We start from the raw sequence: 71,348 nt of genomic DNA, 5'->3' as shown, positions 1-71,348 counted from the left end.
TGAACCATTTACATACGATACCGATTCCCTTTGTCACGCGATACTTTACTTGTCTAAGGTTCGATCATCGGTATCTCCATACAAGTTCAACCTCGTTACCGACAAGTACTCTTTACTCGTACCGTGGTATGTCATCTCTTGTGACCTAGTCACATGCTTGCAAGCTAATCAGACGACATTCCACCGAGAGGGCCCAGAGTATATCTATCCGTCATCGGGATGGACAAATCCCACTCTTGATCCATATGCCTAAACTCACACTTTCCGAATACTTAATCCCATCTTTATGACCACCCATTTACGCAATGGTGTTTGATGTAATCAAAGCATCCTTCTTGTGTAAGTGATTTACATGATCTCATGGTCGAAGGACTAGGTAACTATGTATCGAAAGTTTATAGCAAGTTGAACTTAATGACTTGATCTCATGTTATGCTTACTATGGGTGTGTCCATCACATCATTCACCTAATGATATGATCTTGTTATTAATAACATCCTATGTTCATGATCAGGAAACCATGATCATTTATTAATCAACAAGCTAGTTAAATGAGAGGCTTACTAGGGACTCTGGTTGTTTACACAACACACATGTATCAATGTTTCCGGTTAATACAAGTATAGCATGGAGTGTAAACATTTATCATGAACACTAAGATATAACAATAACTATTTTATTATTGCCTCTCGGGCATATCTCCAACAGATTGCAGTCAAACAAAAGGACACCAACCTTGCACTCAACTTACAAATCCTCACCAAGCAAGCACATCTGAACGCAGATGATCTAGTCTCCTATGTGGCAGCCAATGACAACATGGCCAAGGAAGAAGAAAATCTCATGGCGATGAACCGTGTAGGGATCCTCACACAACCTTGCTTTCAAGGCTAGAGCTGACCAAGAAAGAGAAGAAGCATGTGAGATCGAAGAGGATGAGATGACATCGACTAGTGACATGCAAACGGATGTTGCTTTCTTTGTCAAGAAGTGTGTGGAGAAGTTCCAAATCTCCTTTAAAGAAAAGAAGAGAACATGCTACAACTGCGATGAAGATAGTCACTTTGCAAATGAGTGCCCTTATTAGAAAAGAGTTGACAAGCCAAAGTTTGTCAAAGGTGTCAAGCCGAGATTGAAGCCAAGTCCAATCAATGAACGATACAAGAATGAAAGGACGAGATGTCGCCTAGAGGGGGTGAATAGGCGTTTTTAAAAACTCTTACGAATTTGGCTTGTAAGAATGCGGAATTAAACTATCGTTTAGTTTACAAGCACAAACCCTAAACATGCTAGGCTCAACTAAGTGCAAGAATAACAACTAGAGCTAAGCAAGATAGGCACAAGATATATGTAGCACAAGTGATAGCAAGATATATGTACTTCAAGCACGATGGCTATCACAAGGAAAGTAAGTTCGGGTATAGAAAAACCGAGGCACGCGGAGACGAGGATGTATTCTCGTGTTCCCTTCCTTTGCAAGAATGTACGTCACATTTGGAGGGGTGGAGGTCCCACGAAGGATTCCCCAACGCCACGAAGGCTCACCCTATTCTCCGAGCCAAACCCACGAAGGATAATGACCCTTTCCTTATGGTTAGCTTTTCCTCCACTCCGGAGATGGCAAGCTCCAAAACCACTTCACAAGCTCCACGAAGGAGAAGCTCGGGCCTCTTCACAATCTTCCTTGAAGAGATAATCGGAGCACCAACCGCCAAGCCAATTAGGAGGTCTCCCTCCAAGAGTAACAAGCTCACGGTCTCTCACTCGAACAAATCATGGTGGAGAGCTCGACACTATGCAATGATGCAAAGCAAGAACACTAGAGGTGTTCAAATCCTTCACACTCAAATACCACCAAAGCAACAAATGCTAGGATGATATTAGAGAGGAAGAACAAAGAGGAAATCAACAAATGACTCCAAGATCTAGATCCCAAGAGCTCCCCTCACTTAGAGGAGAAATGGATTGGTGGAGGTTGTAGATCTAGATCTCCTCTCTTAGATCCCTCAAGAATGAGCAAGAATCATGGAAGGGAAGGGAGAGGAAGCAAGCTCAAGAGGTTCAACAATGGTGGTCAAAAACGTGCTCAAGAACACTAGAAAACTGTTGGGGAAGAAGCCCCTTTTATAGCCAAACGAAATATGACCGTTTGGGGCAGATCTGGGAGCTAGTTTTTCGTGCAGCCTGGCAAACCGGGCCGAACCGGGCCAGGGACCGGGCCGCCTGGCGTGAGAGCTGGTCCGACCGGGCCACAGACCGGGCCGCCTGGTCCAAACCGGACCTGAGGCCGGGCAGTGACCGGGGCGGATCGGGGATTTATAGTACATGTCCTCCGGTTTTCACCGGAACACGAGCCGGTTCGTGCCGGGAGGCCGGTCCACAGCCCAGTGTGACCGGGCGTGAGGCTGGACCGGCCGGGCGAAACATGAAAACATGTTTTACAAAAACCATCATAACTTTGGCGTCCGGACTCCGATTTCGATGATCTTGGGCTTGTTGGAATCAGAACAACAAGCCCTACAACTTTACGCATAGAAACATCATTGTCCACCCATGGAGTAAAAACCATAAGATGAATGTTTTGACCTATCTATAAAAGAGACACCGGTAAAACCTCCAAGCTCGAAAACGCAATAGAAGATGCATATGGATTCCGTTTTCGATGAACTTGGGCTTGTTGTAAAGCTAGCAACAAGCTCAAGAACCTCACACAGAGAAATACCAACAAGCAATAGGGATATGCAAATTATTCAAAGGATTGAGATCCCTAAGACAATGTGATCAAGTTACCCAATCGAAAGCCCCTCTTGATAGTGCGACTATCTATCCTATAACCCGGTCTCCCAACAACCACCTTGAGACCGGTAAAAGGAAAACCTAGAAAGACCATACCTTTGCCTTGCGCATCCCGCTTGATCTTGATGATAACTCTTCAAGCTGCACCCAAGCCGGAATGCCTTACTTGATCATCGTTACTCGTGAAGACTCACAAATGCTCCCCCATACACCATGATGGGAAAGCTCCATTGATGCACATCTTCACATGTCCATTATCACCAAACGGACGAAAAGCTTCAAGCATATGATCCTCTTGAGATGCTCAACTTGAAGTTGCCCAACTCAACCTTGATGACGATCACCACTTGACGTCATCCTCTCATGGGCTATGTGATATCTCACTTTTGATTCATACCCATGGAAAGATATCTAACCCAAATAGACAACACAAGGGAACATATATGATGGTTTAGTTCATAAAGCATAATTGAGACGGCTTACCATACCACATGACTTCTCGTGGCACATTCTTCATGCTTTATGTGTTGATTAAACTTCAATCTATTCTCCACTCTTTGTATTGGTCAACCTTGTATCTTCTCATGCTCTATCATACTATCTTGAGGTGTATAAAGAATTCTTCATTTGTTTGCATGCTCTAATTCTTAGTCAACCATAGCTCAACTCATGAGACTATCATGACACTGACTTAGAGCCATAACTTGAATTCTTCACTTGGAATCAAGCAGTCAAGATCTTGATCATTCATTGATTATCACATAAGCTAGAGCATGGCTAATATTGAGTTCCACATAAGAACTCCATCTTCATTTCTTCTTCTTAATCATATCACACACATGTCTTCAAATCGATGATCTTGATGCCAATACTCAAGGTATATATTTATCTTCATGGCATCCATACTTGAATCCAACACATGGACTACAAGTAGTACCTATGGAATATTCCTTCATATAAACTCAATGAAAACATTAGTCCATAGGGGTTGTCATTAATTACCAAAACCACACATAGGGGCAATGTACCCTTACAAAGAAGAACAAGGGAAGAGCTTTTGTTGGGGCTGAGTACATTTCCGATGAAGAGGGGGAAGATGAGAGAAGGAGGCTGGAGTGGCTGGTTTGGCTTACTCCGAACCCAGGTCACTCTTCACATATGATTACCGCAAGGATTATTCAATGGAGTCTTCAACGCCAAATGATACTGGTTCTTCCTTTATGGCAAGAACAACACATGATGATGACTCCGATGACATTTCCCCCTCTATGATCGTCGGCTCTTGTCTAATGGCAAGGGAAGCAAAGGTAATGGAATCCCCACCTTCTTTATCTAGTATTCATGATAATGAAACTGATAATTAAGATGAAGTTTCTATGCTTAAGGAGATTTACAAAGTTAGATGCACTCTTCGTGCTGATGCTCTTGTCAAGTTCGATTACTTGATGGACTCCCTCAAAGAAAGGGACGAGTCTATTGAGGAATTAGAATATCATTTGAATGATGAGAAACAAAGATTCAATCTCCTAAGAAAAGAGTTGAAAAACGAAAGGTGCATATCTCAAGGCCTTAAGCAACTAGTTGAAACTTTTGAACTAGATAAAGCTAAGGACCAAGAAACTATTGAAAGGGCTCAATTAATGGCCCAAGATCTAGATGCTTCAAAGAAGGAGCTTGAAGTTGATCATGCTTCTCTCACTAAGGATCTTGACCACCTTGAAAAACCTAAAAAGCTTGTTAAGGATGAACTCAAGAAACTTGGAGAGAACCATGACCTACTCCAAGACACCTATAAGAAATCTTTTGGATCATTGAATGATCCCATTGTTGATGAAAATATTGCAAGTTCATCTACTTCATTTACTTGTGAGCATGCTAAACTTGTTGAGGAACATGTTCGTTTGAAAGAAGAGCTTTCTCTATATGTTGAAACCAATGTATATCTTGAATCTTTGGTAACCAAATATGGTCTCAACTATTATCCTAGTGAATCGGCTTGTGAGCAAGCAACTATTCTTGAGGAAAATGCTAGGTTGACAAAGGAACCTAGCCAAGTTCACCACCGCCAACAATAAGATGGGATTGGATGACCTTTTGAGTAAGCAAAGGTCAAACAATCAAAATTATGGACTTGGTATGCCCCCAAGCCCTACAAGAAGGAGAAACCTGCTCAACAGAAGAACAAGAAGGTCACTAATGTTGGCAAAGCCTCAAAGGGCAAAGCCACTAGTGGTGACCGCACGGGACCTAACAATCACTATGATTTATTTGTTGATTATTATGGTGATGTTTATGCTAAATATGTTAGCCCTCGTAATGGCTATGCTTATAGAGGGTACTCAATTTGGGTACCAAAAGATCTTGTTGCCATTACAAAGGAACCCATTAATCGATGGGTTCCTAAAACCTCTACTTGATTTTGTAGGGGTATTCCTCCGGTGGTCCAAAATGGGTGTTTGATAGTGGATGCACCAATCGTATGACCGGAGGAAGATGCGTGCTTGACCAATTCATAGAGGATGTCAACAAGAAGTCAAGCATCACCTTTGGTGACAACTCAAAGGGAAAGGTACTTGGGTATGGCAAGGTGGCAATCTCTAAGGACTTGTGCCTTGAGACGGTCATGCTTGTTGAGTCCCTTTGCTATAATTTGCTTTCTATATACCACCTTGCAGATGCCGGCTATAATTCATATTTTACTAATTATTGTGTGAAAGTCTTTAGGAGTGATAATCTCAAATTGGTCCTTGTTGGATATGTGGAGAACAACCTTTACGTGGTTGACCTCTCTAAAGAGAGCCCATCTCTCCCCACATGTCTATTGGCCAAACATGACGAAGGATGATTGTGGCATCGCCGCCTTGGTCATGTCAGTATGAGAAATCTTAAACAACTCCTAAAGGGCGAGCACATTGTTGGACTAACCGGCATTTCTTTTGAGAAAGATTGTGTGTGCAGTGCATGTGTAGCTGGAAAGCAACTCAAGAAGAGACATCCTATCAAGAGTATCGTCACCACGTCTAGGCCTTTGGAGATCCTTCACTTGGATCTCTTTGGGCCATCACATTATGATACTCTTGGTGGGAGCAAGTTTGGACTGGTCATTGATGATTACTCAAGATACTCTTGGGTCTTTCTCCTTAAGTCTAAGTATGAAACCTATAGAGAGTTCACCATCTTCGCCAAGAAGGCTCAAAGAATGTATGAATCTGAGATCAAGGTGATAAGGATCGACAATGGCATCGAGTTCAAGAACTACACTATGCAAGAGTTTGTTGATGATGAGGGCATCAAGCATGAGTTTCAGCTCCATACACCCCTCAGCAAAATGGTGTTGTTGAAAGGAAGATCCAGACTTTTATTGAGATGGCAAGAACCATGTTGAGTGAATTCAAGTCACCCCATAACTTTTGGGGAGAAGCCATCTCTACAACTGTTCACTACTCCAACCGACTCTTTCTCCGTCCCCTGCATAATAAAACTCCATACGAGCTTCTCACAGGTAACAAACCTAATGTCATGTACATTCATGTCTTTGGATGCAAATGTCTTGTTAATGACAATAAAGGAAAGCTCGGTAAATTTGAGTCTAGAACTATAGAGGGTACATTTGTTGGATATGTAGATAACTATCACGCCAATAGATACTACAACAAGCCCACTGGGGCTATTGAAGTATCTTGTGACGTGATGTTCTTGGAGGATAATGGCTCCCAAGTGGAGGAAGTTGTTCCATGTGCTGCAGGCGATGATGATCCTTCTAATGCCATCAAGCTTATGGGCATTGGACACATCCGACCCATCCATGGAGGTCCACACTAATGATCAAGATGATGGGATAGAAGCCTCAAGCTCAGCCCAAGTGGAGCCTTGCTCAACTCAAGTTGAACCATCAAATGCAGCCCAAGATCCAACCTCTACTCAAGATGAGTCGCATTCCGAAGAACAAGAAGAAAGCCCTAAACCCACTGGGCAAGACCATGATACTGTTCAAGAATCATCCTCAACCCATGGTCGAGCTCAAGTTGTCCCTCATGATCAAGTACTAGCAAGAGATGAATTTATTGATCATGAAGGAACCATTCGGAAGAGCAAGGCTGCTTCAAGGGCAAGTGACATGAAAGTAGATCAAGTCCTTGGTAGCATCTCAAGATGAGACACCATGCATTACTTATCACTTATTGTCAACATCATGCTTTTCTGTCTAGCTTTGAGCCACTCAAGGTACATGAAGCCTTGGTTGATCCGGATTGGGTAATTGCCATGCAAGAAGAATTGGAATGTTTCACCCGCAATGAAATATGGTCTATAGTTGAGAAACCCAAAGATCATCACATCAATGTAATTGGGACCAAGTGGGTGTTCAAGAACAAGCAAGATGAGAATGACATTGTCATAAGAAATAAAGCAAGGTTAGTGGCGCAAGGGTTTGCCCAAATAGAAGGTAAGGATTATGTGGACACCTTTGTGTCGGTTGCCCGTCTTGAAGCTATTCATCTTTTGCTTGCATTTGCATCTTTTAATAATTTCAAGCTATATCAAATGGATGTGGAAAGTGCATTTTTGAATGGTCCCCTAAAAGAAACTGCATATGTGGATCAACCTCCGGGTTTCGAAGACCCATGCCGCCCCAACCATGTGTACTTACTCCATAAGACACTCTACGGTCTCAAGCAAGCTCCACGTGCTTGGTATGAGTACCTTAATTAGGGATTTCTTACTCAATGATGGGTTTAGCATGGGTACGGTCGATTCCATACTTTTCACCAAGCGGGTTAAAGGGGGTCGCCTATTTCTATGTCAAATATATGTTGATGATATTATATTTGGTGGAACTAACCCTAATCATAACAAGGATTTTGAGCTATTAATGACTAGGAAATTTGAGATGTCCATGATGTGGGAGTTGAAGTTCTTTTTAGCCTTCCAAGTGAGGCAACTTGCAAAAGGCACCTTCATCTCTCAAGAAAAATATGTAAGGGACATGCTCAAGAAGTTCGACATGGCCAAAGCAAGTCCAATGAAGACACCCATGCCCATAAAGGGGCAGCTTGGCTCATGTGATGGTGAGAAGGATGTGGACCAAAAGGTATACTGTTCCATGATTGGATCCTTGCTCTACCTTTGTGCTTCTAGGCCGGATATCATGCTAAGTGTAGGGATGTGTGCTCGTTTTCAATCTGCTCCTAAGGAGAGCCACTTGGTGGCGGTCAAACGGATTCTAAGATACCTTGTTCTCACTCCTACTATCGGGCTGTGGTATCCAAATGGGTTAACCTTTGAACTCATCGGCTATTCGGATTCCGATTGGGCTGGTGATAAGGTTGACCGGAAGTCTACCTCTGGGGATTGCCAATTCATTGGCCGGTCAGTGGTGAGTTGGTCATCCAAGAAACAAAACTCCACTGCCCTATCCACCACCGAAGCCGAATACATATCCGCGACATCTTGTTGCACTCAGTTGTTGTGGATGAAGCAAACCTTGAAAGACTATGGTGTGTCTCTTGGTACGGTGCCTCTTCTATGTGACAACGAAAGTTCAATAAAGATCACCAATAACCCAGTTCAACATTGCCGCACAAAACACATTGACATTCGCCATCACTTCCTACGTGATCATGTTGCCAATGGGGACATTGAGCTCACTAATGTGGGAACAACGTACCAATTGGCGGATATTTTCACTAAGCCTTTGGATGAAGCCCGATTTGTAAATTTGAGAGGAGAACTTTGTATTCTTGATCCTAACAACTTAGATTGAACAACTTCTTGCACTATATTCTTGCATTTATCTTGCTATGTAGCTTAGTTGTGCAACACATATGGGGATAGTCATCTTACCATGACTTGGTATGATGCATACCTATGTGTGCAACATAAATAGACCCAATATCATCATGTGGACCCAAGCATGTCTCTTTGAAGTCTCATGACATTTGTGCTTTAACATAGGGGAGTAATCCCCCGCCCCTCATTGGCCTCAGTTGCAAAATGATTTCATTCTATGAGGCTAAATGATCTTATTGCAAAACAGTTCTAAAATGATTTATGACTCTTGATATATTTCGAATCATGCTCATTGTTGCTATTTACATCTTGTTTGGATTTCACTCCAATGGGTATGCCTAGAAAATCTTGCGTTTCCTACCCCATGTCTGTGCTCCTCCCTCCTCTTATCATGCGTCTATCTATCTATATGTACATGTCATCCTCTGATCATACACACACTGTTGCACAAAAAAAGGGAAAAAGGCAATTGCCAGCAGTCCGGTCCCTGGCCCGGTTGGGCCGGCCCGTGCGCCGGCCGACCCGGTCCCCAGCCTGGTCTGCCGGCCCGTGCGCCAGTCGACGGCTGTTTAAGTGGGACTGGGGGTTACCTGTTGGGGTCTTCTTCCTCACTTCCCCCCTTTCTACCACAGCATCCATTGGCGCCGCCCCTTCCCTCTCCACCTCTCCCTAGGGCATTCCCACCACTAGAACCACCCCAAACTCCACTCCACCATAGATCGAGTACCTTGGAACATCTTCACCAAGGGATTTGGTCCATCCACACTTGGAGTTCTTAGACTTTTACCCCTCAAGCCTCTCCTTGCAGTTCTTCTTGCTCCTTTGGGCAAGGGAGAGCGATGTCTTCGGGTAACTCCCCTCCTCACCTTCCTATGTCTTGATTCCCTCATACATTGCACATTTGTTGAGGGATTTGAGAAACTAGGGTTAGGGTTAGGGTTTGTCTAGTACCTCATGCCATTAGAATGTCACACACCTCTATGCACAAGTTTCACTCTACATTGTTGTAATATATGTACAATTATATGAGCTTTTGCATGACTTTGTGTTGAAAATCTGGAAAATTCTTAATGATTCATCAGTACCCGGCCTATGGCCCGGCGTGCCGGCTCTCACACCGGCCGGCCCGGTGTGTCGCCCGGCCAACCGGCTGACAGACCGTCTGGTCCGGTCTACAACTCGGTTGTGCCGGCCGATGCGCCGACCCACCGACCACCCAGATTTTCGCACAACTTCGTCAAAACACTTGTATATATGTTACACTTTTGGCCTCCTTATTTCTGATGACATGTACACTTATCCCACTGCTATTCTCGCTCTATTTGCTCATTCACACGTGTTGTTGCCAAGAGGGGCAGGAATGAGAGGCCCCCGGGGTGTCGAACTAGCACCCGTATGCCTAGCAAAGCAGCCCGGAGCAGTGTACCTAGCAGTTCTGCAGGAGGTAGGACCAAGTCAACAGGAAAGAAAAGGAAAATCAAAGACACAGTTCCAGGTTATGATCTTGTTGAGAAAGTGCCAACATTCAACGTTGGTACAGTACATGCTGCTTCTTGGAGGAGACTCAGAGAGGAGAATCCCTATAGGTTCGAGGAAAGAACCTATAACAGTGGAGATACGGAATTCTGGACCAACACTCAGTTGAATATCTGGGATGATTTCTACAACTGCCCATAGCTCATGAGGAATGGTGTCATTGTGCAGCCCAAGGCCATCAACAAGGAAGAACTTACCATGCTCCAAACCACTTAGTACCGCTTTATGGTTGATACCTTGCAGAAGATGGGGCTGTTTGATCTTGTGTGCTTGAAGCCTGGCAGCACAAAGGGTGTTGGGGTGTATTGCTTAATCCTTGTCCGTCAATTCCACTGCACTGTTTTCTTTCATGATGATGCTGCTCGCACTATGACTTGGATGACTGGGCAAGAGCAGTATACTTGCAACTACCTTGACTTCTGTCAAGCCATGAGATTTGGTAGTGGTCGTGCTCATGGTTTTTAGATTCACTCTCAGGAGCAATTCACTCATGGGGACATTGCTTTCTGCTATCCTCCTGAGCCTACACATGCTCCTCCAACCATCTCAGGGATGTACTACTCTTATCTAGTGCTTGCCAAGATATTTCGGAGAGTCTCATCAGCAAGTCAGGAGGCTCAAGTGAATGCTGAGCCTACCATCTTAATCTCATCCACTACTGCCGTCCTAAAAATATTAGGACAATTGATGGTTGTGACTTCCTCTACTATGAGCTGAGGCGCTCTGTTCGCAATCATATGACTCCAAACTATGCTCAGTATGTTCAACAACTCATCAATACAGTTGTGCCAACTCCTAACAACAAGAAAGATCAACTGATAAAGATGGAACCATTCAAGATTCCTCAACGGGGAAACAAACTGGAAATCCCATCTATGATGCCTTTTGAGCGCCGGTCCAAGGAAAGGCATGACCCTGCAGCTAGCTCCAGCTCTTCTATGCGTCCCAAGCGGGGTGCCTCTCGCTTCTTGGTTAGCCTATGGCAGATGTGCAGGAATACCAATGATGTTGCTCATCAGAGCCTTGCCCTAAACCAAGAGACTAGGAGGCACCAAAATGATTTCATGGCTGCAAGAAACCATCCCGTTCCTCCAGATGGACCTGAGATGGAGCATGTGGTTGCACCAACTTGGGAGATGCCTCCCATTGATGATGAAATGCTCCAGAACTTTGATCTCTCCCTGTTTGCTCATGGTGGTGTTCCTCCTCCGAGGACTAGATTTGCTCCTGCTCCTGATGCTCCTGGATATGGAGATGATGATGAAGATAATGAAGAATATGATGAAGCTTCAAACATCATTTCTTATTTCTTCATGATGTTGATATCTTGAAGGTACATACGAGAGCTCATGCCATCTTATCCTTCATTCTTGAAGATATGCTTCCAGTAGGATCAACTTTCACATGGTCATTCTTTGGATCACCCTTTGAACATCTTGGCCATCACTTGATCTTATTCACTTTGTTCATCTTTCAATCTTGATGACAATAAATGGCTGAAGAATGGACTAACAACAAATCCTACAAAAGTAACTCAATGCAAACATTTATTCATAGAGATTATCATTAATTACCAAAACCACACATGGGGCTCCCTACGCTTTCAACATCTTACATGTATTAGACCATCGTTGGACCATATTTACTTTATTGTTATTTCCTTGTATTACAATTCCCTTTTCAACATATATTATTTTGAAATCTTTGCATCAGTCATAGTTATCTCTGCACCAATATTTACGCATGTCAATTCCTTCACCTCATTATTGTTTTGATATCCATTTCTCTTAGAAATGTTGTAAATTCATCCCTGCGTACACTTGAGGGTATGAGTAACTCTAACCAGCTATGGGTTCTCAACCTCTAAGAGTAAAAGTATCAATGCCGGTTGGGATAAATGTTCTCAAATGCTCTTAAAGAAGGGGAAAAGGCTTGGAACTCAACAAATATTAGCTTCCCTTTCAAATCCTCTCACTCTTCTTACTTAGGAAGGCTTGAATTAGATAGGAGTAGTAGGGAATGTTTGTGGACCGTTGGCATAAGATATTTCAAAGATTTTCCCTCGCCAACAGATGTGAGGGGGTATCCATAGGTTAGGTAAAGTGGTTCCTAGAATAAAAATTATACATTTGGATTGTCCGAGTTCTAAGACCTAGATGGTCTGGGTGGACATTTGACGAGTCAACCATTGGTCAAAGTATGGGCTACAAGTTTAAGGGATAGTTTAGGAGGGTAACTAGGAGCATCCATGTGGTTACCCGAACAATATTCCTCCTAATCGAGAGCATCGACTAGTTTCCCGATTCGTTCGGTCTCCTAGCAGAGAGCACCCACACATATGCTCGGATACTTCCCCAAATGGTTTGACCCTAAATGTACATTCGGATTGTCCGAGTTCACTGAGTCATCTACATTGTCTAAGATTTTTTGGCTTTGGGTAAAGGTTTTACATCAAGTTTTTGGGGGACAAAAAAAGGATATGGACATTTGTCATTTCACTTTGGCCATTGATGACCCTCTTATTAGTGCTACTTATTTACAAGTAAAAGTGATACATAAGATTACAAACGGAAGTAGAGAAATATGAAAGAAACTACCAGAAGACCACCTCTTTTCTTATGTTCTTATTTGGTAATGCATCGTTATATTTGCATAATATCTCCACACATTTATATCACACATTAGTCCCCATATATTTAATTACCCAAATCGACATATAGGGGTCATTCGCAAGTTAAGCACATTTCAATACTACCTCAGTGTGCAATTTTGGTAACTAGCCATGTGAGACCTAGGGTTCGTGTGGATTTTTTTTAACCGCAAAATGGTATGTGAATGACTCCAAATATATATAAGTTTCTGAACATGATAAGCTATACTCGAAATGTATGCAAGTTGGTGAACAATGCTAAAGTGTGCCAAGTGCAAAACCGACGAATGCTTTAGTTTGTCGGTTTCGATAACTTCAGCTCGCTACAATATCTTCCGATAGAGAAGGTTAGAACAGAGGTGACATATATAGTCATTGAAACAGGTAAGCATCGCAAACGCTAGATGATAGGTGACAGGTGACGTAGTGATGACTTGTCATCTCAAAAGTCATGTAGATCATATCTTCCTCTTATCTTGAAGATTGCGTATTTGCATACGTAATCGTTGGATGTTAGCAATATATAGCCAAATCTGCTTGCCATCCGTAAGGCAGTAGCGTCATATGTTCCGAAGAGACGACACAATTGCCAACATGGTCTATTTTCCCCAACGAGCTAAATTTTAAATTGTGGATCGTCCACCGATAACTTAAAAAATATATAATACGTCTTGTCCTCCCTGTCTCCACACACCACCGCTATCTCATTCTCCATGTAGTATCTTGAGTCAACACCATACTCTCTCGCATGCCCCCATCTCCCTATGATGCTTTGTCCTTCGGTCCTAGGGAGAAAGACAACCGTCCCCTCCAACTCCAGCAACATCAGAAGAAACTTAGTCTGGGGGAAAGAAGAGAGCAGGAGACATGGAGAACCACAAGCATACAATGGTTGCAAGGTGGCGACGAGGCGTGAATCATGAGCGTACATACACTGCAAGGTGGCGGCCCTCTCCACATATATAATATATCTTCTCTCCATGTATCCACACACCACCGCTATCTCATTATCCACGCAGTATATCGAGTCACCACTATACTCTCTCGCATGCCTACTGATGCTTTGTCCTTCGGTCCTAGGGAGAAAAACAACTGTCCCCTCCAACTCCAGCAACATCAGAAGAACCTTAGTCCCGGGGGAAAGAAAAGAGCAGGAGAGATGAACAACCACAAGCATACGTTCGTTGCAAGGTGGCGACGAGGCGTGAAGCATGAGCGTACTTACACTGCAAAGTGGCGGCGCTCTCCACATGTGAAGAAGGTGAATCATGAAACTGGAGGCGAATCCACCGGTGAGGCACCTTTTTAAGTTTCAGAAACTTTACGGGACAAACGAGTCACAAAGTTTTATTATTGTATCGCAAAGGAATTTTCCTCACCTCATCTCATGATTTCCATGGAATTTGTGCTATCCCCACCCCCACAACACATGATATGCAAAGAGATCATTAAGTTATTTTCAATTCTAATCGATTTTTCACAACAATTGGACTTCTTTTTGGGAAACAATTTCTTTTAGTTTAGGTATAATTGGCAGAACAAGATTTAGCTCGTGGTGTAGACCATGGGGTGGTGAGAGAGAAGGGGAGAGGGGAGAAGGAAATAGTCCAACTTTTTAACTGCATCTCTCCAAATAGAGAAGGGAAACGAAAGGATAGATAGAAGGGAAGAGGTCAGTGAGACCGCCACCCTTCCCTCCCCTCCCCTCACTCCCCCTGCCTCTGTCCGGGTTACCCTACCTCCGCTCCTCCCACCCATAGCTGGAGAGAGAGAGAAAGTGAGGGCAGGGTTTGGCTGGTAGATGCGCGAGTAGCGGTGTCGAGGCCAAGAAGGGGAATGGGAGGCGACGGGAGGCCCAACGACGGCGGCGGCGGCGGCCACCCGCACCAGTTCCAGTACCAAGCTCTCCTCGCCGCCGTGCACACGCAGGGCCCCAACAACACACTCCCCTTTCCCCTTCCTCCCCTCAATGGTCAGTTCCTCTTCCTTTCTTGATTGCGCATTCACATTTTCACCACCCGAACGCAGCCAATGCGCACCCGCTTTACTGGATTTAGGGTACGGCAATCCCTTCCAAGTTCCGCCTTTTTTGCCGATCTACCATGTGCCTACCCTGCGGGAATCTATCCATAGCTGCTCGCGGTCATATTCTTTATTGTACATTCCATCTATGGTCCGATTCAACGGCACTTACCTCATTTTGCAAATCAAGTAGACTGATCTAGGTTTTATTCTTTATTTACTGGAAGACAAGAGAAGAAGCTACCAACTGTTGACCCTGTCCATGTTAATTATATTTGTATGCTAATATAATACGCCTCCCTTGTTTACTAGTAGTACATTACGGCTCACCCTGTCATTTGTGGCCTTATAAGAAAATAATTATACAATGTACATGTCACCTGCAGGACCTGGAGCTGATTCACCCACAAACACTGCTGCTCGCCAGCCTCCGACGCCGAGAGGATTCTCCGATTGGAGCGCGTCCACCAGCGCGTTCACATCACTCGTGCAGAACCCTCCTTCCTCCAACACTGCCAATGCATACCATTACAGCCTATCCCCGTGTTATGCTTTCTGGACCCATTACATGCTCAACAAGAACGCATATAGCTACTATCCTGCACCTAATCAGGAGCACGGGCACCCTTTCTACCATGATAACAACCAGGCTAAAGATCCAGGTAAATTTTACTCACCTCAACTCCTACCCTATGCCCTACTTTTTTTCGTAACGGACAGCGGTGCATGATACCTGGTATGCTTGTTAAGTGAATAGAATCAGAAATGGGATGCCTTCTCTCAGAAAACCAGAAAGATTGTGATTCACTATGATTGCACCCATAACTAGAGCTTTTTCCAACTAGAATTTTGACTGAGCTTATTTCATATGGGGCGTTATTTATGTACCTCTTAACTTGAGCGAGTAAGTTCTTTTCTCAAGTTATTTGTACCTCCGTACTCAGAGCATAGTCTGTGAATCGACTGCGTTCCTACTGGACCTGAGATCTCTTGTTCTTGCATTCAACTGAGGCACCGACTTGTAATAATCAGGATTTATCGTTCTTGTAAATGTGGGGCTACTAATGGTGGGTTTCTAGTCAAGATCATCTTACTTCGTTTTTGTATATGCTATCCAAATGCAGGTTCTGTACCCAGCTTTGGTCTTGAGTCTTTTAGTACAACATCCCTAGCACCAAACATGTCGGCTCATATGCCTCCTATGGAAATGCCTCCCATGGAAGGGCCCCTATCTGTGAAAGAACCTGAAATTTCAGAGGTACAGATACGAATTCTTCAAGGTTTAGAGAAACTTTCAAGACTGTATGATCCTGCCTAACGTATACTGCTGCAAAATGGCTACTGAACAGGACGTGCCTGCTAGAGTAGTTAGAATTAAGGACGAAATGGAAACCAGACATGGAGTTGAACTTAAATGTGAAACAGCTGACATTCTTCCAGAGTTGAAGCAAGGACATGAAAGTTGTGCCACTGTGAGTAACACGCTACACTTAACTTTTTCTCTTTTCTGTATCGGATTTACTGTACATATTTCTCTCCTGCATTAGATCTCTGCTTGGTTGGTGCAGCACTAAAAAGTTAATAGTGAAATGGAAAATGAAGGATGACAAACTTGTACTAGTAAAAATGCACAATCAGAAGATTGATCCAGTAAATAAACAATTAAACATATAACTTCTTCCATAATTAATGTGCTATTTTCCTTTTCTGTGTACCATGGGGACATTAAGAAATTCAACTCCGGAGAATACCAAGTTATTTTGCGCAAGGAATTGACGAAGAGTGATGTTGCAAATGTTGGAAGAATTGTGTTACCCAAGGTATGATTCTGTCACGATGCTCTCTGAAAATTATAATGCTGTCTGAAATACCGAACCGCCTTTCTTTTCAGAAAGATGCAGAAGCTAGTCTTCCACCATTATGCGAAAGGGATCCTCTGATACTGCAGATGGATGACATGGTGCTCCCAGTTACGTGGAAGTTTAAGTACAGGTACCTTTTCAGCCCCTGCACTCATATTATGACATATTTCGCATGCAAAATTCTAAAAGCAATAATGAAAGTTTTGGTTCTGAAACCTGAATACAGTGGCTTGAATATGAATTATTTCTTGGGGAAGAACTGAGGGGTTGAAGTCATTGCTGATGTGGTTTGGTTTATGACAGTTAGGCACAGCATGTAGAAATGGATACTCCCTCCTTTCCATAAGGCATACATATTTTGTGTTAATTATTTTTAAAGTTCCACCAAGTTTATAGAAAAAAATGACGTCTACGGTAACAATCAATATCAGTAGATTCATCATGAAATATGTTTCCATAAGGTATTTATTGGTTGTTGTAGTTCTTGATGATTTTTCTATAAACTTGGCCGGACTTAAAAAGGTTTCACTTATGACAATATCTAGATGTATTTTTGGGAAGGAGGGAGTGCATTTTTATATATGTTGACTCAAATGCTGACCCACTCAAATTCTGTCACAAGAGTGCAACTGATGCAATGCCATTTCAGGTTCTGGCCCAACAACAAAAGCAGAATGTACATTCTGGATTCTACAAGTATGCCTCAATATGGAACCAGTTACAGCTCTTAATATTTTCTGAGTATGAGCATGTTGATTAATCGAACCATCCTGTTCTTTTGTCAGCTGAATTTGTGAAGACACATGGTCTTCAGGCAGGGGACACCATCATTATCTACAAAAATCCTGTCCCTGGCAAATATGTATGTAAACTTCTCTTCCTGTCCGTACATACCAAACTAATATCTATGTTTAAGATCGGCATTTATGGCCTGTAAATTTCAGTTATCACTTTTGGCAGAGCTTGCTCAAAATCAGATTAAACAAAACTTCCTAATCTCGCAAACCGTGCATCAAGCCTATCCTGTGATGCTAAGTTGCTAACACCAACTGCCAGTCCCATACATTTTCTTTTCTCAAGACAATTTTAAGATAAGATCTCGCTTTATATCATTTTCTTACCTCGGTGTCGCATGCAGATTGTCCGTGGGGAAAAGGCCATTCAGCAGACATTGAACCACTAGAGTATGCGGATGCGATTACGACTGCGTCAGTGAAGGCATTTCAAGCGAGCAGTGTGGTTTTACCATAAGTTCGCGATCCAAGAGAACTCGACGGAGTTGAGCCTGCTAAGGAATTCATGACAGCCTGACTTGTTAACCGGGGAGTGAATGGGAAGATCTTTAATGTGTTGGCGAAGAGCTCAGCACGACATCTGAGATTGGGGAAACCTCATGCGTCTTTTTGCTCGTCTTTCTTCTAATTGAGTTGTATTTGCAAACTTGTGTTCTACCTTCAGAATAGCATTTGCCGTTCTGTAAATATTTTTGGACCCATAAGATAAAATGAAGTGGCCTGGACGTTTGAACACGCTGTTTCTCTTGTGACAGAAGAGCCAGACATGAGTGCCACACTGTCGCCGTGGCCTTAAAAGTGGAGGGCTGAGAAGACGTCTTGTACAAGACGCAAAGAGGCGCGGAATGAGTGTAGTTTAGAGATGGTGACACAGCATGATAAGACGGTCTTAATAAAGAAAGAGAACCTAATAAAATACTGTGCCACTGGTCAGCCCTGTGCTGGTTTACATAATGTCAACATTAATCTAATCGTGTAAATATGCATCCAACATTCCGGTGTTGTAAAAGAGGCGTCGCACGTTCTGGTCGCTGTGGGTGGCGCTCGGGATCCACGAGATCTCTTGATACCTCATTATAAAGCTTTAGGAAAATTATACTGTAGGTAACTAGCACGTGGAGTGAACGTCTTGCAAGAAACATCCAAATTTTGATAAATTTCAGATAACCGATAAATTTTAGATGACCTTTATAAAAAGAGGGAGTACGATGGATGTCAACTGCCTTGATTATTGTATCATGACAACTCCTGGATGTGTTCAGTAGGCAGAACGTCTGATCCATAGTGGGTTCCAAGTTTTTACAAAATATGACAGGTTAGAAACACAATGCTCTATAAATATATAATAGTACCTCCGTTCAAAAGTAGGTGTGATGTATCTAGATACATTTTAGTTATAGATACATTTGTATCTAAAAAAAGTTACGATCCTTACTTTTGGACAGAGGGAGTACTTAAAGATCAAACTCATATTCCTTTGTGAGGTAAGAGAATGCACACATGCGTTGTTCCACTATTTGAGATTTCAGATTTAAAAGCAAATACACTTGGAAGGTGTGATAAAATCAAATTATGAATGGACTTCCATCCTTTTTTTTTCTTGTGTCGAACACATGAGTCACTTTGACTCAACATTTGATCGGGTTGAAGTGCCACTTTTCCCAGATTGTGGCAAACAAACGACATGGAAGATTTTAATAAAACTAGCTTTTTTTCATAAGTTTGACAAAATATGAACTTAACTGAAAAATAATTTTGAAACAACATTCTTTGGTGATGCTGTGGGGGAAACTCTCATTTGCAACTAGTTGCGCCCGCACCCCATTTTTTGTTGTGACACTTCCAAGTTTCCAAAAAATACAAACTAAAATTCTTGACATACATTGTGTTGTGTCTTGTGCATCTGTGAAGTTTCATCTCGATGCTGTGGCCCAAGGAGTCTACTCTATAGCTGAAGCCTTGCCCATGACAACCATGATGCCATGGACAATAACTTCATGCTATAGGACATAGAGAGTTGTGTTGTGGTGTTATGCAAGGTCAGGTTCCGTCATTGTCCTGCAAGATTGTAAGAACTATCTACCTATTGATTAATACACAACTTCCCTTAAAAAAACTTCATGCTATAGAGGATGGTGCCATAGGTCGCGACTTCATGCTATAGAACATGGCTCCGTGAGATGGGGCGGCGGCGCCATGTGTAAAGGTTAGTTTGTGAAATGATTTCAAAATAAGGTTATTTTGTGCCGACTTTCCAAGATTATGTTATTTCTATAAAAATTGTCAACCATATGTTAACGGTTTTAAATATTCGTTGGGCTTTTAATAATCCAAAGTTTCGCTAGTGGGCCGGATAAGTAATTTCGTAAACCAATGTGCGCCTACTGCGGATTTCGATGCCACTAAGATATTTCGATGGGACCATATATAAGCAAGAAATCACCGAGAGGACCAAAAAAACCTCACAATGGTCTCGACCGCACACCCCCCCCCCCCCCGCCGCCCCTCCCCATCTTTTTGCGACCCCATCGCCGTTCATAAGGCCCCAACCATGGCGGCTGATTTGGCCGCACAAGATCCTTAGCCAATCTCGTCATCTCGTTTGGCGCAACCGCCGGTACACCTAACAACCTTCCGCTCCTCCTCCTCCTCCCCCGCCCGAAGCATGCGTATTTCCTATGGGAGTTGTTATTGTCCTCGTTCCATCCAACCTCTCCCTACATCGTCGCCTCCTGTAGTATACCGTGGCGCTACCCTATCGGTGGTCAGTGCTGAACGGAATACTAGGACCGGAGAAAGGCGAGTAAATTCGACATCAATCTCCGCAAATGAATTAAGGTAAATCAAGCCCTTATACAACCTTAGTTCTAGATCTAAACTCACATGTTTTGGTTAGTGTGTTCATGTTTCGTCGACGAAATGTACTCCCTCCGATCCGGAGTATCTTTTTTGATACTCCGGATGGCGCAACCGTCGGTACATCTAACAACCTCCTCCTCCCCCTCCCGAAGCACACATATTTCCTATGGGAGTTGGTGTTGTCCTCGTTCCATCCGACCTCTCCATAGATCGGCGCCTCCTACAGTATATCGCGCCGCTACCCTATCGGTGGTCAGTGCTGAACGGAATACTAAGACCGGAGAAAGGCGAGTAAATTCGACACCAATCTCAGCAAACGAATTAAGGTAAATCAAGCCCTTACACAGCCTTAGTTCTAGATCTAAACTCACATGTTTTGGTTAGTGTGTTCATGTTTCGTCGACGAAATGTACTTCCTCCGATCCAGAGTATCTTTTTTGATTTTCCCTTCTTTTTTTCTGATTAAAAAAGTTTGGAAAATCCGGCGAGGAAAGTGTCTATGTTCATCATTATCCATCCAAAATACTAGTACCAAAAGCACTGGAAAAGAAGTAGAAAAGGAAAGAAACGAACAGAAAATCATGAGCTGGTAGATATATATTTCGCGTCATCAATTCAGCACCATCAATGCTTGCCTGAAGTGAGGAGAACGCACACGGTATTCTCCAAACCCGGCGGCGAGTCCATCAACCGCCGTCGATGCCAGATCGTGCGGCTGGTGGCCAGCGTGCCCCTCACGAGGTCCAGGCGGGCGGAGAGATTATTTTTGCGTGCTTTCTTCTTCTGGTTATTCACATTGGAGCAGACACGGCAGCGAAAATCGCAAGGTGGGGAGGAGGAGGATTCCGAATCGCAGTTGCAGCCCAGTAATCCACTCCACCGCCGCCCGCCCGCGCGGATTCGATCGCCGCCGCCACCATCGCCGCCACCGCCCCGCCCCGCCGCTGTAGGAACCCTCACCTCACCGCCACCGCCCCCTCCCCCCCCGTCGGATAGGGTCTTCCCGTCGTGCCGCGCTGCGAGCTGCTAGGGTTCGCCCTGCCCTCGCGGTTACGGTCACCCCCTTCGCCGACTGGCCTGTACTCTTCACCGGGGTACGGGCGGATTCCGGGGAAGAAGCAGCGCGCATAGGGGCCTCGCCGCCCGATGGCTCCCGCCGCCAAGCGGGGCGCCAAGGGCACCAAATGGACCAGAGACCCGCAGCTCGGAGACCTGGTCCTCGCCAGGGTCAAGGGCTACCCTTTCTGGCCAGCCAAGGTCCCGCCTACACCCCTGCCCTGCTCTGCCTGCTACCTAGGGTTTTCTTTCTCCCCCCCCTCCCCATAGCGACCGCCTCCTTTCTGCTTCTTTCTTGCCCGCATCTCTGCCTGCCTGCCTGAATCCTGATATGTCTTGTAGTATGTTTGAATCTCTGCTTCAGCCAGCCATGAGGGTTAATGCTTCTTCTCTATGCAGGTGAGCAGGCCGGAAGACTGGAATCAGGTGCCGGCTCTGCGCAAGTTCTTTGTCCTCTTCTATGGCACCAAAGAGATGTAAGCCCACCATCTTGCTTCATCGGTTACTTGCTCCTTTTGTCGCCACTTTTAACGGTATTCTAACCGGCAATTCGACCGCCTTACCGTACGCGTGCCGCGTTCTTGATTAATGCACTACCTCAAACTTACCTTTTTGTGTCTGATTTACATCTATCATGCATTTCTTAGGAGATCATCTAGCAGCTGATCAATTACTAGCAGTCGAGATCACACGCGGGGAGTATTAGGGGTATCCCCAATTTATTGCCTAAAACTCTATCTAACTAAGCTTGCTGAGGCACGCCACGTGTGACGTGTCGGCAAGTATTACATGCTTTGGCTTTGGGAACACCAGTGTTCTGTCTGCTTTAGTGAGAACATATCTCTTCTTTGTGGCTAGATGTATTTTTATATGTGCACTAACTAATTGATGAGTGATGAGAGAGGGTAATCGTGGCTGTTAAAACTTAAGGCCACTATCACACTCTTTTACCAGAAGACAAAGAAATCATTTGATTCTGCTTTAAATAACAGCTTGTACTGAATTTGCAGTTTTCAATTCTGTCTATTTTATTTAAACCTGGGTATTGCTTTATCTGACTTCCTGCTTGGGTTGATACGTAAACTAGACATTCTCTGGCATGTGTATATCACTGTGCACGTACAAATTTATCTCTTCAGTGTAAAAGTTTTAAGTTGTGTGGTTAGTAGCAGCAGCAATGATCTAGGGTTAAGGTCGGTCTACGAGGTACAATTATCTATTGACTGAAAGATGAAACTAGTGCTTTTATGCCGAGTTGGAATCTGAACTTATGGCTCTTTGCTTCTAACTAGAGCAGTCTTTTCTTTTGACTGTCAGTACTCTTGACCACTCCCATGGCCTTTCATTTTCTTCCATCCAAAGTAAAAGTGAGAATGCTTTCAGTTCTTGTAACTTGAGCCTGTATAGCAAGCTCTCCTAGAAATTCTTGAGTATGTTGTTCTCTTCAAATTTTGGTAGACAATGATCTTTAGATCTGTTTAAATTTAAATTACATTGGTGTTTAACAGAACAACTAAATTACTTCATTTCAGTGATTCCTTTTAGCTTATAAGGTGCTTGCTAAATGGAGCATTTCTTTAATTGCTTTAAATCCCTTTACCATTTCCTCTAGATACAACATTTGTTTGTTTCCCCTGCTGTCCTCCACATCTGTGTTCCTTTGCTATTTTGAGCTTACTGTGACAACTCTTTCAAGGCTAAAGTATAAGTATCACTTGATTGCTAATGAATGAATATCTCCTACAGTGGTTTTGTAGCTTTGCAAGATCTCATGCCATTTACAGAAGAGGTGAAGAATGACTGGGTAAATCAAGCTCGAGAGAAACGCTTACCGAAAAGATATGCGAAAGGTCTTGAGGAAGCCTTGGTGGAGATATGCAATGCCTATGATGAGCTACCAAATTCATCTGAAACTGCAAAATCATCTGAAACTGGAAATGGTTTGTTGCCTGATCAAACTCTTGATCTGATTGAAAAACCTACAGACCTCCTTGTAAAGCCACCTGATGATGGTGGGCCTCAAAAGCTGGAGCAAATGGAAGGTGATAGTTCTATGAAAAACTTGAATTCTTTAGGGCACATTTCAGGAACTGAAGAGGATGTGAAAGATGGTGGTCATGACAGAAAGGATCCTTTTCCAACAGCTTCTAAAAGGAAAATATCTGTAGAAAAGGATTCTGGCCATCCCAAGAAAAAGAAACCTGTTGCATCAAAGTCAGCTACCGACCTGCACTTTGAACAAGAGCATTCATCAATCTTTCCATGCTCTGAAAGAGAGACTGAGGACCAGAAAGTTGGCAAAGAGAACCATTCGACCGGAGATTTAATTTTGGACCCTACTGTACAGATAGTCTGCGCTCTTGCAGTGCCAAAGAAATGTAAAACCGAGAAGCAGTTGAAGGATGCTGACAGGAAGGAAAACAAGCATGTCGATGTCACTGGTATTTCTACGGGTACTGCTCCTGAGGCTTTACCTGTTAGTGTACCAAACAATGGTGCTGACAAAGAGAGCACAGGATTTAAAAAGTTGAAGACGATGATGAAACCATCAGCTACGGAAAAATCAGAGAGAAAGGATCATAATAGCAAAGTAATACTTGACAAGCCTAACAAACAGTTGACTGGAAAGTCACCTGCTGTATTTTCTCCCAATAAGAAATCTATGCCTGCTAGTGGGCAGCGCAAGCCGGAGGGTAGCGCTGATATGCGTCCGGCAAAGAGGCCAAAACTAACTGACAGAGCCAATGAAACAGTTAAGTCAGGGGCACACAGCGAGCCAAAGTTACCTGTTGATAATAAAAAGGATATTTCTGTGAAAGATGAGAAATCAACTTCCGCAGGAACTGGAAACAGCACATTTCCTGAGATTGTGACCACCGGTGATAAGACAAGGAAATCAGGTGTAGTTTTATCACCCTTACCAAGGCTGCATTCAGAGGGATTGGAACAGCCACCCGGTTCTGCAACCAAGTTAAGTGTTTTTGATAGTGCTAAGAAGGGCTCCAGCATAAAGGAGAATGGCTCACGTGTTGGTAGGCCATTGGAAAAGCCCAGGAGAAGAGCGTGTCGTTTTGAGGATGACGAGGAGGAAGAACAACGGACACCACCGCATAAAACTGTGGCCAAACCAACCTCCAAACATGTAGCCCCAACAGAGAAGATCCATCAGACAGGTATTCGGGGAATTCCTTCCTCACAAGTTGGGAATATTTCTGCAAAAAAATCTGGTGTGGCAAGAGAAGAGAAACCTAGAAGTGTTGGAAGGTCACCTGTGAAGCATGAGCCAATTTATTCGCCAAGTCAAAATAAAGTGCTTGCTAGACAAGGAAGAAAATCAACCACCACCTCAATCAATACTTCTGCTGAATTGGGTAACAAGATTAACCTGGCAGATCGCAAGTCCTCTGGACAATCAAGAATGCCAGCACCATCTGAACTGAAGAAACCACAAGGTAGTTCTTCTAAAGTATTGTATAATCAGACACCTGGGAATTCTCATTCTCAAAGCCATGCTGCCTTAGAGAAGAATTTGCTTCTGTCTAAATCAGAAAATGCCAAGGCTAAAGCTAAGCCTAGCACACAGTTGCCTATAGCTGTGGAGAGTAGATTAAGTGCCAATTTTTCAGGTGAACGAAATGTGAAGCTGGATCACTCGAAAGAGGACAGGTATACTGCTTTGGATCAGCCAAGTTTCTTTCATATGCCCTTTTAGTCCATGTTTATACAGGTTAGCTATGCACTTTGTTGATGTTGCAGTTTCCTCTTATGCAGATCAAATTTTGTTGATAAAGCTGATGTTGCCGAGCCTAGTGCTGACTCTGTCAAGTCAATGAAGAATCTTATTGCAGCTGCTCAGGCAAGGAGAAACCTTCTTGCGTCTGGTCAAGGGAATTCTGATGGATCTTTTGCGGACAATGCTGTTCTTGCCTCCACACCATATGGCTTGCCTGGACTAAGTCCTAGTCCTGGCTTTCACATTCGATCTGCGTCTAAAATTGCTATTTCAGAGGGTGACATTATGCAATTTCAAGACTCCATCGCTGAACCTAGTCAACAAGTTGACCTGAAAAAGCCTGCAGAAACTCACCGTGAACATGAAAAGAGTCCAAAACCTAAGCAATCCAGTGGTTCACTGAGTGGTGGTACCGATGCAGCAATTGCACGTGATGCCCTGGAGGGAATGATAGAGACACTATCGAGGACAAAAGATAGTATAGGTCGTGCTACGCGTCATGCAATTGAGTGCTCGAAACATGGCATTGCGGATGAGGTACCCCCTCACACCCACACCCCTTCATGCACTCACAGACACATTGTCTGATCATGTACATTCATTAACCCACATACCATCAGCAATTCAGCATCTCCTTTTCATCACAAGCCAAGTATTCTTATTAATTTGTTTCATTATTTATCATCAGATTGTTGAGCTTCTCATAAGGAAAATGGAGAGTGAGCCTAATTTTCACCGCAGAGTTGATCTCCTTTTCCTTTTAGACTCCATAACACAGTGTTCTCACTCTCATAAAGGTGACTTTTCTTTGTATTACATCATACCTCAGAATTATGTGTTTCCTTAGTCTCAAATTTTAATTATCCACTTCTCTCAAATGGTTAGGCGTTGCTGGGGCTTCATATGTTCCCAGTATCCAAGCTGCATTACCTCGTATTTTGAGCGCTGCTGCTCCACCTGTAGCTGGTGCTCGTGAAAACCGACGCCAGTGCCTCAAAGTAATAGCTTCACTGCTAACTGTTTCAGTTTTAATTTCCACAGGCAATTTACATTTCTAACCATTGGCTTTGCAGGTTTTAAAATTGTGGCTACAGAGAAAGATTATGCCAGAAGAAGTACTGCGAAGATACATGAATGACTTTGAGGGGCCAAATGATAATACAAGCACAGGTTTGCTGCTCAGGCGACCATCCCGAGCTGAACGTTCTGTAGATGATCCTATTAGGGAAATGGAAGACATGCTTGTCGATGAATATGGAAGGTATTATATACTCCCTTTGTCCTTTCATATTTAATGTGTTGGAATCGATACAGTTAAATGCTACCACCATTATGCTCATAAATCTCAGGGCAGAGAACTACCTAACTAGATTTGTCATTGAAATTTAGTGTTTTCTATTAATTTATTGTAATAGGAAGTTGCATAAAGGCAATGGTCAAAGTCACATTTGATTTTGAATACCATAGAAGTCAAAACATCAAATAGAAAAGAACAGAGAGAAGGGAGAACTATTTACTAGCTCGTAACTCGGTATGATTGGTTTTATTTTTGTGGCTGAAAGTTATAAGTTAGTATGATGGATTTTAGATTTCTGTACAAATATTCTAAATCTAAAATGAGTACCACCTAATGAACACTTGACCGTGAGTTAACTCTTCAATTAAGCTCTGGGTTTTCCTTGATATCTCTTCTAAGTAGATCTGGCCCATACTGGATGCATGATGTTATATGAGCTTTGAGCCCTGTGCACAGCAGCAGTGGTGTGGGCTTGGCAGTGCACATGCTGGCACCCTTGTATGGGCATATATGAAAGTATACGATAGAATATTTAGAGAAATAATTGAGCACAACAAGTTTTGTGCATGTTGGGTATGGCTGGGTCTTCTAAATTAGGAATGTTCAAGTTAAATTTGGATATTGAGTTATGGACTTATGGTTCGGTCAAAAGTTTAGTTGGGTTCCTGCTTGTGGTTCAAGACACTTTGCCTACATAAAGGAAAATCATGTATCATGTATTAATTATTCAATGAAGACCCAATAGTTCAACTAAGCCTAAGATTCTATCTACCACAATATAGATTATGCCCTTGGTTAGATCCATGGTTTGAAAGGTGCATTACAGCGGTTTGGGGCCTCAGCGACGCCTAGGCAGGCACTTTACACGCTTAAGTGCCTCAAGCGGTCGATTTTCCAAGGCGGAGGGGGTGGGGGGGGTGGGGTGGGGGCTTGACGCCTTAGGGACGCCTTTAAAACCATGATTACATCAGGTGAAATGGTGAATGCCCTACCCCTGGTCTTTGGACCCCTCTACAATGATCCATGACCCTGAACTAGGGTTACCTACCTTTTTCATTTTAGAAGAGACGCCAGTCTCACTGTCACATAGTAGAAAGATACCAAGTTCTGCTCAAGACATAAAGCAAGGAACTGTGTTCTGTAGTTTCCTGGTTGTGGTTGTAAGATATGTGTCTACATTCGTACTTGTAGCATTCTATGAGAATGTCGCATGCTTTGACCACAGTAAGGCCCTTAGGGACTCTAGCGACCTTTTATCTGGTTCCAGTGATCCAATTGCATCAGCTCATTTTATTCACCTAAACCTAACACTGAACTTTTTAAGTGGAGTCTCCAGCGATTTTAGTAAGTTTATATTATTATTATTATTATTATTATTATTATTATTATTATTATTATGTGGTATTATCTTAATTCAACTCATTGCTGACATGCGTTATCTGTTTTTTTGTGTGTTTTGTACAGCAATACAACCTTTGTCTTTGAAATTGATGAAGATTTCCCTCGAATTAATGGGTTGTCAACAGTTATCTCTCTGCAAGTTGAAAGGGGTGAAATACAAGAAGGCATAGAAATTATTGCTCCAAATTCTGTGGAGGAACACACCACGGTGCTAGAGAGTGTAACTGATGACACTGTCATGGAAGATGCTATAGATTTACCAAGGAACATGCAACTGATAGATGGATTTGTCCTCATTGAGCATGATTCAAGACAGGAAGCAAGTTCAGAGGAGGCATTGAATAATCAGTATGAGCTTCCCCCTCTACCTGCGGGTCCTCCACCACTTCCACTGGATTCACCACCTCCCCCACCTTTACCTGAGGGCCCTCCACCTCTCCCATTGGATTCACCACCTCCCCCACCTCCTTTGCCTCCTTCGCCACCACCTGCTACACCACCGCCGCCACCTCCACCACTTTCACCATCTTCGCCACCTCCTCTGCCACCCCTGCCATCTGGACCACCTCCACAGCCTGCTCCACCACCTCCTCATCCTTCTATCCCGCCACCTGTTCTGTCATCTCCATCATCATTGGGTTATCAGCCTGCTGTGCCAGAATATTTCAGGCCTCCCAGTGTAAATATTTTCTTCAATGCACTTCATTTTGCAGATCCTGTTGTGTTCTTGGTATAATAATAAAGTTCTGTTGATGCAGGGTAACCAACCAACAGAAAATTCATCAATCCAAGGTATTGGAAATCTGCCAAACTTCATGCCTGGTGGACCAGCTAATGCGCAAGCTCCAGTTAATTTTGTCCAGTCGTTGCCACCAGATTATGGAACCAATAATATCTTCATGGCACAGCAAGCTTCTAATGGTAATTACCAGTTTCAGCCTGGTGTATCTTTTCATCAAGGGGCTTTCAGTGCTTTTCCATCGGCACAAACACCACCAGTTCATCCCCACACTCATCACACACTCATGAACCCCATGGGCCAACAATCTGCACCACCTCTGTGCAATTCTTATGTTGTACAGTCCTTTCCAAATAGTCAAAGCCAATATACATCTGAAGAACAGTGGCGAATGACATCTGGTAACTTCAGTCCAGATGATCAGCATACTTGGTTACCAGGTGGCAGATCATTATCTTGCTCAGATGGGTCATTCATGCAGGATGGTATGTTTGCCTGTAACCTGTTTTACCTGTTTTACTTTTATAGTGTTAATTTTTCAGAGGCCTGAGATGGCTATGGTTCACTTTTCTGGTAGGATATTCGAGGTCCAACATTGAGAGATCTTCAATGAATCCAATGAGCCATCAACATCCTGCACAGGCTATACTCAACCATTTGCCATCTGGAGCAGCACATCCAGGTTTCTTTTTTTGCTTCTTAAGAGTTCACAGTTGTTTTTCATCTGATGGTAATGCACTGCATTCAAATGAGTTCTCTTAGCGAAACTTCATAAGATCCACTGACAACTGGTACTTGCACCCCATTGTGCTGTAATGCCGCCTTGTCAATTAATCTTCTGAAATTTCGTTAAAAATCATTTGGTGTGTAGATGCTATATGTTTCCTTTTTATTTTTAAAAATATTTTTGTTTCTATTCTTATTTTTGACAGGTCACATTCCTCAGATGCTGCCAGCCAAGCCTGATATTCATGCACGTAATCGCTGGAGGCCTTCTAGATAAAATCTATTTGTTGCGGTAGTCCTCCAACTCTGTTGATACTTTGTAATGCTCTTCTATTTGTTCCTTTGTTATCTTCACTGATCTTCAGATTAGTTGTCTACGATACTTCCTTCTGTCTACTACTGCAGTTGAGCTGACTCCTCAGTTCTTTACGTACAGGTTTTGACATGGGAAATTGGTGGTGCTGGAAGTCATTTGAAATGAGGATGCAACAAGAGGTGCTTACACTAGTCTGTTTTGCGACGAGGATTCACTTTTGCATGAGGAGTAATGATGAGATCAGATGATATTAATTGGAATGGACATTTTACATTGTAATTAGTCTGGGCAGCAGCATCCAGCAGACTAATCTCTCTTAGTGTAAGCGCATGTTTTACATGACACAAGTATTCTCTGTTCTTTTAGATGTTGCTTCTGGTGTTTGCTTGAGACTATGAGGACTGCAAACTGTTCAATGTATCTTGCTCAGACAGTGCGCGTTAGACATAAGCATCAGTTCTCATAGTTCTTGTAGTAAAATATTGGAAACTTTTTTATTTATTTATACCAGAGCATAATGATGTATCCGGTGGTGTTCAAAAACGGCTTGCCTGAAACCCATAAAAACCAGCAAAGCAAAACTGGGCTAGTGCCTAATCTACGCTCCAGGGGGGCGGGAGACTGATTCGCTAGTTCAAAAGTTGTGAAGAGGAACAGTGCCTGGTTTTCAATGGTTTGAGAAAACTTTTGTTGAACACCCTGATGATAATTTTTGGCACTTTCTGCGGTTTGTTGTACTTGGACTGTTGTGCTACTGTGCAAAACATAACAAGTTTCAACTAGATAGACATCTAAGTACAAACAGTAAAGCTGAAGCATTGTGCTTACTCTTATGTTAAGTGCTGTGAGTTAGCTCTTCAAACAAAATTAACTGTCTCTTATCCAGTTATGGAGTAGAAGACTAGACTAGAACTGCGGGTTTATGCAGACACCTAAGAGCTAATGGTTTATTTGAGTTAACATAGATTAGTTGATTGTCATATGCTGCTATTCATTTTCTAGTGATTAGCTGATATTGTCCTATGCTGGTTTTATTTTCGAGGGGAAATTACCTGGTTCCCTGGGCCATGTTAGCCATTCCATTGTTTTTTTAGTTCCATGGATGCATGACATGTAATATAGTAAAAAAAATGCTGCGTACTCAAATTGGTCCGCTTCCTTTATCACCAAAATTAAATAAGTACCTTTACATGCACTAATTGTCTTTTCTCTTTTTCTAGTCTGTAATTAAGATATTGACCTGTCTTCTGCATGCATAGCATTATTTTACATTAATAATTTCTGGAATATTGCATCTTATTCTTAGAGAAACAGTTGTTGTTGCCCGTAGAGACACCGAATCTGTATTTTCTTCCCCCAAAACTACATTATTTACAAGCCTTGTACACACCGGTCTTCGGGTATCTAGGCTCAGTAACTAGTGCAAATTTACAGTACCACTTTGAGAGATGTTTGAGGGAGTAAGCTTGTTGAGCTAGTTGTGTTTTGTGGTTGAATGATAATGGCTTAAGGAGAGTACATCCCATTTTATCTTATAATATATTTGTCGTAAGATTGTTTTAATGGAAATAAAATAAGCATGCAAAGTCGATGCTTTGGTTGGAACTTTGAAGGGCCAATATGTATGCTGGTATTCTTATATGATGATTAACTGCGGGAAACGGATATGTCAGAAGCTTATAGATTTGTGAGATACTGGGGAGTCACGGAATTTAGAAATTCTTCTACATATCTTCCTACTTCAGATCTGCTTTTGTCTTGCTCCAGTTTGGCAGTGATGAGCATTAATTCTGTTTGATCTTGTTTTTTATTTTCCTGTGGACTTTCAACTACTTTTGTCTTTCAACGGAGTGGATGGTGGGTTGGTAGGTAGTTTATGAACTGATGGGGTATTGGGAGTTATGAAATTTAGAAACTGTATTGTATATTTTTCAGATTTGATTTTGTCCTGTTCTATTTTTTCATGATGTACATGATTATCACTCGATTTTATGGTTACTCTTCATCTATTTTCGAGTATTTTTCTTCTGGTGAAGTTGGTAGTGGGTGTTGGGTACTATTATCGCAAAGATATGAAGATTTGCAAAAATATTCTATGCAATTACTCCTTCCAGATTCATGTGCAAAGAAGAAAATAGAGATTCATTTTCTTCATTAGTTTAATTGTTCATGTAAAGTGGCAGAAAGTTTTTTTAAACTTTGACAGTCATTCATATTTTGTATGATACAAATATAATTCTGTAGTCTGGGGATTGATGGATTGGGGTATGTTTTGAGTGACTCGTTTCTGAGTGGTCTGTTGAACCTGAACACTATAGAATCGCTGCTTCTAGTTTCATGTATGCAAAAAGGAAATATGCAAGATTCACCTTCAATTTCAAATTTGCTACATATGTACCTAAGGAAGATTAGTTGAACTTAAACAGTGCTTTGCCTTTCTGTGAGTATGAACATGATAGATTTTTCTGTACTTTGGGGAATGAAATGTTGCAAACACATTCTGTGGTGTCCTATTTGTATATGTAGGGCACCAGTCAGAGGTACTTTGCTAATCACTAATTTCTAGGTTACAGCAGTTGGCAATGTGTTTTTCAGTTGGAAATATGTTCCATAGTTGATCATTGGTCAGATACAGTTTATTTAGCTTAAAATCTGGTATGCTGCAAGGCTGCCAACTGAACATTGCATACATCTTTTATGGCTCAACTGCTTGTTGGTGATTTTGCATGCATGTGCTAAAATTATCTGAAAAATGAACCATGTTTGACCAAAACTTGTGTGGATATTGCAGGTCTGAAGAACATTCAACTCGGCGGCGTTAAGTTATGGTTTTGCTGTGATGGCTGCTGGAGGCTTTGATGAAGTCAAGGGGGAGGAGCTTAATGTGGTGAGCAGTGTTCCATTTTGTTCTTTTGGCCGGCAAACTCGAGTGCTTCGTTTGAAGAGGCCTCGGTGAAGAATTGTACAAAAGAGATACCCCATGTACAGCTTTCTTTGGTAACTGAAAGGTAGTAAATGTACAGTGGATGCTGATATTATGGGTAGTAATAGTCGTCCCTTGGCAAAAGCTATGGATGACGGATGGGGTTCCTCTTATTGTTGGATAAATGGAAGAAAGAAAAAGGCGGGCGATAAGTTATAACATGCAGTGCAATGTGTATTATCTGTCATGTTTTCCTGTATTGGTTCTGGGGCAGCACAGTAGGTTGCTTAACCTTGTGCTGGCGATCTTCCATTCGCTCATAACCGTGTTGATTCAGTTGCGGTGCTTGAGATATACAAGCAAGAAAATCGCAGGCGAGGCTGTGTTCCTTTTTTCGGTATATTGCAGGGCGTGCGACTAGGTGCTGCTAGTGGTTTGTTGTTCACAGTATGTTTGGAGGCTCCGGGATGCCGCCAGTGTTCCCCTTGTTTGTTGAGTTGGTCACGCTTGCTGGCTTCGGTGCTGCTTCAGTGCCTTGAAGCGTCAGGTGGGTCTAGGTGTTTGAATTTGTGCTTTGAAAGGTAAATCTCGCGTTAAATTCCTCTGGGCTGGGTAAAATCTTGTGTTGAATTTCTCACTGGAAGGTGTGAATCTTGTGTTGAATGCATGCTCGATATCAGTCGCATCCCGTTTGGATTTTAGGTGGAGCGGCCGAGTTCATGCCATGCAGCTCAAGCGTGTTCCTGGCTGCAGATATGTGAGAAGTATCCATCCATCCTACTTTCCCAGTGATTTGGCACTCGTACCTATTTTAGGCTTGATGGCCATTAACAACCACGGGCACCTACCATCGAATACAGATATTTTTCATCCCAGAAATTTCTTTTTTTATAAAATAAATACTAGACAATTGTTCACTTGCTGGAGAAGAAAAGAAAAGAAGAGAAATCAGATTTTTGTTTGGAAGAAAAGAAATCAGCAGCAGTAGCAGCATAGCAGCAGGTATTTTGGTCCGGTCCGGTCAGGTCCGGGTCCGGTCCAGCATATTCGCTTCTCCTTCTCTTCTCACCTACCAGCTCCCTCTCTCCGCGTCACCCACCCTCTCCCCATTCTCCCTGCCCGATTGTATTTCTGAGCCAGCACTTCCTCCCAATTCCGGCCATCGCCCGATCCACCCCGCCGTCCGGACTCGGATCGGGGCGCCAGCTCCGACCTCGCCGCCACCGCCGCGCCGCGGCCACCGTGCGTGCCACTCCTCCCGCTTTCCCCTCCCTCCGATTATTTTTCCGTCTGCTTCGGAGATTGCTCCGCTTTGCTTCGCTTCGCTCGCCACGGGCAGATGCGGGCGCCGCTCGCTCGATCCTCCACGAAGAATCTCCCACGCTAGGTTTTGCGCTCCCCGACCGATCCGCTCCCCACCCACGCCGTCCCATGATTACGGGTTTGATCTCCACGCGACGGGCGCGATCCGTATCTCGTTTCGTGCTAGGCACGCCGATTTTTTTTTTTTTTGATCTGCTAGGGCCCAGCTCGCCCGCTTTGCTACCATTTCGTGCACCCCTCGTGGATCGCGTGCTAATTATTGTCGTTCCTAGCATTACTACTACCAGTTTTAGGGCTTGCCGTGAACGAGATTTTGCTTTCCGTGCTCGCCTTCTCCGCTTCCAGGTTCCAGCCAACCCACACCGACCGATAGATTGATTGCTTGCTTCTGATGATTTCAAGTGCCGTATGTATTCTCCTACTGGCTTAACTTCATCTGGAGTGTTCTGATTATTTGTTTGTTTGTTCGTCTGTTTGTTCGTGTTAACAAATCCATTCTGACTTCATCTTCTCCTTTTCCTCGAGGAAGCTTTAAAATGTTTTCTTAGGGTTTTAATATTGGGAGTTGGAAACGGAATTGCACTCTGGGGTTTGGACTGGACGAGGAGGAAATCTCCTGCCGTGGTTTTTTTTTTTTTTTTTTACTTGTGCCATGGTTTGTTGTTTGGTCAAGCATCTTGAAAGTCCTGCTACGGTTTGAATATATTGGTCAAGCATTCTGGAGTTCAGACTGGACGAAGAAGAAATCTCCGCTTCCAGCCAGCCACAGACCGATTGATTGGTTCATTGGTTGCTTCTAATGGTTTCAAGTGCCGTGTGGATAGCTTAACTTCATCTGGAGTGCTCTTCTTCTTCTGAATGTTTGTTTGTTCTGTGTTAACAAATCCATTTCTGACTTCATCTTCTCCTTTTCCTCTACTAGGAAGTGTTTTAAAATGTTTTTTTAGGGTTTTAATATTGGGAGTTGAAAACGGAGGAGCATTCTGGGGTTTGGACTGGAGGAGGAAATCTCCTGCCGCGCGTGGTTTGCTGTTTGGTCAAGCGTCTTGAAAGTGTTGTTGCGGTTTGAATATTGGGTGCTGGAATCAAAATAGCATTCTGGAGTTCTGACTGGAAGAAGAAGAAATCTCGTGCCGTAAACGGATTTTACTTTACGTGCTCACCTCACACCGATTGATTGGTTTATTGATTGATTCTAATGGTTTCAAGTGCTGTGCGAATAGCTTAACTTCATCTGGAGTGCTCTTCTTCTTCTGAATGTTTGTTTGTTTTGTGTTAACAAAATCATTTCTGACTTCATCTTCTCCTTTTCCTCTAGGAAGCGTTTTAAAATGTTTTCTTAGGGTTTTAATATTGGGAGTTGAATCGGAATAGCAGTCTGGGGTTTGGACTGGAGGAGGAAATCTCCTGCCGCGCGTGGTTTGCTGTTTGGTCAAGCACCTTGAAGTCTTGCTACGGTTTAAATATTGGGTGCTGGAATCAAAATAGCATTCTGGAGTTCAGACTGGAAGAAGAAATCTCGTGCCGCAGCTTGTTGTTTTGGTCAAACATGGGCGGTGGCTGCGTCATTCATTTAGAGTTAACCTGAAGGTCAACATGCTACCGTCACCGGCACATTCAGTTTGGTGCCATTGGATCATAGCTGATGTTTGACTCATCTTCTCTGTTTGCCTTTTCTTCTACTTGCCTCATATATGCTGTAAAAGCGCCGTCTAGGTTTGCCACAAGTACGGTAAAACGATTCGGTGTATTAATGCGAGCTTATAATTGTCATGCATAACGGTTCAGTCACACTTACTATTGTTGTTTCAAATATGGGAGGGGTGATTAAATTATCCGCAAAACATGCGGTTTGACTTCTATATCGCTGTCGGTGGATTCTATTTTTTTTTGTACAACTGAGGGCCATTTTTTTTTGTCTTAAGGATCTCTACACATACTTTCAGGGTTCTAATGTGCTTCTCCTACCTCTGGCAGGACTGATGCAAAATGGTAACTGTACATGGAATTGCCAATGGTACTAGTGATGGCGCTGCCAACAGGAAGATCAATCGCCTGTTTACCCCATCAGAGAGGAAGAACCCAACCAATTTCATGTTTGTATGTGCCAAATAACTGCAAATTATTTCCTTTCTTGTTCCTAGACTAGAAGCAGGAACGTCTCTGTGTTGGCACACCCTGTAATGTTTCCTTTCCGGCAATTTTTCAGGAGCGTCATGTGGCTCGTCTTGAATCAAGGCAGCAGCAGCAGCAGCTGATGCAACAGAGGTATAGCCATGTTCATTTCTGTGTCGACGTGTGTATACATCTACCAAGTAATAGAACATATTTATCTTTTCTGAATTGGCACGATCATCCTTCTTTCATATCATCGTTTTACAAGCTCAATTGCAGCATCCTCGCAAAAAGAGAAGTTCAATTGCAGCAGCATCTTGCACTAATTTTTACCTCCACCTGGAAATTCTGAACAGCTGTCGGAGATGAGTACCTGTATTTTGCTTCTGATAATTCTGTGTACTTATCTTTCAGGCGGTGCATCATCACGACGTTCATGCCCGATTGTCTCTACCACTTCTCTGAAAATGCATCTCCACTTATTATCTTGCATTTAAGTGTCCCAGAAGAATCTAGAAGTTATTCAGCTAATCAATCAAGGCTGCTGGTAGAGAGATCCACAGCATCCAATAGTATGTCTGATTCAGGTTTCTCAGAAAATACCTCTACCAAGACAAAGACGGATGCAAGGCATACTACAAGAAGGAAGAGCAAAAAGAAAAACAAGAAGCGCAGGCAACATTTCAGAAAGCCAACAGATGGATCTGAAATTACGTTCGCAGAGAGCAACAGCTCTACCCAATCAGTTGATATGATTGATTCTTGTGAAGGTTCGACACTTTCACCTAAGCATGTTGGTGATATACTATTTGAGGAAACCTTTTCTCCCAGTTCTTCTGTGAAAGAAGCCTCTGAAAAGGCCCCTGACAGTGAAAATGATAATGAGTACAATGGCTTTTCAGTTGCTTCAGTTTCTAGCGCGTCGTACTATGATGAGACAGAACTGTCTAGACCAACTACATCATGCTTGGAATTGTTTGGACAATGTAACAGGTACTTGGATAACATTCCAAATTTGGAACTGATGGATTCATCTCAAGAGCCTCGTCATGCCAGCAGAAGTGGACACTGTAGTGGTAGCACCAAGACACTGTTAAGTTCTAGAAATGAACGTGGACACAATCAATGTGAAACGGCAGAATTTTGCAGCTCTAGTGATGGAGTTGATGATAGTTGGCTAGAGAATTCCAACTGCAGTAGTGACTTTTCTTCTGAAAATGGTGTTGGTGTGTGCAATGGAACCCAGGCCGCCCATTTGTGCAGCGATGGTAGCAGAGGCAGTGATTTCTGTCTAGTAATTTCGAGAAAGAGAGCTAGAAAAGAGAAGAAAATGTCAATGTGGAAGAGCTTTAATGGGGAGCATGCACCTGCTGTAATGCATCGTCCAAATGAAAAGTATAGCGGTAGCTCTTCTAGGCAGATGCTTAAGGAACTAAACACTAAGGAGTACTCACATAGACAGCATCATGTTGATAGCATTCAGCCTCAGCATGGAGTTGTGTTGAAACGCTCCATCAAGAATTTCATCCATAAGAGGAGTAATGGAATTCCATTTAAGCACTCTGAAACAGGAACAAGCCACAATCATTTTACAAGTCCAAAGGAAAACATCAATAGCAAATCAAATGCTGGATCAGGAACAAGTCACAATCATTTTACAAGTGCAAAGCAAAACAGCAATTGCAAATCGAATGTTGATTTTGACAAAGAGCAGAACATTGATTTAAGCAGAAGGCTATCCAACGGTGTGCACTGCAGAGAATCAACTTGTGAGATGAAATCAAATTCAGCTTCTGAACCTACAACTCTTGAGTCTGCAAAGGGAAATTGTACTTCAGAATCTAGTCAATTAACAGATCATGTTGTAGGAGATTTTCCCATGCTGAAAAGTGGATTACAAGGTTCACTCCGAGGCAATTATGCTATTGGGACAGGTTCTGGACTACAATCACCTGGTATGGCTGAATCTGTAGATATTTTGCATAGCAATTTTCTCTCTAATATGTCCAGACCTTATGATAAGATATAACATAGTACACTGAAAAGCCTTTCTAACACGCAGCGCAAATCATTTTGCAGATTCCAAGTCCATTGAAACTGACTCATTGGTCCGATGTGATGTAATTCCTTCTGTTGAAGGGAATCACAGTCTTGAAAAGTTTAGCAGTTCAGAAATGCATCTAATTCAGATGACCAAGGTTGTTAATGATGCCTGTGAGGTGCAAGTTGCTGCAGATGCCCACCTGTCTGCTGGTTATCCAACTACCGATCTTGAGATATTTCTGCATTCTGCAACTCCAGTCATTGGGCATGTTCCTCGTGTGAAAATGAGCAACTCTTCACAGGATCAGTCAGTTAGGCACTCAATTTGTCAACAATACATTTCGAATATGTACTTGAGGAATATATGGGAGTGGTATGAAGAGCCAGGGTGCTATGGGTTGGAAGTAAGAGATCTCAGTGATCGCAGTTCTATAGCACCACACCGCACCAATTCAGAGTTCTGTGCATATTTTGTTCCTTATCTATCTGCCATCCAGCTGTTTGGGTGGTCTGCAAAGAATATGGATAATGGTTTTGGTGTCGAAGAGCGAAATATGTTGGCATCAAGTACCACAAGCCTTATGAGTTCTCAACCTGTGCCTGCGAAGTTGCATAAACCATTTGAGCAAAGTAACACATTCTTTTCAGAAACATCTTTCTCTGCACATGATCATGGAGAACTCATTTTTGAATACTTCGAAACAGAGCAGCCTTCTCTTCGACCTCCATTGTTTGAAAAGTAAGTTGTCTTTGAGTCTTTCGTTGTGCTTACAAATTCTAAGCATGACATCTGACATATTCTGATTTCAACCACTAGTTGTTACTTTATCCTTAAGTTCCTGGCGCCACCAGTTCGTTCAAGTGTATTCATGTCTCTTCAATCCAGTGTCCTCTTTGTCTAAAAACTGCTTATATGGTTTTACGAGTGCAACGGATTCCCATCCATTACTTTATTAGAAGCACTCAAGGATGCTTGTCAGTTCTTGTCATGAACAGTTTAATACAGGCAAGGTAGCTTTTATGACCAGTGTATAATGTATAAATTAGTATTCAGTTCGTGAACAATGTTGCTTTGCACATTCAGGGTGGCAACACACTGTTTTCCTGTGAAACACACTGTACATGTTTTGGTGATACAAATTGTTTAAGCTGATCGGGATGGTTCTGACCAAGACCAACACGACTTACTTGTGCCCAACTGAGTAGCTTAGAGATTTGGTTTATAAGTTGTTAGCGGATTAATCACAAATATGTTGCTGATGTGTGCTGCATCATATCTTTATTTTGTGCCGACTTTCTCATGTTACTACGTGAGTACAATCTGTCTTTTCCAAAATTAAAAAGAACTTGAAACTTGTGAAAATTAGAATTACTATTTGCTGTCTCGATTTTTGTTGTATATTATTCTCACTGCAATAAAAAATTGCAGAATCAAGGACCTTGGCAGCCTAAATCTCTCTGGTGATTCTGAAAAGCTGCAAAATGTGAAACTGTGTGATCTGCATCCAGCTTCTTGGTTTGTTCCTGATCCCAGATATTTTACTCCCACTGCTTCCTGAACTTGTTGGTTTGTTCCTGATGGCGGCAGTATGTTGCATTTATAGGTACTGTGTTGCCTGGTATCCTGTTTATCGTGTACCTCATGGGAACTTCCGTGCGTCTTTCTTGACCTACCATTCACTGGGTAAATTGGTTCAACAAATGCCCTCCCCAGATATGAGTGGTGGTCAGCACACCCGTATAGTTTGCCCAGTTGTTGGTCTGCAGGGTTACAATGACAAGGTACCATTTTAACTTTTTTACGAGTGTAGCGAGTTATTGCAGTGCTGAGTGTATCCACAATGTAGCTCTAAATTTAACTGAAAACTCCAGAAAGTAGGTGCAAGCTGAAGTGTTGGCTGTCTAGTCAAAGTTTGTTCCTAGTGCTTGGTTCGTTTTGAGTTCTTGAGCTGTACATGAGAGCGAGACTCAGTTTAACATGTAAGGTCTTTTTTGTAGGGAGAGCAGTGGTTTGAGCTGAGATGTCCAGATTCATCAAAGCCCCATTGCGCTGAAGTTGTGAAAGAGAGGCTGAGGACACTGAAGCAAGGTGCATTGGAGATGGCAAGGGCTGTCATTCCTAGGGGATCTGAGAAGTCGTCTGTGAACCACCATCCAGACTTCGAGTTCTTCTTGTCTCGGTCTACCTAGGCGGCTACGCTACATCCTGGAGCGACTATGTTCTGTTACCTGCTAACTCGTTGCAAGAATTTCGTGAAAATGTTTCAAAAAAAATTTAGAGCATGATAGATATGACATTCCACTAACCAGTGGCCGGCAATAGTTTACCCTAGAATGAAGAGGAGAGAAGGAGGGGGATACCATAATAACCCACTAACACCTGATGATGCAAACCGGGTCGAGTTTTGGACCTTGAATGTTGTACAAGTGTGCCAGGGGGTAGTGCTCAAGATCAAGAGTTTGGCAACATTTTGCTTTACAGCTCATGCAGGTAAGCAGGCCAGGTTCTGCTTCTGCAGGTGTCTTTTTTGTACAGACAAGAATGAGTGCAAGATGAGATTTGCTGCTCAAACTCTTTTTTTCCAATGCTGATGAATGCGGAAGCAATCATTTCCGTACACTGGCATTTCCTTGTGTATTCATATGAGGTTGAAGCAAGGCATCGCATTGCTAGATGGTAGAATTTGCCTTGTCTTGCTGCTACGGATGGACCAAGTCCCAAACATCTTTTGGTCTTTAAATGGTAAATGAAGCGATTCCAGCCCTTCTCTATCCTACGATCGTGTCAACGAACACACGGAAAGTAGAGGTTGAGAAGATTGAGTCTTCTGCAAACAAAAACAGAAGTAAACAAAAGTAGTCTACTTGGGGCTTCAGTTTAATATACATACATCCTGAGTTTTAAAGTCGAACGGGAGCACTGCATTGATCTTTTTTCTTTTGAAGTTTTGCCGCCTGGCTTTTGTTCAAATGACGACAAAATATCTGATTGATAGGCTTAATTAGAAGTTCAAATGACGACAAAATATATGATTGATAGGCTTAATTAGAAAATCAGGGATAAGTTCAAAACTAATAACAGAAGACTCTAATTATCTTTGTTTTTCCCCTAGAGTCCTAGGGTTTTATCCTCCTGGAGGCGATCCCACCGGTGAGTTCCAATCTGACTCCGTGCGACCGTCTCCGCCAGAATCTGAATCCCTCCTGGACACTACTGCGCTCGGGTTGATTAAGGGGGAGACTAGTTCTCCTACCCGGCCTTGGTTCGGTGGTCCTGGGGCGGGGTTTTGAGGGTTCCGACGGATCAGGCGGTGCTTCTTCAGATTGGAAGACATCAACGATGGATGCAAGATCGGCGACAAGTGGGGATTGCTCAAGGATGAAGGGTAAGGATCCGGTTAGTATTGATGTGATGCTGGAACAACTAGATCTGCAAGATGATGAGTTCAATGACTTGATCGTGGATAAAGACGATCGGGAAATCCAGGAGAGTGTCCAATGGATGGCGGTTGCAAAAGTGCATACTGATAAGGCGTTCAGCCACGCTGCGTTCTTCGGTGAGATGAGGGCAGCATGGAATACAACACAACCTGTAAAATTCGGATCAATTGGCGAAAATCTATTTACTATACAGGCCTCGTGCCTGGGAGATTGGGAACGTATCGTGGAGTATGGCCCTTGGCTATTTCGCAACTGGGCAGTGTTGATTGAGCCATATGATGGCTTCTCAAGAGCTGAAGATATAGAGCTGGCATTCATGGCAGTTTGGATTCAAATCCATGCTCTACCAGAGGGATTTTGTAAGCTGAAGATTATTACCCAGTTAGTGGAGGGTGCTGGTTTGCAAGTGATTGCGGTTAAAACTAATGGAATAAGAGGGAATTACGTCAGAGTAAGGGTGAAATATGATGTAAGAAATCCCCTAACCCGTGTGGTGTCGCTTATTAGAAATAATCAGAGGCAGCTGTTTATAGTTCGTTATGAAAAACTGGCGTTCTTCTGCCAAGCATGTGGACGGCTTGGTCATGGGTATAAAGAGTGTGGTAGGGGAGTATATGAAGAAAGGGATTTGAAGTTTAAAGAGTGGCTATATGCTGATAACCTGCCTCGTACCAATCTTGGTAGTTCTTTTAATAGAAATCGTGGTGGTGGAAGGGCAGGACGTGGAGGTCTTGGCAGGGGTGCAGGAAGGGGAATGTCCCAGGAGGTTGAGGAGGAGGATACTGATGAGCTAAAGGATACTGGTACAAGCCCAATAAAAAATAGAGATATTGTCATGAGAGATCAGAGTTTAAATGGTCGAAAGAGACTTAACTTCGACAAAGATTCTGAGGCTGGAGTGATCGATGGTCAACTAGTGGTGGTTAATCCAACAGATGCTGGTATACCAGAAGAACAGCTCCTCGTCGGTTGATAGTAAAGGAAATAAGAGAGCAAAAAAGAGCGGAGCTGAGAACAATAATCAATCGGGAAATTTGGCGGGCTCCCTCGAGGAGTGCCGCCAGTCCCAATGAGAATCCTAGCTTTGAACTGTCGTGGCTTGGGGAGTGCTGCGGTAGTTCGGGCACTCCGAGAAATTCAGGAGCGAAATAACCCCCAGGTGATGTTTCTTTCGGAAACTCACCTGAATAAAGAGGGAGCAGAACGTCTACGAGCTCAAACATACATGGATGAGCTCATAGTTGCTGAGAGCGATGGCCGAAGTGGCGGCCTGGTCATGCTGTGGAAGAACGAGGTGAAGTTACAAGAGATCATCATTCATACAAATTACATAGACGCCCTAGTAGATGACGATAATGATGAGACCAGATGGAGATTAACAGGCATTTACGGTGAGCCGTCTTGGGAAAACAAATACAAAACCTGGGAACGGTTGAGGGAGCTTCATGGGATGATAGAGATGAGATGGCTAGTCATCGGAGACTGGAACGAGATCCTATATAGCCACGAAAAGGAGGGGGGCAATCCGAGACACTTGCAATATATGCAAGCTTTTCGGAACGCCCTTTCAGATTGTGGTTTGGAGGACCTGGGCTACATTGGCGATACTTTCACGTGGAGAAGAAAGAGGAGTAGACGTGGAGCGGGTATGCGTGAGCGACTCGACCGTGCATGCGGTAACGAGACTTGGGCTCAGCTGTTCCCTCATGCATGCCTGTCCAATCAGGAGGGGCTAAGATCGGATCACCGACCGATCCTACTAGACACTGAGTACTACAAGGTTACTGCGATGTCAAGGAAAGTGAGAAGGAAAAGGTTTGAGGGTAAATGGTTGAAGGAGGAGGGCGTCGGTGAGGTAGTACAGACTGCATGGGAAGCAAGCTTAGTAGATAATGGGGACGACGTTGCCAAAGCAGTAGCCTCAGTCCAGAAAGCTTTACACGCCTGGGATGCTACGGTCTTAAAAAAACCAAGAGCAAGGTTAAGGGCTTTGGCGAGAAAATTAGAGGAGGTTCTTAAAGGGGATTTGACAGAGGAAAACTCAAAAAGACAGGAGGAATTAACGGAGGAAATAGAAAGGATCCTTGAGCAAAAGGAGATCTACAAGATGCAACACAGTAGAGTTAACTGGTTGTCTCATGGCGACCGCAACTCGGCATTTTTTCACAACTATGCAAAGGCTAGAAAGAAGAAGAACTTAATTGTGAAGCTAAAAGATGATACTGGTGTGTGGAGAGAAGGAGACGCTATGATCAAACCAATCATCCATGACTATTTCTCACAATTATTCTCTTCTGAGGTCGGAGCTACTGATCCGACTTTGATTGACAGGGTAAAACCCAAGGTAACTAATGAGATGAATGAAAGACTAGTTGCTCCTTTCACGGAGGAAGAAGTGAAGAAGGCTCTTTTTGCAATAGGATATTTCAAAGCACCAGGGACGGATGGAATGCATGCTATTTTTTTCAAAAAAATTTGGCCCTTTATAGGCGGTGCTATTACTAATGAGGTTCTGGTTTCTTTGCAAATAGGTGTAATTCATGTAGGGTGGAATGAGACGGCTATTATCCTTATTCCGAAAGTGGAGAACCCGGAGATGATTACCCAATTCAGACCAATCAGTTTATGCAACGTGTTATATAAGATAATCTCGAAGGTGCTCGCCAATAGGCTGAAAATTATCCTGCCTGAAATTATCAGTATAGTCAGAGCGCTTTTGTCCCGGGTCGGTTGATTACTGACAATGTCCTGGTAGCTTATGAGTGTGTACATGCTCTGAAGGGAAGAAGAGAAGGAATAATGGCTATTGTGCTGTGAAGCTAGATATGCATAAAGCATATGACAGAGTCGAGTGGCGTTTTCTGAGAGATATGATGAACAGGTTGGGATTTGTGGAGCAATGGACGAATCTGATTATGTCATGTGTGTCCACAGTCCAATACTGTGTTTGGTTTAATTTGGATGAGACAGAGGTTTTTATTCCGACAAGGGGGTTGCGGCAAGGAGACCCACTCTCGCCGTATCTATTTCTGTTTTGTGCTGAGGGTCTCTCAAGCTTGCTAACACATGAAGAAGAGAGCGGTGGCATTCAAGGAGTCAGAGTGTGTCGCGGGGCACCGTCGGTATCTCACCTTTTACTTGCCGATGATTCACTGATTCTAATGAAGGCGGATGCGCCTAATGCTGCAGCTGTTCGGAGGGTGTTAGACTTGTATTGTGCCAGCTCTGGACAATTTGTGAGCGACCCAAAGTCAAGTATTTATTTTAGCCCCAATACAAGAGAAGAGAATAAGTTGGCTGTATGCACGGCCCTACACATAGAGGCGGAGGCATTAACAGAAAAATACCTTGGTCTCCCATCACATGTAGGAGTTGATCGTTGGGATTGCTTCCAACATCTGGTGGACCGGGTTTGCAAGATCATCAGCGGATGTAATATGAAAAACCTCTCAATGGGCGGGAAAGAGATACTACTGAAGGCTGTGGCTCAAGCAATTTGAAAGATCGAGATGTCGCCTAGAGGGGGGGTGAATAGGCAATTAAAAACTCTTACAGATTTGTCTTATAAGAATGGGGAATTAAACTAACGTTTGGATTACAAGCACAAACCCTAAATATGCTAAGCTCAACTAAGTGTAACAATAACAACTAGAGCTAGGCAAGATAAGCACAAGATATATGTAGCACAAATGATAGCAAGATATATGTACTTCAAGCACGATGGCTATCACAAGAAAAGAGAGCTCGGATATAGAAATAACCGAGGCACACGGAGACGAGGATGTATTCCCGTGTTCCCTTCCTTTGCAAGAAGGTACGTCACGTTTGGAGGAGTGGAGGTCCCACGAAGGATTCCCCAACGCCACGAAGGCTCACCCTATTCTCCGAACCACACCCACGAAGGATAATGGCCCTTTCCTTATGGTTAGCTTTTCCTCCGCTCCGGAGATGGCAAGCTCCACAACCACTTCACAAGCTCCACGAAGGAGAAGCCCGGGCCTCTTCACAATCTTCTTGAAGAGATCACCAGAGCACCAACCGCGAAGCCAATTAGGAGGTTTCCCTCCAAGATTAAAAAGCTCACGGTCTCTCACTCAAACTAATCGTGTTGGAGAGGTCAACACTATGCAATGATGCAAAGCAAGAACACTAGAGGTGTTCAAATCCTTCACTCTCAAATCCCACCCAAGCAACAAATGCTAAGATGAGATTGGAGAGGAAGAAAAATGGGGAAAGTCAACAAAAGACTCCAAGATGTAGATCCCAAGAGTTCCCCTCACTTAGAGGAGAAATGGATTGGTGGATGTGTAGATCTAGATCTCCTTTCTTAGATCCCTCAAGAATGAGCAAGAATCATGGGGGGAGACAAGAGAGAGAGCAAGTTATTCAAAGGCAACAATGGAGGAGAGAGAATATAAGAACTAACTAAGCCCAAGGTGGAAGAATGGCTATTTATAGCCCAAGAGCAAATATAACCGTTGGGGAAAAAGAACTGTTAAAATCGCGGGAAAAATGGCCAGAAAAACGGCCCAGCCGGTCGGCCGGATTTGAAGCTGAGGAGGCCGGCCGGCTGTCCGGTCGGGCCGGCCCACTGGCCGGGCGGGGCAGCGTGCGCGCTGAGTGGCAGATAAGCAAGGAGGCAGCGCGCAAGTGGGCCGCGCCGGGCGGAGCAGCCCAGCCGGCAGGGAGGCTGGTCAGGCCGGGGCCAGTGCCGGGCGGGCCGGCGGCTGCCGGGCCCTGGGCCGGACCAGACCGGATGGGCCTCAGTAGGCTATCCGGCTGGCATCAGCCCAAGAGCCGGCGTGGACCGGGTGGGCCGGCAGGCCGGTCGGCCGGCCGGCCGCCCCTTTCCTTTTCTTTTTCTTTTTATTATTTTTCCCTTTTCTTTAATAACAAATGCTCCCGAACTCCGATTCGAATGAAACCAACTTTGTTTGGAAGATAACAACAAATGCTATCCAATAGAAAGTGAAAACACAAGAATCTGTAGGAGGGGATTTTATCATGAATATAAAAGGTAGAACCTTATATCATGAATAACCGGTAAAATCACCCAACCTCGAAAACGCAATAGAAGATGCATGCGGATTCCATTTTCGGTGAACTTGGCTTGTTGTAAAGATAGCAGCAAGCTCAAGAACCTCACACAGAGAAACACCAATAAGCAATAGGGATATGCAAAGTATGCAAAGGATTGAGCTCCCTAAGACGATGCGATCAAGTTACCCAACCGAAAGCCCCTCTTAATAGTGCGGCTATCTATCCTATAATCCGGTCCCCCATCAACCACCTTGAGACCGGTAAAAGGAGAAACCTAGCAAGGCCATACCTTTGCCTTGCGCATCCCGCTTGATCTTGATGATAGCTCTTCAAGCTCCACTCAAGCCGGAATGCCTCACTTGATCATCGTTGCTTCGTGAAGACTCACAAATGCTCCCCAATACACCATGATGGGAAAGCTCCATTGATACATATCTTCACATGTCCAATATCATCAAATGGATGGCAAGCTTCAAGCATGTGATCCACTTGAGATTCTCATCTTGAACTTGCCCGACTCAACCTTGTATCTTCTCATACTCTATCATACTATCTTGAGGTGTATAAAGAATTCTTCACTTGGAATCAAGCTCTCAAGATCTTGATCATCCATTGCTTATCACATAAGATAGAGTATGGCTAATATTGAGTTCCACATAAGAACTCCATCTTCATTTCTTCTTCTTGATCATATCACATATATATCTTCAAATTGATGATCTTGATGCCAATACACAAGGTGTATCTTTATCTTCATGGCATCCATACTTGAATCCAACACATGGAATACAAGTAGTACCTATGGAATATTCCTTCATATAACTCAATGAAAACATTAGTCCATAGGGGTTGTCATTAATTACCAAAACCACACATAGGGGCAATATACCCTTACAATCTCCCCCATTTTGGTAATTGATGACAACCACAATAAGAGGGTTTATATAATGAATATTAGAGACAAGTACACAACTTATCCGAGAATAAATTGCATACAAGAGGTTGTATTTGATATGGTCAAGTAACACAAAGCTACTATCCCATATCAAAATCAACTCTACTCACACAACTACAACTAATGCAAGGGATGTCAGTAGAACCAATATATATAGAGCAAACTCCCCCACAATGTATGCATGTGTGACGAACATGAATTTATTGCATACATTGTCAAGATTAACCTTTGGGACAATTTCCACTATATATATACAACCATGCAAGACATATAGATATGGAATGCATGAGAGTCAAAACACTTAAGCACAAACCAAACTTAAGTATAAAACCATTCCCTTAAACCCTCTAAACTTCTCCCCCATTGGCATCGAGTGCCAAAATGGGTGAAAAATTTAGAAAGTCAATATAATGTGAGTTCCTCCCCAAGGTGTGCACTTCTCATAATTTGAGTGGAATCAAGTGCACATATCCAATGATGAATATTTGAAGGAAGTCAAACTATATTGTGGATCAAGGATTGCATAAAGATAACATGGTGATGAAGACTTCACCAAATAAAGCAAGCAATTGAAGATCCAATTGGACAAACAAAGATATCATGATAAGAGAGATTGGTGCTTTAAATAAAATAAGGAAGCTCCCCAAGGTTCGTGCATAATTTATAGTGTTTGCATTTGAATACAATATGCACAAACATGGAATCCTTACTCCCTCTATATCATTTAGAACACAACCAAGATAAAGATAATATGCTTATCAGGAAAAACTTGAGTCCAACAATTACGAGATATGAGTGTATGAAGAAAAACAAATAAACCAAGCACTCATAAATCTTCTTTACCAACACCACTAAGAAAGAAAAAAAAAAAGATGGTCGGCAAAGAACAAGGATATCAAGGTGATGGATTAACGCTCTTATGTATATAAGTTTCTAAAGTGGACAAAGTGATCCATAAAGAAACATGCACACACAAGAGGTTAATAAAATAAATAAAACAAGATATCCAAGATGAAGTCATAAAATATACCAAAGGATGTTTGCTTAAGAAGCATATATAGCCTATGGCTCCAATTTTCACTTATGGTATATGAATGAGCTTCAACCAAGAAAATATCAAAAACATCACAACTAACAATAAGGAAAGTAAAGCTAGTTGGAATGTTTTGAGACAAGCAACAAGTATCACAAATAGGGATTTATTTCGCAATTTTATCAAAATTGCACATAAGAATTCTTTGAGGAATTGATGTGCAATAAATTGCTAGAGGGCGTATTTGGGTAGGTGAATCATAAACATGATTTTTATATAATCCCAACATATGCATCTTCTCATATTACTCAAATGTACAATAAGAAGTTTTATTTAAAAGTATTTTTCAATAACCGCAATAATTTCAAAATAAAGAACTTCATGCCAAGATGTAACCTACAAGAGGTTGGATGCTATATGAGTATGCATGAATAAGTTACTTGTTACCGAGATAGCAATGGCATGATGTAGTAGATAAGAGTTCATCGATCATCCTAGCTTGTCTCCAATTCTCATATGGTGACAACACCTTCCTTATAGATGAGACAAGCCTCCATTGCATCTCCAATGTACCTAAAACGACATTCAAGTACATCTTGGCCCCCAAACTCATTGGGTCCAACATGGTTAGACTAACCACAATATATATAACACACTCCATATAAATATGTGCATATTTAGATGAAATTTGAATTTCATGCACATCTTAGACATTTAGGATTTGATGGAGTATACCCTATATAATGGATCAAAGAAAGAAAGCATGCTATAAATATAAATAAATTACATATAGGCACACATAAAGACTTTAAGATCCAATAATGATACACTTTAGACAAAACACCAAATAAATTTAAGAAGGTATTAAGGTGTGACCAAACAAATTAGTTGTCCAAATTATATCAAAGAAGCAAATCACAAAAGATTTGTTCAACAAATGAACTAAGAAGAAACCTTTGAGCATAAAGGATGAAATAAAGCAAACATGCTCAAATATTTATCTCATTCAACAAATAAAGCATAGAAGAAGGAATGAGATAGCAAAACTCCCAAAATAGCAAGGTTCGAACAAACAAATCAAACCCTCTACACTTTTCACAATGGCACAATGTACCGTAAAAAAAGGTTTGTCTTCCAAAACAAATACTTGATATGAATGAAGAGAATTTATTAAAAGATTTTTCAAAGGGACAAGGAAGACACATGGGAGCAACAAAGATTTGTTGGAAATAAAATAAGGCAATAAGAAACAATCCAAGGTGAAGATGATCCAAAATTTCAACCACATACAAGGATATCAATTGTCAAAGACAATGAGTATATTGGAAATAATTTCCGGTGGAGTATTGACAATGATAGTAAGGATCAACTTCACAATAAAAGGCATAGAATAAGTATATAGAATTAAGCACTATGCACGGATGAAGATTCTTTAGCTTCAACTAGTCAAACAATCACGCATGGCAATGATTAGAATCTCTTGAAGCAATCGGTGTCCCAAATAAGATATAGAGATATGTATTTGAGGAAAGAACCGTACCAAGAATTTCTTACTCAAACAAGAATCCATAAGATGAGCAATAAAAGTTTTTCAATAGAAGTGGAGCTTGTTTGAGCAAACATGCCACCTAGGAACAAGATAATTAAGAGCATCAACTCTAAGTGGCATAACCTCATATGTTCAGATTTTCTAGGCTTGTGATATGTACAAAACATATTACTCCCCCATAATGTGATAAAACATTTCTTCTAGACAAGAGGCAACTAAAATTCAATTAGAGAAGATTAATGGACATTTAGAATTTGAATTTCTCATGATTATGACACACCACATAGTGACTAGATAATCTTGCAATATCAATACTAAGTGGTGGTACCCACATACACACATTTTAAAGAAAGAGAGATGCACAATGCATATCACTCCTCCAAAATGGGATGTTCCATTAATCACTCAAAGAGAGCCAAATAAGATGTCATCAAGATGCATTAGGCTCACAACAATACACAAGTATATGATGAGTCAAACAAACATACTTGAATACACAAGATAGGTAAGTAAGACACAACACATACACACACATATTTGGTACAAAACCAAACATGCAAAGGGGCAAGTAACTTACAATAAATATGATGAGTTGAAGTATAAGTTACCGCAAAGAGGAACATTGGATATAAGATATAGATGATAATCCATACGACTTGGCTTGGTCAAAATATAATATATGAAGATCCCTTAATTCTTCATGAAGTAGCCAAGTATCCAATGACCTCCACATGCACCTATTGATCAAGTTTGAGCTTGTTGGTCCCCAACCAAGTTGGGTCCTAAGAGGTTAGTCACAATAGGCTTGGCAACCCAAATGGTCCTTTTCTTGAGACCACTTTGAGTTCCAACAAACTTAGCAAACACATTGCCATCCTTATCCTTCCCTAGAGAATAATCATCATCAACAATTATAGGGTTAGATAAGGTACCACCTAAGCAAGAAGAAGCAAAGTGCCCCTTCTCACGACATAAGTAGCAAGTGTTCCCCTTTTTCTTCTTTATTGATTTATTCTCTTGGGGAAAAATATCTTAATTCTTCTTGGGAAGTGGCCTATCTTGAACTTGAGGTTGAGCTTGAGCTTGACCTTGACTTTGTGGCCGTTTCCCTTGTTGTTTCTCACTTAAGTGCTTCTTCTTCTTCAATGGGCATGATCTAACATGGTGCCCTTCAACTTTGCAGTTGAAGCAAATAATCTTGGCTAAATCATTGACTTTGTCTTGGCCCTTCTTCTTGTTGCTCTTGCTCTTGAACTTGTTCTTGTTATTGGAGTTGAATCCAAGTCCACTCTTGTCATTGGGGGATTGTTGCACACTTAGCATCTTTTCAAGTGTGGATTTCCCTTCATGACGTTTTTCCAAGTCTTTCTTCAAAGAAAGGACTTGGGCCTCGATCTCTTTGATTTACTCTACATGGTTAGTAGAAATACAAGTACTAGAGGAAGTAGAAGCTTCATTGTTAGAGCAACAAGGCAAAGAAAGCAATCCAACACAAGGTGTGTCACTAGTTTGACTAGATGGATTACAAGGACTAGCACATGGAAATATAGCATTTGTAGTAGAGATTGTGCTAATGTCCACATGAGGCTCACAAGATGTTACCTTAGTGATACTAGCCTCATGAGCTAACTTTAGCCCATCATAGGAAATTAGAAGATCATTATGAGATCTTGAGAGCTTTTTATGACTTTCTTCCAATTCCCTATAATTGCTAGTTAGCAACTCAAGTTGAGCCCTTAGCTCAACATTCTCCTCTAAGGTAGATGCTTCACAAGAATTAGAGTTATTAGTAGCACAAGCATCATCAATATATTTTTCATTTTCAAGCTCATAGGATTCAATTTTTTGTGTGAGCATAAAATTAGTATGCTTCTCATCTTTTAGCTCTTGCTTGAGGAGATTGAATCTCATTCTCCCATTTTCAACATGGGACTCCAACTCCACTATGGTTTCCTTGTATTTATTTAAGGTATCCATAGAGTGTTCGAGATTAGCACGAGCTTCTTTATTACCATGAAGAGAAGCATATACCATCCCCATATCATGGAACAAAGTATTATATTCTTCATAATTATCATCATCATCACTCTCATTGTTAGAGGATGTGTTAGGAGTCAAAGTAGGAGATACCTTTGATCCATTTGCCATAAGGCACATGTGCATACCGGAGGATGAAGATGAGGATATTCTTGAATCCCCATTTGAAATCATGTCTTGATCCATAGAGTGTTCGGTTTCCTCTAGATTGTTAGTCAACAAACAACTAGAGGAAATAGAAGCATTTTGATTATGGGAGCAAGACAAGGCAAGCATATCATCATGAGATCTATGTAAGCAATTTACACATGATATGCAAGGACTATCAACACAAGCGTGTAGATTATTTTTAGTGCTATATGTGTTCAAGTCCAAAGAGGAAACATTGCAATGGGATATAGATGAAGAATCATCACTATTGAGCACGATATCAACATTGCAATTTTCCTCACCACTCACCATATCATTACCTCGTGTCTTTCTACACGTTGGTGAAGTGGAAGAAGATGAGAACTCATCACGGCCGGAGGTGTAAGCAACTTGGAGCTCTTCATGATGTGAAGGGGAAGGGAGCTCCTCGGAGACACCACCGACCAAATGAGAAATGGATCCACCAAACATTTCCTTAAGCTTGATCCACATCTCATGAGACGACTTTCGCTTTATATATATCAAGAACCTACGAAAATCTGGTCTCAAGGAGAATAAAAGCTCATTAGATACTTGAGCTTCAAGATGTAAGTTTTTCTCATCCTCTAAAGATAGATTTTGAGGATCCATCGGAGGAGAAAAACCTACATCTAGAAATTGCTCTATATTTGGACACAAGGTCCGAAGGTTATAAAGCAAGCAATTTCTCCACAAAACATAATTTGTGCCAACAAATATAATTGTGTCATTGTGCACTATATTACTAGCCGACATATTTACTCTCAAGGCAGTGAAGCCTTAAACAAGGAGAGACCTTGCTCTGATACCAATTGAAAGATCGAGATGTCGCCTAGAGGGGGGGGTGAATAGGCAATTAAAAACTCTTGCGGATTTGTCTTGAAGAATGCGGAATTAAACTATCGTTTAGTTTACAAGCACAAACCCTAAATATGATAAGCTCAACTAAGTGTAACAATAGTAACTAGAGCTAAGCAAGATAGGCACAAGATATATGTAGCACAAGTGATAGCAAGATATATGTACTTCAAGCACGATGGCTATCACAAGGAAAGAGAGCTCGGGTATAGAAATAACAGAGGCACTCGGAGACGAGGATGTATTCCCGTGTTCCCTTCCTTTGCAAGAAGGTACGTCACGTTTGGAGGAGTGGAGGTCCCACGAAGGATTCCCGCGCCACGAAGGCTCACCCTATTCTGCGAACCACACCCACGAAGGATAATGGCCCTTTCCTTATGGTTAGCTTTTCCTCCGCTCCGGAGATGGCAAGCTCCACAACCACTTCACAAGCTCCATGAAGGAGAAGCCCGGGCCTCTTCACAATCTTCTTGAAGAGATCACCGGAGCACCAACCGCCAAGCCAACTAGGAGGTTTCCCTCCAAGAGTAACAAGCTCACGGTCTCTCACTCGAACTAATCGTGGTGGAGAGCTCAACACTATGCAATGATGCAAAGCAAGAACACTAGAGGTGTTCAAATCCTTCACTCTCAAATCCCACCCAAGCAACAAATGCTAAGATGAGATTGGAGAGGAAGAACAATGGGGAAAGTCAACAAAAGACTCCAAGATCTAGATCCCAAGAGTTCCCCTCACTTAGAGGAGAAATGGATTGGTGGATGTGTAGATTTAGATCTCTTCTCTTAGATCCCTCAAGAATGAGCAAGAATCATGGGGGAGACAAGAGAGAGAGAGAAAGTTCTTCAAAGGCAACAATGGAGGAGAGAGAATAGAAGAACTAACTAAGCCCAAGGTGGAAGAAGGGCTACTTATAGCCCAAGAGCAAATATAATCGTTGGGGAAAAAGAACTGTTAAAATCGCAGGAAAAATGGCCAGAAAAACGACCCAGCCGGCCGACCGGATTTGGAGCTGAGGAGGCCGGCCGGCTGTCCGGTCGGGCTGGCCCACTGGTCGGGCGGGGCAGCGCGCGCGCTGAGCGGTAGATAAGAAAGGAGGCAGCGCGCAAGTGGGCCGCGCGGGGCGGCCCTGCCGGCAGGGAGGCCGGTCAGGCCGGGGCCAGTCTTGGGGCGGGCCGGCGGCTGCCGGGCCCTGGGCCGGACCAGACCGGATGGGCCTCAGTAGGTTGTCCGGCTGGCATCAGCCCAAGAGCCGGCGTGGACCGGGTGGGCCGGCAGGCCGGTCGGCCGGCCGGCCGCCCCTTTCCTTTCCTTTTTCTTTTTATTCTTTTTCTCTTTTCTTTAATAACAAATGCTCCCGAACTCCGATTCGAATGAAACCAATTTTGTTTGGAAGATAACAAAAAATGCTATCCAATAGAAAGTGAAAACACAAGAATCTGTAGGAGGGGATTTTATCATGAATATAAAAGGTAGAACCTTATATCATGAATAACCGGTAAAATCACCCAACCTCGAAAACGCAATAGAAGATGCATGCGGATTCCAATTTCGGTGAACTTGGGCTTGTTGTAAAGCTAGCAACAAGCTCAAGAACCTCACACAGAGAAACACCAATAAGCAATAGGGATATGCAAAGTATGCAAAGGATTGAGCTCCCTAAGACGATGCGATCAAGTTACCCAACCGAAAGCCCCTCTTAATAGTGCGGCTATCTATCCAATAATCCGGTCCCCCATCAACCACCTTGAGACCGGTAAAAGGAGAAACCTAGCAAGGCCATACCTTTTCCTTGCGCATCCCGCTTGATCTTTATGATAGCTCTTCAAGCTCCACTCAAGCCAGAATGCCTCACTTGATCATCGTTGCTTCGTGAAGACTCATAAATGCTCCCCCATACACCATGATGGGAAGGCTCCATTGATACATATCTTCACATGTCCAATATCACCAAATGGATGGCAAGCTTCAAGCATGTGATCCACTTGAGATTCTCATCTTGAACTTGCCCGACTAAACCTTGTATCTTCTCATACTCTATCATACTATCTTGAGGTGTATAAAGAATTCTTCACTTGGAATCAAGCTCTCAAGATCTTGATCATCCTTTGTTTATAACATAAGATAGAGTATGGCTAATATTGAGTTCCACATAAGAACTCCATCTTCATTTCTTCTTCTTGATCATATCACATATATATCTTCAAATCGATGATCTTGATGCCAATACACAAGGTGTATCTTTATCTTCATGGCATCCATACTTGAATCCAACACATGGAATAGAAGTAGTACATATGGAATATTCCTTCATATAAACTCAATGAAAACATTAGTCCATAGGGGTTGTCATTAATTACCAAAACCACACATAGGGGCAATATACCTTACAATATGAGAGGATAATATCCATGCCACATAGGATGAAAATATCTACATTACTTGCATTCCAAGCTATGCCACCTCATGCTCAAATGATTGATATGGATGAGGGCATGCCAACCAAGCACCTTACTCATCAAACCAAAACAAGAGTCACCCACCTATGTGTCATGATACTAGATCTTGTCCAAGCCTATAAAAGGAGCCACATCCTTCATCCATTTGATAATCTAGTACCATGTTACAAGGAAACCAAAACCCTGAGACCACCCATACCTTAGCTAGGATCAAGATGAAGAAGCTAGGAGGTGGAGGCATACCACAAGATGCAGGTTTATCAGAATTCCAGAAGAACAAGCTACATAAGATACCAAGGTAGAATTCCTAGGCAAACCATATATTTAGAGGATCATATCATCATCTCTTGAGTAGGACCTTAGGCTATTCTAAGAAATTTAGAATTGAGAGAGATTATAAATGCTAAACCATAGCCATGTCTATCTTAGAGAATACTAGAGTAGTATTAAATCCTAATTGTTCAAACCAACCTTTAATCTTGGACGTGGGAGCCATATTCTATTAGTGAAACATAACATAAACCCTAGACCACATTCCTATTTTCCTTATTGCCTCAATTGATCAGTATAAGGGAAACCCTAGCTCATAACCACATAGAACATATGCTTAAACCCTAACTTGTGCATCACAAGTAAACCCTGTAACATCCCAAAAATTTCAAAAAAACAAAGAAATGAATTTCCCTATTTCCAAATTTTGGAACCAACAAAAACTTTTATTAAATTAAGTTTGATACATAGTGATCATGCTTATATGTTGTGATAGTGCCATGCTTGCTTGTTGAAGTATTTTGAAATGATCTTAAACCCTAAACCCTATCCTTTTCACCATCCAAGTTAAAACAAAATAAAAAGAAATTATATAAGAAAAGGGCCTATGTGCCTATGGCTATTTTTGGTAAAACGTTTACCTAGGCTTTTCTACCTTGTTTAGATGTTCTGGAAACATCAACAAACCTAACCTAGTACTTACCAACTAATTCAAGTGAGAAACAAAAATAAAATAAACATATGCATAGATGCATATGTGGCACATAGCCATAATACCAAATCTTGACATATGCACTCACACTTTCCCCAAAGTGGTTTGAACCCTTTACCAAACTCAATATAACCCTAAATAAACCCTAAACCATGCCCTTTGATCAAAGAAAAAGAAAAGGAAATAAAAATAGGAAATACACATATGGGGCTATGGCCATTTTTGCAAATCTTTAAAATAAGCCATTTTGACTTGTGCCATTACTTGTAGAATGTTAATAAACACTTTATGACACTTTTTGAATCAAAGAAACTCAAATCAAATCAAATTTGAAATCAAATTTTGCTCACATAAGATAATGGTCAAATCTGCCAATTTTAACATGACACCCACTTTGAGCCTTTCTATTTGTAGATTTCTAAACTAAACAATGCCAACTCTTTGCATATCATCCAAGACAACAACAAGGTGAACAATTTGCTCAAAACAACCCCTGCAAACTTGATACGTCCCAAACGTATCTATAATTTCTTATGTTCCATGCTACTTTTATGATGATACTCACATGTTTTATACACATTATATGTCATTATTATGCATTTTCCGACACTAACCTATTGACGAGATGCCGAAGAGCCGATTGCTTGTTTTCTACGCTATTTTTGGTTTCAGAAATCCTAGTAAGGAAATATTCTCGGAATTGGACGAAATCAACGCCCAGGGTCCTATTTTTCCACGAAGCTTCCAGAAGTCCGAAGAGGAAACGAAGTGGGGCCACGAGGTGGCGACACGCCAGGGCGGCGCAGCCTAGGTCCTGGCCGCGCCGGCCTGTTGTGTGGGCCCCTCGTGACGCCCCTTGACCTGCCCTTCCGCCTACTTAAACCCTTCGTCGCGAAACCCCCAGTACCGAGAGCCACGATACGGAAAACCTTACTAAGACGCCACCACCGCCAATCCCATCTCGGGGGATTCAGGAGATCGCCTCCGGCACCCTGCCGGAGAGGGGAATCTTCTCCCGGAGGTCTCTTCATCGCCATGATCGCCTCCGGATCGATGTGTGAATAGTCCACCCCTGGACTATGGGTCCATAGCGATAGCTACATGGTTGTCTTCTCCTCATTGTGCTATCATGTTAGATCTTGTGAGCTGCCTATCATGATCAAGATCATCTATTTGTAATGCTACATGTTGTGTTTGTTGGGATCCGATGAATATTGAATACTATGTCAAGTTGATTATCAATCTATCATATGTTATTTATGTTCTTGCATGCTCTCCGTTGCTAGTAGAGGCTCTGGCCAAGTTGATACTTGTGACTCCAAGAGGGGGTATCTATGCTCGATAGTGGGTTCATGCCTCCATTAAATCTGGGACAGGGACAGAAAGTTCTAAGGTTGTGGATGTGCTGTTGCCACTAGGGATAAAACATCGATGCTTTGTCTAAGGATATTTGTGTTGATTACATTACGCACCATACTTAATGCAATTGTCTCGTTGTTTGCAACTTAATACTGGAAGGGGTTCGGATGATAACCTGAAGGTGGACTTTTTAGGCATAGATGCATGTTGGATAGCGGTCTATGTACTTTGACGTAATGCCACGATTAAATCTCATAGTACTCATCATGATATATGTATGTGCATTGTTATGCCTTCTTTATTTGTCAATTGCCCAATCGTAATTTGTTCACCCAACATCCGTTTATCTTATGGGAGAGACACCACTAGTGAACTGTGGACCCCGGTCCTATTCTTTACATCTGAAATACAATCTACCGCAATTGTTCTTTACTGTTCTTCGCAAACAATCATCATCATCCACACTATACATCTAATCCTTTGTTTACGAGCAAGCCGGTGAGATTGACAACCTCACCGTTACGTTGGGGCAAAGTACTTTGATTGTGTTGTGCAGGTTCCACGTTGGCGCCGGAATCCCTAGTGTTGCGCCGCACTACACTCCGCCACCAACAACCTTCACGTGCTCCTTGACTCCTACTGGTTCGATAACCTTGGTTTCTTACCGAGGGAAACTTACTGCTGTGCGCATCACACCTTCCTCTTGGGGTTCCCAACGGACGTTTCAACTACACGCAGCAAGTAAATTTCTGGCGCCGTTGCCGGGAGATCAAGACACGCTGCAAGGGGAGTCTCCCACATCCAATCTCTTTACTTTGTTTTTGTCTTGCTTTGTTTTATTTTATTTACTGCTTTGTTTGCTCTTTATATCGAAAACACAAAAAAATTAGTTACTTGCATTTACTTTATCTAGTTTGCTTTATTTACTACTACTAAAATGGGTACTGTTGAGAATACTAAGTTGTGTGATTTCACTAGTTAGGCTTAATGGAAAACAACAAAAATATTAGAGATCTTTATAGTATTTATCTTGAGTTAGGACATGAGGTGTTTGAAGAGAAAATTAAAAAACCCATGGAACTTTGTTTGCAAAATAGTTGTAGCAATGTTATTAGCATGAACTCTTTGAACACTATTATTGCTAATGCTATGGAAGAATTTAAGCTTGGAGAAGCTGGTTTTGATAAGCATGATATTTTTAGTCCCCCAAGCATGGAGAAGAGAATTTACTTTGATGACACTTTTCCTTCCATTTATGATGATAGTGGTATTTTGGTGCCACCTACTATCGAGGATAAAGTTTATTATGATTATACTATGCCTCCTACATTTTATGATTATGGTGATGAGAATAATAATGATAGCTACTTTGTTGAATTTGCTCCCACTACAATTAATAAGAATGACTATGCTTATGTTGGGAGTAGTAATTATTTTATGCATGAGACTCATGATAAGAATGCTTTATGTGATAGTTATGTTGTTGAGTTTGTTCATGATGTTACTGGAAATTATTATGAGAGAGGAAAATATGGTTGTAGAAATTTTCATGTTACTAAAACACCTCTCTACATGCTGAAATTTTTGAAGTTACACTTGTTTTTTCTTCCTATGCTATTCACTTTGTTCTTCATTGACTTGTTTATTTACAAGATTCATTTTCATAGGAAGTGGGTTAGGATTAAATTTGTTTCATACTTGCTTTTTGATGCTCTCTTTGCTTCAACTCTCATCCTTATGCGAGTGCATCATTAAATTTACTGAGCCCATCTTAATGGCTATAAAGAAATCACTTCTTGGGAGATAACCCATGTTTTTATTTTGCTACTGTTTTGTTGAGTCTTGGAAGTTGTTACTACTGTATCAACCTCTCCTTATTTTTATTTTATTGCATTGTTGTGCCAAGTAAAGTCTTTGATAGTAAAGTCAATACTAGATTTGGATTACTGCGCAGAAACAGATTTCTTGCTATCACGAAATTGAGCCGCCCCGTCTGTAGGTAACTCAGAAAAATCTTCCAATTTACGTGCGTGATCCTCAGATATGTACGCAACTTTCATTCAATTTGAGCATTTTCATCTGAGCAAGTTAAGTGCCCAGAAAAATTCGTCTTTACGGACTGTTCTGTTTTGACAGATTCTGCCTTTTATTTCGCATTGCCTGTTTTGCTATGTTTGATGGATTTCTTTGTTCCATTAACTTTCAGTAGCTTTGTGCAATGTCCAGAAGTGTTAAGAATGATTATGTCACCTTTGAATATATGAATTATGCACTGACCCTCTAATGAGTTTGTTTTGAGTTTGGTGTGGAGGAAGTTTTCAAGGGTCAAGAGAGGTGGGTGATACAATATGATCAAGAAGAGTGAAAAGTCTAAGCTTGGGGATGCCCCCGTGGTTCATCCCTGCATATTTTAAGAAGACCCAAGCGTCTAAGCTTGGGGATGCCCAAGGCATCCCTTCTTCATCGACAACTTATCAGGTCACCTCTAGTGAAACTATATTTTTATTCCGTCACATCTTATGTGCTTTACTTGGAGCGTCTGTTTGTTTTTGTTTTTGTTTTTTGTTTGAATAAAATCGGATCCTAGAATTCTTTGTTTGGGAGAGAGACACGCTCCACTGTTTCGTATGAACACATGTGTTCTTAGCTTTATCTTTAATGTTCATTGCGAAAGTTGAACTACTTCATTCAGTGTTATATGGTTGGAAACGGAAAATGCCGCATGTGGTAAATGGTATAATGTCTTGAATAATGTGATACTTGGCAATTATTGTTTAAGCTCTTGCATCATGTACCTTGTACCCATTAATGAAGAACTACATAGAGCTTGTTAAAATTTGGTTTGCATGATTAGCTTCTCTAGAGTCTAGATATTTTCTGGTTAAGGTGTTTGAACAACAAGGAGACAATGTAAAGTCTTATAATACCTACAATATGTTCATATGTGAGCTTTGATGCACCTTTTACACTTGAGTTTGCTTCAAACAACCTTGCTAGCCTAGCCTTGTATTGAGAGGAATTCTTCTCGTGCATCCAAATCCTTGAGCCAAAAACTATGCCATTTGTGTCCACCATACCTACCTACTACATGGTATTTCTCTGCCATTCCAAAGTACTTATGTGTCTTAATTATTTCTTTAAAATTCTATTCTTTGTCTTTGCAATATATAGCTCATGGGAAAATAGCCTTAAAAACTATTGTGGTGAAGAATATGTACTTATGTGTCTTAATTATTTCTTAATAAGTTGCTTGTTGAGCGGTAACCATGTTTCTGGGGACGCCATCAAATCTTTTACCTTTGTTGAATATCATGTGAGTTGCTATACATGTTCATCTTGTCTGAAGTAAGGGCGATTTTCATGATCAAATGGTTTGAGTATGCATACTGTTAGAGAAGAACATTGGGCCGCTAACTAAAGCCATGATTCATGGTGGAAGTTTCAGTTTGGACAATCAATCCTCCATCTCTTATGAGAATTTTAAATGTTGTTTAATGCTTATGCATTAAAGAGGAGTCCATTATCTGTTGTCTATGTTGTCCCGGTATGGATGTCTAAGTTGAGAATAATCAAAAGCGAGAAATCCAATGCGAGCTTTCTCCTTAGACCTTTGTACAGGCGGCATAGAGGTACCCCTTTGTGACACTTGGTTGAAACATATGCTATGCAATGATAATCCATGTTAATCCAAGCTAATTAGGACAAGGTGCGAGCACTATTGGTATACTATGCATGAGGCTTGCAACTTATAGGATATCTTATACATAACACATATGATTTATTACTACCGTTGACAAAATTGTTTCTTGTTTTCAAAATGAAAAGCTCTAGCACAAAAATAGTAATCCATGCTTCCCTCTGCGAAGGGCCTATCTTCTACTTTATTGTTGAGTCGGTTTACCTATTCTCTCTATCCCGAAGCAAACACTTGTATCAACTCGTGTGCATTGATTCTTACATGTTTACCTATTGACCTGTTATATTACTTTGTGTTGACAATTATCCATGAGATAAATATGTTGAAGTTGAAAGCAACCGCTGAAACTTATATCTTCCTTTGTGTTGCTTCAATGCCTCTACTAAGAATTTATTGCTTTATGAGTAACTCTTATGCAAGTCTTATTGATGCTTGTCTTGAAAGTATTATTCATGAAAAGTCTTTGCTATATGATTCATTTGTTTACTCATTATCTTCATCATTGCTTCGAATCGCTGTATTCATCTCATATGCTTTACAATAGTATGATCAAGATTATGATAGCATGTCACTTCAAAAATTATCTTTGTTATCGTTTACCTACTCGAGGGCGAGTAGGAACTAAGCTTGGGGATGCTTGATACGTCCCAAATGTATCTATAATTTCTTATGTTCCATGCTACTTTTATGATGATACTCACATGTTTTATACACATTATATGTCATTATTATGCATTTTCCGGCACTACCTATTGACGAGATGCCGAAGAGCCAGTTGTTGTTTTCTCGCTGTTTTTGGTTTCAGAAATCCTAGTAAGGAAATATTCTCGGAATTGGACGAAATCAACGCCCAGGGTCCTATTTTTCCACGAAGCTTCCAGAAGTCCGAAGAGGAAACGAAGTGGGGCCACGAGGTGGCGACACACCAGGGTGGCGCGGCCCAGGTCCTGGCCGCGCCGGCCTGTTGTGTGGGCCCCTCGTGACGCCCCTTGACCTGCCTGATGGCGTGTAACTCACACGTTCGTTGGGAACCCCAAGAGGAAGGTATGATGCGCACAGCAGCAAGTTTTCCCTCAGAAAGAAACCAAGGTTTATCGAACCGGGAGGAGCCAAGAAGCACGTTGAAGGTTGATGGCGGCGGGATGTAGTGCGGCGCAACACCAGGGATTCCGGCGCCAACGTGGAACCTGCACAACACAACCAAAGTACTTTGCCCCAACGAAACAGCGAGGTTGTCAATCTCACCGGCTTGTCTGTAACAAAGGATTAGATGTATAGTGTGGATGATGATTGTTTGCAAAGAACAAGTAAAGAACAATAGCAGCAGATTTGTATTTCAGATGTAAAGAATGGACCGGGGTCCACAGTTCACTAGAGGTGTCTCTCCCATAAGATAAATAGCATGTTGGGTGAACAAATTACGGTCGGGCAATTGACAAATAGAGAGGGCATAACAATGCACATACATGATATGATGAATATTGTGAGATTTAATTGGGCATTACGACAAAGTACATAGACCGCTATCCAGGCATGCATCTATGCCTAAAAAGTCCACCTTCAGGTTATCATCCGAACCCCTTCCAGTATTAAGTTGCAAACAACATACAATTGCATTAAGTATGGTGTGTAATGTAATCAATAACTACATCCTCGGACATAGCATCAATGTTTTATCCCTAGTGGCAACAAGACATCCACAACCTTAGAACTTTCCGTCACTCGTCCCAGCATTTAATGGAGGCATGAACCCACTATCGAGCATAAATACTCCCTCTTGGAGTTAAGAGCAAAAACTTGGCGAGAGCCTCTACTAATAACGGAGAGCATGCAAGATCATAAACAACACATAGGTAATAGATTGATAATCAACATAACATAGTATTCTCTATCCATCGGATCCCGACAAACACAACATATAGAATTACGAGATAGATGATCTTGATCATGTTAGGCAGCTCACAAGATCCGACAATGAAGCACATGAGGAGAAGACAACCATCTAGCTACTGCTATGGACCCATAGTCCAGGGGTGAACTACTCACTCATCACTCCGGAGGCGACCATGGCGGTGAAGAGTCCTCCGGGAGATGAATCCTCTCTCCGGCGAGGGTGCCGGAGGAGATCTCCGAGAATCCCCGAGATGAGATTGGCGGCGGCGGCGTCTCGCATAGGTTTTCCGTATCGTGGCTCTCGGCACTGGGGGTTTCGCGACGAAGACCTTAAGTAGGCGGAAGGGCGGAGTCGGAGGGGTCACGGGGGCCCCACACGCGAGGCCGCACGGGCCCCCCGGGCCGCGCCGCCCTAGTGTGGCGGCGCCCCGTGGCCCCACTGCGTCTTCTCTTCGGTCTTCTGGAAGCTTCGTGGCAAAATAGGCCCCTGGGCGTTGATTTCGTCCAATTCCGAGAATATTTCCTTTGTAGGATTTCTGAAACCAAAAACGAGCAGAAACAAAGAATCGGCTCTTCGGCATCTCGTTAATAGGTTAGTGCCGGAAAATGCATAAATACGACATATAATGTGTATAAAACATGTAGATGTCATCAATAATGTGGCATGGAACATAAGAAATTATCGATACGTCGGAGACGTATCAGCATCCCCAAGCTTAGTTCTGCTCGTCCCGAGCGAGTAAACGATAACAAAGATAATTTCGGAGTGACATGCCATCATAACCTTGATCATACTATTGTAAACATATGTAATGAATGCAGCGATCAAAACAATGGTAATGACATGAGTAAACAACTGAATCATAAAGCAAAGACTTTTCATGAATAGTACTTAAAGACAAGCATCAATAAGTCTTGCATAAGAGTTAACTCATAAAGCAATAAATCAAAGTTAAGGTATTGAAGCAACACAAAGGAAGATTAAGTTTCAGCGGTTGCTTTCAACTTGTAACATGTATATCTCATGGATAATTGTCAACATAGAGTAATATAACAAGTGCAATATGCAAGTATGTAGGAATCAATGCACAGTTCACACAAGTGTTTGCTTCTTGAGGTCGAGAGAAATAGGTGAACTGACTCAACATAAAAGTAAAAGAAAGGTCCTTCAAAGAGGAAAGCATCGATTGCTATATTTGTGCTAGAGCTTTTATTTTGAAAACATGAAACAATTTTGTCAACGGTAGTAATAAAGCATATGTATCATGTAAATTATATCTTACAAGTTGCAAGCCTCATGCATAGTATACTAATAGTGCCCGCACCTTGTCCTAATTAGCTTGGACTACCGGATCATCGCAATACACATGTTTTAACCAAGTGTCACAATGGGGTACCTCCATGCCGCCTGTACAAAGGTCTAAGGAGAAAGCTCGCATTTTGGATTTCTCGCTTTTGATTATTCTCCACTTAGACATCCATACCGGGACAGCATGGACAACAGATAATGGACTCCTCTTTAATGCATAAGCATGTGGCAACAGTTAATGTTCTCATATGAGATTGAGGATATATGTCCAAAACTGAAACTTCCACCATGATTCATGGCTTTAGTTAGCGGCCCAATGTTCTTCTCTAACAATATGCATGCTCCAACCATTAAGATGGTAGATCTCTCTTACTTCAGACAAGACGGACATGCATAGCAACTCACATGATATTCAACAAAGAATAGTTGATGGCGTCCCCGAAGCATGGTTATCGCACAACAAGCAACTTAATAAGAGATAAAGTGCATAAGTACATATTCAATACCACAATAGTTTTTAAGCTATTTGTCCCATGAGCTATATATTGCAAAGGCGAATGATGGAAATTTTAAAGGTAGCACTCAAGCAATTTACTTTGGAATGGCGGAGAAATACCATGTAGTAGGTAGGTATGGTGGACACAAATGGCATAGTGGTTGGCTCAAGGATTTTGGATGCATGAGAAGTATTCCCTCTCGATACAAGGTTTAGGCTAGCAAGGTTATTTGAAACAAACACAAGGATGAACCGGTGTAGCAAAACTCACATAAAATACTTATTGTAAACATTATAAGACTCTACACCGTCTCCCTTGTTATTCAAAACTCAATACTAGAAATTATCTAGACTTTAGAGAGACCAAATATGCAAACCAAATTTAGCAAGCTCTAGGTGTTTCTTCATTAATGGGTGCAAAGTATATGATGCAAGAGCTTAAACATGAGCACAACAATTGCCAAGTATCAAATTATTCAAGACATTTTAAAATTACTACATGTAGCATTTCCCAATTCCAACCATATAACAATTTAACGAAGAAGATTCAACCTTCGCCATGAATACTATGAGTAAAGCCTAAGGACATATTTGTCCATATGCAACAGCGGAGCGTGTCTCTCTCTCCCAAACAATGAATGCTAGGATCCATTTTATTCAAACAAAAACAAAAACAAAAACAAACCGACGCTCCAAGTAAAGTACATAAGATGTGACTGAATAAAAATATAGTTTCAGGGGAGGAACCTGATAATGTTGTCGATGAAGAAGGGGATGCCTTGGGCATCCCCAAGCTTAGACGCTTGAGTCTTCTTAGAATATGCAGGGGTGAACCACCGGGGCATCCCCAAGCTTAGAGCTTTCACTCTCCTTGATCATATTGCATCATTCTCCTCTCTTGATCCTTGAAAACTTCCTCCACACCAAACTCGAAACAACTCATTAGAGGGTTAGTGTGGTGACCCGACATACCACTGCATGGTGTAGTATGCAAGTCTGATATAACACCAATGAAACACCGTTCCACTAGTATTATATCGCTCAGAGTGGTACAACAGAAACATATGCGGGTCCAAGGCATGTCTATAGAATTACACACAGACTCTGTTACATAAGATCATCACGGACCTCCTACATTACAATGAGGTAAAGCTCGTAAATAAACTCCGGAAGAACGACTCGTAGTCTAATCCTAACACGAACTCTATTTGTAGAGTATTTAACTAGCTACTGAGGCTATGAATAGATTCTAGCTAAATAGGAGCTAGGTTTAGGAAGCTAGTTCCCTTCTACTGCTTAATCTAGGTTTTCTCCATGGTGGATGTGGTATATGACTCTTCCGGCAGATTTCTGTCCCTTGAAGTAGTTGTTGACTCCTCGGTCTTTGAAATTGTACTGGAGATCCTCCTTCATGGCCTCCATATCTAAGCAGGGGATTTAAGAGTGGGATGAGTACGACCGTACTCAACAAGTTCATTATAGGAAAGAGGTGTTTAATGCACTAGCTACGACATTAGACCAGTAAAGTCTAATACCAATGCAGGTTTTGATAACCATTTCTTCAAAAGGTTGCTTTTATTCGGAAGAGCTATGTCCGTCGGCCTTCACCGGTTTACTAGAACTTCATGGAGCTCCTTTCCGGCCGCGTTCGCAGTTCCATATCCCGAACGAGGGAGTGACGGGTCACGATTCTTTACACTCTGCAGAGGTGTGTTGCTTTACCCATAAGAGATCTTAACCTTGGTGCCAACCAAGCTGCAGGCTTGTCCACACTTCCTATGGTGTGAGGCCCGGTATAAGGTCATAGCCAATCATATTCCTCCGCTGCCTCATACACCCACCCGTTGTTGCAAACTCCGACCCTGGGTCCTCGCCGGTCCCATTATTCCCACTTACGGGTGGACCCCGACCACGACAACAGTTCAGGTCTCTACCATGAACTCCTTCGCCGGCAGCTGCAAACCATCATAGACCGCAATTACCGTTGGGACTTTATCGGGACCCCTGATGTCTACGGGTGCTTCTATTCTTGTAGACAGTGTTGGGCCTCCAAGAGCAGAGGTTTGTAGAACAGCAGCAAGTTTCCCTTAAATGGATCACCCAAGGTTTATCGATCTCAGGGAGGAAGAGGTCAAAGATATCCCTCTCATGCAACCCCGCAACCACAAAGCAAGAAGTCTCTTGTGTCCCCAACACACCTAATAGGTGCACTAGTTCGGCGAAGAGATAGTGAAATACAGGTGGTATGAATGAATATGAGCAAGTAGTAACGGCGTGTAGTTGATGGTGGTAATATGGTAGCGATAGTAACGCAGCGTAGTAACACGATAAAACGAGTAAACAAGTAGCGATAGCGATATTTAGGAACAAGGCCTAGGGATTAGACTTTCACTAGTGGACACTCTCAACATTGATCACATAACAGAATAGATAAATGCATACTCTACACTCTCTTGTTGGATGATGAACACATTGCGTAGGATTACACGAACCCTCAATGCCGGAGTTAACAAGCTGCACAATTCAATGTTCATATTTAAATAACCTTAGAGTGCAAGAAAGATCAACACGACTAAACCAAGTACTAACACAAGCATGCACTACTCGTCACCTTCACACTATGTAGGAGGAATAGATCACATCAATACTATCATAGCAATAGTTAACTTCACAATCTACAAGAGATCATGATCATAGCATACGTCAAGTACTAACACGGATGCACACACTCGTCACCATTACACCGTGCGGGAGGAATAAAACTACTTTAATAACATCACTAGAGTAGCACATAGATAAATTGTGATACAAAACACATTGCAATCATAAAGAGATATAAATAAGCACTTCACTACGCCATTCATAACGGTGAGTAAGTATTCTATGAAATATAGCCTAAGAGACCCACACGGTGCACACACTTGTCACCTTTACACACGTGGGACAAGGAGTCTCACGGAGATCACATAAGTAAAACTCACTTGACTAGCACAATGACATCTAGATTACAAGCATCATCATATGAATCTCAATCATGTAAGGCAGCTCATGAGATTATTGTATTGAAGCACATAGGAGAGAGATGAACCACATAGCTACCGGTACAGCCCGAGCCTCGATGGAGAACTACTCCCTCCTCATGGGAGCAGCGAGCGGTGATGAAGATGGCGGTGGAGATGGCAGCGGTGTCGATGGAGAAGCCTTCCGGGGCACTTCCCCGCTCCGGCAGCGTGCCGGAACAGAGACTCCTGTCCCCGGATCTTGGCTTCGCGATGGCGGCGGCTGCGGAAGGTTTACGTGGGTTTCGTCCTTCGTAATAGGGTTTTCGCGATGGAGGCTTTAAATAGGCGGAAGGGCAGCCTCGGAGGGGCCTGGGGCCACCACACCATAGGGCGGCGCGGCCCCCTCCGGCCGCGCCGGGTGTGGTGTGGGGCCCCCGGGGCTTCCCTCCGGCGGCTCTCGGGTGTTCTGGATGGTTCCGGGAAAAATAGGAACCTGGGTCTTGATTTCGTCCGATTCCGAGAATATTTCGTTACTAGGATTTACGAAACCAAAAACAGCAGAAAACAGGAACTGGCACTTCGGCATCTTGTCAATAGGTTAGTTCCGGAAAACGCATAAATATGACATATAATGTGCATAAAACATGTAGATGTCATCAATAATGTGGCATGGAACATAAGAAATTGTCGATACGTAGGAGACGTATCAGCATCCCCAAGCTTAGTTCTGCTCGTCCCGAGCAGGTAAAACGATAACAAAGATAATTTCTGAAGTGACATGCCATCATAAACTTGATCATATTGTAAACATATGTAATGAATGCAGCGATCAAAACAATGGTAATGACATGAGTAAACAACTGAATCATAAAGCAAAGACTTTTCATGAATAGTACTTAAAGACAAGCATCAATAAGTCTTGCATAAGAGTTAACTCATAAAGCAATAAATCAAAGTAAAGGTATTGAAGCAACACAAAGGAAGATTAAGTTTCAGTGGTTGCTTTCAACTTATAACATGTATATCTCATGGATAGTTGTCAACATAGAGTAATATAACAAGTGCAATATGCAAGTATGTAGGAATCAATGCATAGTTCACACAAGTGTTTGCTTCTTGAGGTGGAGAGAGATAGGTGAACTGACTCAACATAAAAGTAAAGAGAATAGTCCTTCAAAGAGGAAAGCATCGATTGCTATATTTGTGCTAGAGCTTTTATTTTGAAAACATGAAACAATTTTGTCAACGGTAGTAATAAAGCATATGAGTTATGTAAATTATATCTTACAAGTTGCAAGTCTCATGCATAGTATACTAATAGTGCCCGCACCTTGTCCTAATTAGCTTGGACTACCGGATCATCGCAATGCACATGTTTTAACCAAGTGTCACAATGGGGTACCTCCATGCCGCCCGTACAAAGGTCTAAGGAGAAAGCTCGCATTTTGGATTTCTCGCTTTTGATTATTCTCAACTTAGACATCCATACCGGGACAACATAGACAACGAGATAATGGACTCCTCTTTAATGCATAAGCATGTGGCAACAATTATTATTCTCATATGAGATTGAGGATATATGTCCAAAACTGAAACTTCCACCATGAATCATGGCTTTAGTTAGCGGCCCAATGTTCTTCTCTAACAATATGCATGCTCCAACCATAAAGGTGGTAGATCTCTCTTACTTCGGACAAGACGGACATGCATAGCAACTCACATGATATTCAACAAAGAATAGTTGATGGCGCCCCAGAAGCATGGTTATCGCACAACAAGCAACTTAATAAGAGATAAAGTGCATAAGTACATATTCAATACCACAATAGTTTTTAAGCTATTTGTCCCATGAGCTATATATTGCAAAGGTGAATGATGGAATTTTAAAGGTAACACTCAAGCAATTTACTTTGGAATGGCGGATAAATACCATGTAGTAGGTAGGTATGGTGGACACAAATGGCATAGTGGTTGGCTCAAGTATTTTGGATGCATGAGAAGTATTCCTCTCGATACAAGGTTTAGGCTAGCAAGGTTATTTGAAACAAACACAAGGATGAACGGTGCAGCAAAACTCACATAAAAGACATATTGTAAACATTATAAGACTCTACACCGTCTTCCTTGTTGTTCAAAACTCAATACTAGATGTTATCTAGACTCTAGAGAAACCAAATATGCAAAGCAAATTAGCAAGCTCTAAGTGTTTCTTCATTAATGGGTGCAAAGTATATGATACAAGAGCTTAAACATGAGCACAACAATTGCCAAGTATCAAATTATCCAAGACATTTTAGAGTTACTACATGTAGCATTTTCCAATTCCAACCATATAACAATTTAACGAAGAAGAAACTTCGCCATGAATACTATGAGTAGAGCCTAAGGACATACTTGTCCATATGCTACAGCGGAGCGTGTCTCTCTCCCATAAAGTAAATGCTAGGATCCATTTTATTCAAACAAAACAAAAACAAAAACAAACCGACGCTCCAAGCAAAGTGCATAAGATGTGACGGAATAAAAATATAGTTTCGGGGAGGAACCCGATAATGTTGTCGATGAAGAAGGGGATGCCTTGGGCATCCCCAAGCTTAGACGCTTGAGTATTCTTAGAATATGCAGGGGTGAACCACCGGGGCATCCCCAAGCGTAGAGCTTTCACTCTCCTTGATCATATTGCATCATACTCCTCTCTTGATCCTTGAAAACTTCCTCCACACCAAACTCGAAACAACTCATTAGAGGGTTAGTGCATAATAAAAATTCACATGTTCAGAGGTGACACAATCATTCTTAACACTTCCGGACATTGCATAAAGCTACTGGACATTAATGGATCAAAGAAATTCATCCAACATAGCAAAAGAGGCAATGCGAAATAAAAGGCAGAATCTGTCAAAACAGAACAGTCCGTAAAGACGAATTTTAAAAGGGCACCAGACTTGCTCAAATGAAAATGCCCAAATTGAATGAAAATTGCGTACATATCTGAGGATCATGCACGTAAATTAGCTTAATTTTCTGAGCTACCTACAGGGAGGTAGACCCAGATTCGTGACAGCAAAGAAATCTGGAACTGCGCAGTAATCCA

General features: G+C 42.2%; 3 protein-coding genes across 6 annotated transcripts; all 3 read left to right on the top strand.

Moving 5' to 3' along the window:
• The first annotated feature begins 14,431 nt into the window (after positions 1-14,431).
• LOC124646454 (B3 domain-containing protein IDEF1-like) lies at positions 14,432-18,192 on the top strand. Its single transcript, XM_047186563.1, has 9 exons — positions 14,432-14,741; positions 15,178-15,453; positions 15,916-16,049; positions 16,141-16,263; positions 16,522-16,611; positions 16,683-16,783; positions 17,303-17,349; positions 17,439-17,515; positions 17,792-18,192. Exons 1-9 carry the CDS (start codon positions 14,606-14,608, stop codon positions 17,834-17,836), a joined length of 1,029 nt encoding a protein of 342 aa, XP_047042519.1. The 5' UTR covers positions 14,432-14,605; the 3' UTR covers positions 17,837-18,192.
• A 2,906-nt stretch (positions 18,193-21,098) lies between these two features.
• On the top strand, positions 21,099-32,722 carry LOC124706421 (ENHANCER OF AG-4 protein 2-like). 4 transcript variants are annotated; one of them, XR_007004411.1, is made up of 13 exons: positions 21,099-21,133; positions 21,762-21,838; positions 23,109-25,028; positions 25,134-25,632; positions 25,784-25,892; positions 25,981-26,093; positions 26,169-26,356; positions 27,857-28,472; positions 28,552-29,017; positions 29,110-29,214; positions 29,465-29,550; positions 29,695-29,895; positions 32,366-32,722. XR_007004411.1 is itself a non-coding variant. In XM_047238085.1 (12 exons), the coding sequence occupies exons 1-11, from the start codon at positions 21,453-21,455 to the stop codon at positions 29,533-29,535; spliced, it is 4,275 nt and encodes a 1,424-aa protein (XP_047094041.1). In that variant the 5' UTR covers positions 21,425-21,452; the 3' UTR covers positions 29,536-29,550; positions 29,695-30,003. The 4 variants fall into 4 exon arrangements, 1 of the variants encoding a protein (XP_047094041.1); XR_007004410.1 differs by lacking the exon at positions 21,099-21,133 and adding an exon at positions 21,425-21,563 and having other exon boundaries at positions 29,695-29,753; XR_007004409.1 differs by lacking the exon at positions 21,099-21,133 and adding an exon at positions 21,425-21,563.
• An 852-nt stretch (positions 32,723-33,574) lies between these two features.
• On the top strand, positions 33,575-40,661 carry LOC124706420. Its single transcript, XM_047238084.1, has 8 exons — positions 33,575-33,739; positions 35,798-35,920; positions 36,030-36,088; positions 36,350-37,890; positions 38,015-38,717; positions 39,408-39,494; positions 39,583-39,760; positions 39,977-40,661. Exons 2-8 carry the CDS (start codon positions 35,810-35,812, stop codon positions 40,166-40,168), a joined length of 2,871 nt encoding a protein of 956 aa, XP_047094040.1. The 5' UTR covers positions 33,575-33,739; positions 35,798-35,809; the 3' UTR covers positions 40,169-40,661.
• Positions 40,662-71,348: the final 30,687 nt, after the last annotated feature.

The sequence above is a fragment of the Lolium rigidum genome, chromosome 4 (genome assembly GCF_022539505.1).
Source record: "Lolium rigidum isolate FL_2022 chromosome 4, APGP_CSIRO_Lrig_0.1, whole genome shotgun sequence".
NCBI classification, from domain to species: domain Eukaryota; kingdom Viridiplantae; phylum Streptophyta; class Magnoliopsida; order Poales; family Poaceae; genus Lolium; species Lolium rigidum.
This window is presented reverse-complemented; position numbering and strand designations above follow the sequence as displayed.

Bases quoted from the DNA above. Each gene is read 5' to 3' on its own strand.
- LOC124646454 (XM_047186563.1), top strand. From the start codon at position 14,606: ATGGGAGGCGACGGGAGGCCCAACGACGGCGGCGGCGGCGGCCACCCG. The intron at 16,050-16,140 runs GTACAGATACGA...GCTACTGAACAG, and splicing joins AAGAACCTGAAATTTCAGAG to GACGTGCCTGCTAGAGTAGT. The intron at 17,350-17,438 runs GTATGCCTCAAT...TTCTTTTGTCAG, and splicing joins GTACATTCTGGATTCTACAA to CTGAATTTGTGAAGACACAT.
- LOC124706421 (XM_047238085.1), top strand. From the start codon at position 21,453: ATGGCTCCCGCCGCCAAGCGGGGCGCCAAGGGCACCAAATGGACCAGA. The intron at 25,029-25,133 runs GTATACTGCTTT...CCTCTTATGCAG, and splicing joins GATCACTCGAAAGAGGACAG to ATCAAATTTTGTTGATAAAG. The intron at 26,094-26,168 runs GTAATAGCTTCA...TTGGCTTTGCAG, and splicing joins ACCGACGCCAGTGCCTCAAA to GTTTTAAAATTGTGGCTACA.
- LOC124706420 (XM_047238084.1), top strand. From the start codon at position 35,810: ATGGTAACTGTACATGGAATTGCCAATGGTACTAGTGATGGCGCTGCC. The intron at 38,718-39,407 runs GTAAGTTGTCTT...AAAAAATTGCAG, and splicing joins CGACCTCCATTGTTTGAAAA to AATCAAGGACCTTGGCAGCC. The intron at 39,761-39,976 runs GTACCATTTTAA...TCTTTTTTGTAG, and splicing joins TGCAGGGTTACAATGACAAG to GGAGAGCAGTGGTTTGAGCT.